This window comes from Plecotus auritus (assembly GCF_963455305.1).
Source record: "Plecotus auritus genome assembly, chromosome: 9".
Lineage (NCBI taxonomy): Eukaryota > Metazoa > Chordata > Mammalia > Chiroptera > Vespertilionidae > Plecotus > Plecotus auritus.
This window is the reverse complement of record NC_137783.1, coordinates 76,384,550-76,456,638: the sequence shown is the minus strand read 5'-3', so window position 1 is coordinate 76,456,638 and position 72,089 is coordinate 76,384,550. Positions and strand designations below refer to the sequence as shown.

Genomic DNA, 72,089 nt, shown 5'->3' with positions numbered 1-72,089 from the left:
CCTTTATTGTGTTGAGATATGCTCCCTCTATTCCCACTTTGCTGAGAGTTTTTATCAAAAATGGGTGTTGGATTTTGTCAAATGCTTTTTCTGCATCTATTGATATGATCATGTGATTTTTGTCTTTCAATTTGTTTATGTGATGTATCACATTTATTTATTTGCAAATATTATACCAGCCTTAGATCCCTGGAATAAATCCCACTTGATCATGGTGTATGATCTTTTTAATATATTGCTGGATGTGATTTGCTAATATTTTGTTGAGGATTTTAGCATCTATGTTCATCAGGGATATTGGCTGGTAATTCTCTTTCTTTATAGTGTCTTTATCTGGTTTTAAAATTAGGATAAATATTCCTTCGTCTTGGATTTTCTGAAATAGTTTGAGGAGTATAGGTGTTAGTTCTTCTTTGTATGTTTGGTAAAAATCCCCTGTGAAGCTGTATGGATCTGGGCTTTTGTTTGCTGGGAGTTTTTCTATTACTGCTTCTATTTCATCAGTTGTTATTGGCCTATTCAGGTTTTTTTATTCTTTCTGATTCAGTTTTAGGGAGATTGTATTTTTCTAAGAATTTGTCTATTTCACCCACATTCTCCAGCTTGTTGGATATAGTTGTTCATAGTACTTTCTTACAATCCTTTGTATTTCTGTGGTGTCAGTGGTTACTCCTTCACTTTGTTTCTGACTTTATTTATTTGAGTCCTCTTTGTTTCTTGATGAATCTAGCTAATGGTTTATCAATTTTGTTTATCCTTTCAAAGAACCAGCTCTTGGTTTCATTGATTTTTTTGGTATTTTTTTAATTCTCTATGTTATTTATTTATGCGCTAACCTTTATTTACTTCTACTTACTCTGGGCTTTTCTTGTTGTTCTCTTTCTAGTTCTTTAAGTTGAGGGTTAAATAGTTTATTGCTGATTTTTCTTGTTTTTGAGGTATGCCTGTAGTGCTATGAACTTCCCTCTCAGGACTGCTTTTGCTGTATCTCATGGATTTGGGGTTATTGTGTGTTCATTTTCACTTGATCTCATTGGTAAGCCATTCATTGTTTAATATTATGCTATTTAGCCTCCATGTGTTTGAATGTTTTTTTTTTTACTATAGTTGATTTCTAATTGCATTCCACTGTGATCTGAGAACATGCTTGATATGACTTCAATCTTCTTGAACTTGTAGAGACTTGTTTTGTGTCCTAACATGTGGTCTACCTTTGTGAGTGATCCATGTGCACTTGAGAAGAATGTATATTCTTTTGCGTTGGGGTGAAATGTTTTATAAATGTCAATTAAATCCATCTGATCCAGTGTGTCCTTTAGAGTCTCTGTTTTCTTATTAAGTTTTTGTCTGGAAGATCTATCCATTGAAGTCATAAGGGTGTTAAATTCCCCTACTATGACTTTATTGTTGTCGATCTCTCCGTTAAAGTCCTCGAGAAGTTTTTTTTATATATTTAGGTGCTCCTATATTAGGTGCATATATGTTTACCAGAGTTATATCCTCTTGTTGGATTGAACCCTTGAGTATTATGTAGTGACCTTTGTTGTCTCTTGTGATGGCCTTCATTTTAAAGTATATTTTATCAGATATAAATATTGCTACTTCAGCTTTTTTTTCTTTTTCACTTGCATGGAAAAATTTTTTCCATCCCTTCACTCTCATCCTATGTGTGTGTCTTTTGTTTTGAGGTGGGTCTCTTGTAGACAGCATATAGATGGGTCATGTTTTTGTATCCATTCATCTATCCTACGTCTTTTGATTGGAGCACTTAATCCATTTACATTTAGGGTTATTATTGATGGGTACTTATTTATTGCCATTTTAATTCTGTTTGGTTAGGTTCCTCTCTTTGTTTCTTCTTCTCATTACAGCAGTCCCTTTAGCATTTCTTGTAATGCTGGCTTTGTGGTGATGTACTCCTTTGGCCTTTTTTATTTTATTTTATTTTATTTTATTTTATTTTTTGTCTGGGAAGCTCTTTATTTGTCCACCAATTTTGAATGATAGCTTTGCTGGATATAGTAATCTTGGTCTCAGATCCTTGCTTTCCATTATCTTGAGTACTTCACGCCATTCCCTTCTGGCCTGTAGAGTTTCTGATGAGAAATCAGGTGTCAGCCTTATGGCAACTCCTTTGTGGGTAACAGCTTTCTTTTCTCTTGCTGTCTTTAATATTCTCTCTTTGTCTTTAATTTTTGGCATTTTAATTATGATGTGTCTGGGCGTGGGCCTGTTTGGGTTCTTCTTTTTTTGGGTTCTCTCTGCCTCCTGAACTTGTGTGACATTTTCCTTTACCAGGTTAGGTAAGTTTTCTACCATTATTTCTTCAAACACCTTCTCTCCCTTTCTGCCTCTTCTGGCACACATGCTATTCTAATATTGTCACGTTTCACATTGTCCCACAACTCTCTTAAGCTGTCCTCCTATTTTTTAATTGTTTTTTCTTTTTGGTTTTCTGATTGAGTGATATTTTCAACTCTGTCTTCTAATTCACTGATTTGATCCTCAGCTTCCCCCTTTCTGCTGTGTATTTCTTCCAATGTGTTCTTTATTTGTGCTATGTCATTCTTTATCTCAGACTGTTCTTTTTTCATTGTCACTGTATCTTTTTTCATGCTGTTGAGCATATTTACCATCTTTACTCTGAACTCTGTTTCAGATAAATTTCTTATCTCTGCTTCATTTATCTCTTCTTCTGGAGAATTCCCTAGTTCTTTCATTTGGGGGTTGTTTCTTTGTCTCCTCATTTTGGCTTTCTCTTTAGGTTTGTGACTATGTATTAGGTAGATCCTCTACACCTCTCAATCTCGGAGCAAGACAGTGTTAAAGGCTCCTTTTTCTTCTTTTAAAACTAGACTTGGAAACTTATTTTGTAAAAATTTCTGGCATGTAGTATTATAGAGAGAAAATGTGCCAACTTTTTCTATTTATTCTTCTGTAATTGGTCTGTTTAGATTTTCTCTTTTGTAGAGTCAGTTTAGAAAATCATATGACTTATGCAATTATTCAGTCTTTTGAAAATTTCAACTGGATTTACATAGAATTGAGGAAAGTAGTGTTTTGATTTCCTTTATACTGTGGTTTCCTCCTCTATGTGCCTTATTTGGTAGAGTTTTGCTTTCTCTCTTATTAATTAGATTATTTATTTACTTATGTATTTTCCTAAAAGTCAGCTCTTGGATTTATTCTAACATTTTCCTTTTTAAATTAATATTTAGTTCTGTTCTTAGCTATTAAAGCCTTCCTTCTGCTTTCCTAAGCATTGTCTCATTATTTTTATAGCTTCTAAAATTGAATGCTTAACTCATTTATTTTATATACCCTTGATTAATATTAGTATTTAATTAAATAAATTTTCCTTTTGATATTACTTTAGCTGTATCCCATTGAATTTATATATATTCTCTTAATTATCATGTTCTAACTATTCTGCTATGTTATGAATATTTTCATTCCTTTTTTGACCTAAGAGTTGTTTTAAAAAGACTTTAAACTTTTTTCCCAGTAGTGAGAATTTTTATTTTTATTTTAGATTTTATTATTCATTTCTGGTTTTAGTGCATATGACCAGAGAATGAATTTTGTACTTTTTTACTTTGAGTACATTTCAAATGAAGATGTTGTCTCTGTTTTAAGAGTACAGAGTTTGAAATATACAAATAAAATGTACTTATTAAGCTATATTATTGTAGTCTTCTGTAGACTTAATTTTTATCCACTTGATCTTTGACCATAGAAAGTTGAATTAAGGCCTATTTCTTCTTTTCTTATATCTTCTTCTATATTTGCTTTGTAAATATTGATGTTATCCATTTATACATAGGTAGTCAGAATGCTTTATTTCATGGTGAATTGTTGCTTTTACCATTAGAAAGTGTCATTCTTTGTCTCATTTTTTTCATCCCAATTCAGCCTACCCAATGTTTAGATACTGAACTGTTTATTTTTGTGTGCATGTACCTGGTACCATTGTCCACCCGTTTCTTGTCAATCTTCTAAATCCCTTTGTTTTAGGTGGATTTTGTATGTAGCAGGATTGGTTTTGCTTTGTGATACAGTCTGAAGTCTTTTTTTTTTAAATAATGTAAATGAGTTTGAGTTATTAACATGGATTTATATGACATATATGTTTGTCCATAGTTCTGTTATTGTTTTTATGATATGCTTCTGGTTTTTTACTTGCAAAACATTGTCTATGTGGACTCCCTCTCCCCTTTCCTTGCCTTTGCCTTGTGTGTGTATTTTAGAAGGTTTGTATTTTTCTGGTACTTATCTTCATAACTGTAACTTTATATAATACACTTAATCCCCCCCTTTTAGGCAGTATCTGTAATTTTCTATATAATACACTCAATCCTCTATTTCTTTAGATAATAGGTACAAATTTCTTTCACATCTTTATTCAGTGTTTTTGCTTCACTAAGATAATTGCCTCATTCTTTTCTTTTAAAATCACGGTGAAATATTTAGTCACAATTTATTCAGCTCTATGGAAACATTTTCCTGTTGATTCTTCTTCACCTCCTATTTGTTTTTCCTGTTTCTTTACTCCTTTCCTCTTGCTTTCTTTCTTTCTTTTTTTTTTTTTTTACAGGTTAAGTATTATAGTCTTTATTTCCTGCACTAAACATTAAGATATATTTAGTAGAGAGCAGGGAATTTAAAATCTATTCTTAAAAACCTATCATTTTGATAGTAATTATATTTCTTTTTTTAATTGCTTGAAGTATTACAAATAGTAGTACATATGTCTTCTTTTTTTTTTCCCCATTGACCTCCCCCCGGCCTCCCCTACCCCCCAGTACATGCCTTTACCTGCCCCCCCCCTCCAGTGTCTTGTATCCATTGGTTATGCTTATATGCATGCGTACAAGTCCTTTGGTTGATCTCTTACAGCGCCCCCCCACCAACCTCCCCTGCCTTCCTGCTGTAGTTTGACAGTCTGTTCAATGCTTCTTTGCCTCTGTATCTATTTTTCCCCCATTTTCTTTCCTTTAAAAAATCTTGCCTCTGCAGACTAGAAATAAACATATAATAACAAAAAATATTTGAGTCCCAATTTCAATGTCCAACAGTTCTGAGTCCCCGTTTCAATGTCAAACAGTTCCTTATGTGTACATGTCAGCAATGATATCTGGATGGTGGGCACATGGTGGCAATGCAGGTCTGAGCCTCTCTGGTTTGGTCCTAGGCAACCTGCTGCATCGCACAGCTGCTGACTGCTAGCGTGGCAAGGCGTCTTCAGCATCTTCCATCTCTGGACTGTTTCTCCTCTTGTCTTCGTGGTCGGAGCAGACCTGTCAATTCCTCTCTGTTGCAGGAATCCACATGGTCTTGGAGTTGTTTTCTGAAAATATACAAACATATTCTCGACCGAAAGTTAATAAAGGAATCTTTTCTATATAATTGATTTGGGATCCTTTTTATTTTTGCCCAAACGATTTCCTTTGTCTTATTTAGACACCATGTGTGTTTTTCATGGGTGTCTTGCTGTTAGCATTACAAATGAAAATTAATTTTTTAAAGTAAAAATTTTCTAGATGTAATTTACTTATAGGATATTTTTCCTTACATGATATTACCCTACTATCCCTCCTTTTTTTGATTAATGGAGGCTTTTGTAAATTTTATAATGCAGTCTTGATAACTTTAAATTTTAATTTTTTGCACAAAAAATATGCCTGCTTTAATTTCATTGCATGTTCAGGAATTTTGCCATGAGATGAACTACCAATAGAAATTTTAGTTACCACTTTAGGAACAGCTTTTTGTCCAGTACAATTAAATTTTCTTGAATATTCACTTATTTCAATTAGCCTATTTAAATTAATCTGAAAACTTGATTATTATTTTACTGTCAAATTTAATACTCTACCAACAATCTTAGTTTACCCTGTAAATATTAGTGGAAAGAATTATTTGCATTCTTGAGTAGGCCCTGAGCATTCCTGGTGCTAGGCTGGATTTAGATATAGGGCAGCTGCTGTCGGCCAAGTCTCTGTCTGTTACCTGGGTCCCAATCTGAGCTGGGCCAAGTCACTGTCTGTCACCTGTGTCCCCATCTAAGCTGGGAGTGGGAAGTAAAGCAGCCATGGGGGCAGGAGACCTCCCTCAGATGGGGTGAGGGCTCAGGCCCTTGCAAGGTTGGGGGCGGTGAGGGTCTGTGCCCTACCTCTGTTGACCCCCAAGTTCTCTCCTGATGGCCCCTCTGTGACTGTGCCTGTCTTAGGTTGTTCCTTCCCTGAGGAATCTTACCCATCTTTGGCTAACCAGTCATCCTCTGGGGCCAAGCAGGGTGATGTGAGGTTCAGTTCTGTCTCCTTGGTAGCCTATGCCCCTGTGGCCTCCACATCTAGCACCTGCCTTGGGATCCCCTGGCCTGCTGGCGGGGCCCCAGCACTGATCAGATATCTCGGGGAACTCAGGTTTCTTCTACAGGGAGGGCCCAGCTCACACGATTGGGCGAGAGACAGATCCATGGTACCAGCAACCACGAGGCTTCAAGCTCAGCATGGACAGAAAGCTCAGGCAACAGCTGAGGGCAATTGGATTGTGAGAAGAGGGTCCCTCATGGCACAAAAGGCAAGAGGGGCCAATATAGAATGCTCAAGTGCCTTCCTAGCGCCTTAATTCCTTCTGAAAGGGATTAAATCCTTTCATGTCCTTTTTTTTAAAATTGCTGCCAAACATTCAAAGAATTAGTTTGTAAGTTTGTTTGGGATAATTGTACAATATGCTGTTGTAAAATATCTAAAATTATAATGACATTGTAGAATAGTATCATGTAAGGATATTCTTTGCTCTAGGCCATGGCAATTCAATTTCAAACTGGCTGTCAATTTCTTTTTGTAACTTTATATAAACTTTGTCAGGGAGGCAAAAACACCAATTACTTACTTTAGTTCAAGAGGCCAAATATATTGACTTTCAATTACAATCCTTATGATTTTTGAAGGAAACTTCTCTTTGTTTCCTTCCAAAATAATTTTCGGGCTACAGAGAGTTTCATTTAAAAATCTTTGTCACATGAAACAATTTCTCTTAAGGTTATGGTGATCACTAGTATAGATTAGATTTAATATTTTATTTTAATTTAATTTAATTTTTTTATAATTTAAAAAAAATTTTTAAATTGTTATTTTTTACATATGTGTCCTTATTCCCCATAACCCCCCACCCCCCACTTATGCCCCACCCCCTTGTTGTCTGTGTCCATCCTCTTGCTTTCTTTGTATAGACCAACCTGTGATGCTTCCTTTCCAAATGCTTACTTTTGAGGGAGGGGAGGAGTGTTTCCTTGCAGTTAGCGTGTGTGGGCTGGGCTGCATTCATGTTACCAGAACTTCTCACCGGGACTCAGCGTTCTGCATACAGTAGTTTAGGCTTTACTTCTCTCTAGCCAAAGAAGATAGGCCGCTGTGGGCTAACCCACAGGCACAGCCCTTTCGTCCGGCCCACTGTCACGAGGATGAACTGTCTCTGGGTGGCACCTGGTCTGTCTCCACCCTCTCAGCTTCATGGAATTGGGTCCAGAGACTCTCCTGGCACCACTCCATTTTCTTTGTCCTGCTTTTGAAATCATGGGGTTTGAGTTTTACATCTCAAGGAGGGCTTTTCACCTTTCAGAAATGTGTTTTGCAAGTTCTCTCCGAGCTCTGCTGCTGGGACTTTCTCCACTCCTTCCAACTGGATCTTCATTATTGGGATGGCATATCCATCTGCCTTGTGGCTTCAAGTTTCAGGTCTCTCCTACTTTGCAAAGATGGAGTTTGTGTAACTGCCTCTCATTTGCCTTGTGGCATGGAGGTGATTTCTGAGAGGAGAAGGAAGAAATGCCAGCTCTACGTTGTTCCAGTCCAAGCTGATATTATTATACAACTCTGTTGCTGGGCAGTGAGCACAGTGCGGGTAGCCATGCCTGGAGAAAGGGGATGGCTTCTAGGGAGCCCTGCAGGTGTAGGAGGGCTGGATCTTCAGGCTTATAGAGACAGGCACCAGATGAGGAGGAGAGCGGCCTCCCTCACAAGTGGGTTCTCAGCTCCTGACAGCCACCCATAGGGCAGGAGCTAAGGGTGCAGAAGCAGCTCTGCCTCCTGGGGACCCAGAATCTGTTCTGTGCATGGAGGGGCTCCATGACCTTGAACATGTTCAGTGCACACAGGAACAAGAGTGGCCATCTTACATTTACAGATGGGGCCATCAAGGTTAGAAGGGAAAAGGGTGTCCCAGCTGGTGAGCCTCTTGACTTACAGCCATGAACTCTCTCACTTGAAAGTTCTGCCTCACAAACCATCATAGGAGCCTGTGGTCTCAAGCTCAGGCTCCTTGGAAGAGACCACCTGCAGCACCCTGAAGGCTGTCTGCATGCACAGACCTGGGCCACGCCCTGCAGTTCCTGTGTGCGGACCTCTCTTCCCACTGCTGCATTTCCAACCCTCGCCTGGCACAGTGCCCTTATACACTCCTGGGGGCAGCCCTCCTTACCCTTCCCTGTTCTCTCCTGTGCTGGTCTAATGAGGTCCCTGGCCTTGAGCTTCCTTTGTATCTCTTACTTACTCACTATTTTGAAAGACTCTGCTTGTTTTTTGCCGTTATTCTTCCCTATGCGGGAATTTTCTTTCCCTTCATTTTTTATCGTTCATTCCCTCCTCTTACTTAGGTTGATGTAGTGTAACCCCCATCTTACAAAGGACGCCTCAAAAAGTCGAATTATGGAGTCATTTATTAAAAGCCGGCGGCATACGAGGAAGCAAAAGTGCTCCAGACCTCGCAGCCCCGAACAGTTTGCCACATCTGGCTTATATTGACAGAATATCACAAAGGTATTGATTACATCATTGGGTCTGGAATGAGGAACCTGTTTTGCGAAAAAGCATTTTTACAGTAGCAGAATTTGAGCAACTTAGTTATCTAAAGTATCTACGAATCACTGAATCAACAGAAACGCATTATCTGGGACCACCTGGACAATTTAGAATAATTGTGCTGTCCAGATTCCGGGACCACTGAGTCAACCGAAATTGAGTTATTTGTAGCTACTGAGACAATTTAGGATCACTATCTGTCCTGGGTCCCAGAGGAATGTGCTTGGATGACCAGTGAGATCACAATCAATGGGATATTCAAACCGCCATCAAGGGAATATTCAATCATACATAAGTTCAGAAAATCAAAATAACTTTTAAATGAGTACAGAACCCAAACAGCAAGGTTAAAAATATTAAACAGCAATTTTTACCCAAGTGTGGTTGCTACCATACTTCAAGGTTTCTTCTCAAAAGTCATCTGCTGGAGGCTGCCCCTGACCACCCCTAATAAAATAGCACCCCCAAGTACCCTGTAGTCAAATTACTTTCATTCATAGCAAGTTATTTTATAGATGTTTTTGTTTGTTAATTGCCTACCTTCAACCACTAAGTTTCATGAGAGCAAGGATTTTTTTGTTATATATGGCACCACATACTCTGCAACTAGGAAAGTGATGCTACCTAATAGGTGCTACATATACACTGAGTGGCCAGATTATTATGACCACCCCATCGTACTTCGTTGGGCCACCTTTTGCCTTCAATACTGCAGCGATTCTTCTTGGCATTGACTCCACGAGATGTTGAAAAGTGATGCGAGGAATCTGACACCATGCCTGATGAATAGCACTGTCCAGTTCTGTGAGATTTGATGGTTGTGGAACCAGCTGCCTGATGGCTCTTTTAACTTTGTCCCACAAATGCTCAATTGGATTGAGATCAGTGATTGTGGGGGCCACCTAAGCAAGGTAAAGTCTCCCTCATGTTCTTGAAACCACCCCTGCACAATATGAGCACCGTGGCATGGCACATTGTCTTGTTGGAAGAAGCCATCTCCAACTTGGGATATGCCATCAACATGATAGTATGAACTTGATCAGCAACGATACTTAGGTATGTTGTGCTAGTCAGATGTTGTTCCACACAAATTAAAGGGCCAAAATCATGCCAGGAAAACATGCCCCAAACCATAACACTGCGCCCACCAGCTTGAAGGGTTGTACTCATGCATGTGGGGTGCATGCTTTCATGCTGTTTCTGTGAAATTCTCACTCTGCCATCTGTATGATGCAACTGGAAACGTGATTCATCGGACCACATGACTTTTTTCCAATGCTCGACTGTCCAATCCTTGTGTTCCTGTGCGAATTGGAGACGTTTTATCTTGGTAACTGCAGACAGCAAAGGTGTTCGAACAGGCCTTCAGCTTCCATACCCCATATGATGCGGTGTACGGCTAATTTACCTACAAATGTCAGGTGGTCATAATAATCGGCCACTCAGTGTATATTATAGGAAGGAAGGAAGAAGGGAAGAAGGAAGGAGGAGAGGGAAGAAGCAAGGGAGGGAGGAAGGAGGGAAGATCACTGCATTCACACACTGCACTGAGCTAGCATTTGTGTTGAATTGCCTAGCTCTCCCTTTAAACTGTCATGTCTTTTTTTTTTTAATTTAATGAATCTTTATTGTTCAGATTATTACAATTGTTCCTCTTTTTTTCCCCCATAGCTCCCCTCCACCCGGTTCCCACCCCACCCTCTGCCCTTACCCCCACCCCGCCACTGTCCTCATCCATAGGTGTATGATTTTTGTCCAGTCTCTTCCTGCACCCCCACACCCCTTTCCCCCCAAGAATTGTCAGTCTATGCTCCTGATTCTATTATATTCACCAGTTTATTCTGTTCATCAGATTTTTTTATTCACTTGATTTTTAGATTCACTTGTTGATAGATATGTATTTGTTGTTCATAATTTTTATCTTTACCTTTTTCTTCTTCTTCCTCTTCTTAAAGAATACCTTTCAGCATTTCATATAATACTGGTTTGGTGGTGATGAACTCCTTTAGCTTTTTCTTATCTGTGAAGCTCTTTATCTGACCTTCAATTCTGAATGATAGCTTTTCTGGGTAGAGTAATCTTGGTTGTAGGTTCTTGCTATTCATCACTTTGAATATTTCTTGCTATTCCCGTCTGGCCTGCATAGTTTCTGTTGAGAAATCAGCTGACAGTCGTATGGGTGCTCCCTTGTAGGTAACTAACTATTTTTCTCTTGCTGCTTTTAATATTCTCTCTTTGTCTTTTGCTCTTGGCATTTTAATTATGATGTGTCTTGGTGTGGTCCTCTTTGGATTCCTTTTGTTTGGGGTTCTGTGCACTTCCTGGACTTGTAAGTCTATTTCTTTCACCAGGTGGGGAAGTTTTCTGTCATTATTTCTTCAAATAGGTTTTCAGTATCTTGTTCTCTCTCTTCTTCTGGCACCCCCATAATTCTGATGTTGGTATGCTTGAAGTTGTCCCAGAGGCTCCTTACATTACCTTCATATTTTTGCATTCTTTTTTCTTTTCTGTTTGAGTGTTTTTTACTTATTTGTATTTCAAATCTTTGACTTGATTCTTGTGATCCTCTGGTCTGCTGTTAGATCTCTGTATAATATTTTTTATTTCACTCAGTATATGCTTAATTTCTAGTTGGTCCTTTTTCGTATCCTTGAGGGTCTTGCTAAATTTATTGGCCTTTTCTAGAAAATACTTGAAAAACCTATAACTGTGATTTTGAACTCTATATCCAGTCGTTTGCTTTTCTCCATTTCTTTCATTTGTGATCTGTTTCTTTGTCTCTGCATTTTGGTTGTTTCCCTTAGTTGATAGAGTGGCTTTGTGTGCTAGGTGTCCTGTAGGGCCCAGTGGCTCAGCCTCCCCAGTTACCTGAGGTGGACACTCTTGGTGCACCCCTTTGTGGGCTGTGTGCACAGTCTTATTGTAGTTAAGCCTTGATTGTTGTTGGTATCACTGGGAGGAATTGACCTCCAGGCCAATTGGCTGTGAGGATCAGCTGTGTCTACACTGGGAGAACTTCTGTGCTGGAGACACCCTTATGAGACAAGATTTGCAAAAGCCTCTGTGCTCAGCTTGGATGGGGCGGAGTCTCAGGGTGGAGCAGACAGCATTGGTTTCCAGTGAGCCCTGTCCTAATAGGCCCTGTGTCTCAGTGTCCTGTGGTAATCGCTGTAAGCACTTCTGAGAGAAAGCTGCCCTCGAGTTCCCCCTGCTGCCAGACAGTCCAGTTCTCCCTGAATGAGTCTGGATCCCCAGAGTTTTGTCCAGAACTGGAGTTCAGCACAGTCGAGAGCTTTTGTCTCCCTCCCGCTTGAGAAAGCCAGCTGCGCACTCAGTTGCCAGTCGTCTCCGCACGTGCCTCAGTACCTCTGCCTTCTGCAGCTCCTCTGAGTCTTAGTGTGCTTTTCTCTTTCCTTCTAGTTGTAGAATTTCCACTCAGCCAGCCTTCCTGTGGTTCTGGATGATGTCCGTTTTGTCTTTTAGTTGTAGTTTTGAAATTGTTGTGTGAGGCAGCAGTTTAGGTGTTTACCTATGCCGCCATCTTGGGTTCTCCAAACTGTCATGTCTTTCTGTCTGGGGCAGAGGCTGCCTCTGCGTAGTGGAGGCTCAATATATGTTTATTCAGTTGAATTAAAACACAGCATCTCTGCCCCAAAATGAATCCCAGAGTGAAGAAGTTCATGTTCAGGAACCTTGGGGAACAGTCTATTAATAGCCCACCTTCCCCTAGGAATTCTTTATTTGCAAAGGCATCCCTTGTGATGTGGAGAATGTTTTATAAGCAACAGATTTCTTTCTGTAGGGACCAGTAGTGTTTCTAGGAGGGCTAGCTAGGCCTGCCCTACCCCTCTGCAGGAAGTGGGTGGAGGTGGGTGGGGTTGGCTCCACCCATCAGTGTGTCCTCTGACTGATTACTGCTCGCCCCCCCATCCGCACAGGCATTTACTAGAGGAGCCACGAAAGGGAAATGCCCAGGAATCGTGAGAGCTCCGGGAGTTCACTGACGGATGGAGTGGATTCGCTGGGGTCAGGAGAGCCTTGCTTTCTCCCACGCCTCATGGGAAACCGTTCCTCTCCTGGCCCCTTCGCTCAGTCCCAGCTTCCCAAAGAGCACTCACCACTTTGAAGCCATGTTCTGAGCTTGTTTATGCATAGAGAACCCATCTGTACCATCCAGCCGCGATCCCTCTAGGAGTCCGCTGTGCTCAGAACCCCGACTGTTCAGGCTCAAATAATTCATTGTAATGCTTACTTCATATGGAAGAATATGAAATTGCTCAATGTGCCAAGCAATTTACTAAAAAAGTGAGCAGAGTCCTCAGGGCTGGAGAGCCAGCTCCCATTCACAGCACCCTGGCCTGTCCACCTGCTGGGGCTGGTGACATGGGTCAGGCCCTCAGAGGTTTTCTGGCCCCACAGGCCCAAGCAGCTGTGCTAGTGTCAGTATCTCATTTTAATAGCATCGTCACAGGGATCTCTGCAGAAAACCGCTGCTCTAGTCCAGATTCCTGGCGGCAGGATTCCTTCTACACATCCTTGACATGTCCATCAGCTTCTGCTTGAAAACTGCGGTGTGGTGGCACCACCATCTCAGACGACAGCTGGATTCGGCAGAAAGTTCTTACCAATACTGAACTGTCGTGGCCTCCAGCCGCGGCCCCAGTTTCCCTCCTAAGAAGGAGGACTGTCCTACAGGTTGCCCAGAGCCCAGGCAGTGCTCACACCTCCGCGGTTGCTACCAGCATTTCTTTGTAGCACCAGCTCTTGCGCCCTTGTGGCTGCCCTGTGGGAAACCACGCTGCACAGCCTGGACAGAAGCTCCTGGGGTTAATCCTTCCCAGAGGCAGCCCGGAAGCAATGAGTGTGCATGCAGGGGCCCCATGTTCCTTAGCTGGGATAATTTGGAGGCACGAACATTGTGCCATTCTCCAGTGTCCCTGCAGGATTCGGCTTCCGTCACCATTGAGAAGCTGGTTTAAATAAATGCCCCTTCATTGGCTGCCTTTCTCCCCTGGATCACTCTTCCCTGAATTCCTTGTACCTTCCAATAAACTTTACACTTGAACCCTTGGCTCAGAGGTTGCTTCTGGGGGATTCCAAACCAAAATCCCTAACCACAAACATACAGGAAAATTGGAGACAATCGTATAAAGACAAATGGAGAGATGTAACACTCGATGGTGTGAAGACTCCGCTATATAAGAATACCCTTTCCCCAATGAATCGTTGTGTTTAATGTCACTGTAATCAGGATCTCTGTAGGACATTCCAGAAATTTGACAAAATGATGGCAAAGGTCATGGTGGAATCAAGGGCACAGATATCTAAAAACAAATCTGAGAGAGAAGAACAAAAAAGGGAACTTTATTTGGCCATACGTCAACACAAAGGTGTAGAGATAAAACCAGCATGCATTACACGGGAATGGGAGCAGGCCTGGGAAAGGCAGCTGGAGCCAGGACCCGGGTGCAGGAGAGGCGGGTGTCAGGAGGACGGGCCATGCGTGGGATGGAGGCCACGGCCTCTTCTCCATTTCTACAGAGACCCAGCAGAGGACATGGGTTTGGCCTCCATCAGAAGGGTGCAGTTTAGGTAAAAGTGAGAGAAAGAGGGTCTGGTCCAAGGCGTGTCCAGCTCTGTTCCACATGACGCTTCTTGGTTTGATAAGCATGTACCACCCGGGGAAGGTGGGACAGACAGCGAGCCCAGGCCCTGATCAGGATGTCATTTTGACGTGGCACTTCGCCTTAGTGCTTCCATTATCACGCAAAGAGGATGATGGCCACATTTCTGGACAGCGATGTGCTGTGAGTTCTGGAAAAGTGGCTGGTGGTGTGGACTCTAGTTAATACTGAGAGAGCCACATGCTCCTATCACCAGCATCTTGCCACATCTACTCCCTGACATCAGACCCAGAATCAGAGAGACACACGACTCATGACAGGGAACCCCACATGGAGACACACAGATGTGTTGAGAGGACATGGCGAGATTTGGTTTTCATGCTAAGTTCTATGGCAGACGACTTTCCTAGTGCTGGGAGCTGGTTTGGATGTGGGAGACATGATGCTTCGAGCTCTCTGCAAGCACTCATGCACATGCATGTTCTGTGATATTATATATCAACTTGGCTGTTCCACAGGGTGCCCAAGATATTTAGTCACACTGAAGCATAGTAATGATCCTTCCTTTGGGAAAACTGCTGTTTGAAACTGCTGTTTTGAAGTTCTCTGCTATTTCTTGCTAGTCCCTTGTTCCATAAGTCAACTTTGTTATTTTTTAGACAGTCTCTTATTCTGTAAAAATAACTTTGCTTTTTAGCTTAAATAATAGTAAAGATAAACTTAACTGACCTTGCAAGCTAACCATCTAACATAAGGGGCTGATACACTGACTGATAATATTCCCATGCCAGGTGTCTGTATAGATATGTACTCAAGGTTACAAGTTGTCTGTATAGATATAACAGGTGTTTGTTAGGTATGATATATACTCAAGGTTAGAAGCTGTCTGCAAAAATAACTTACACAAAGACCTAGAAAGGATATAAAAAGGGAATAATCCTTCTTGTGTTTGTTCAGAATTTGACATAGATATTCTGCTCTGAACCTGAGCTTAATAAAAATGACTCCTAATTAATTGGCTCATTAAGGCGTCTCATATCTAACTCGCTGATTTATGATACAATAACACATTATTCTGGGTATCTCCACGATGGTGTTTTTCAGATGAGATTATCATTTAAATTGGTGGTCTTTGAGAAAAGGAAATAATGTGGGTGGGCTGCAGTCAGTCAGCTGAAGGCCCGGATAGAAGAAAAAGTCCAGTAGAGAATTCCCCAGCTAGCTGCCCTTGGACTTCATCGGCAACATCGTCTCTTCTCTATTCCACCGCAGACAGCTTTGGGATTTGAACTGCACATGGCTCTCCAGGGTCTCTAGACTGCTGGCCCACCCTGCAGAGTTTGGACTTGCCAGCCTCCATATTCATGTGAGCCAATTCCTTACAATAAGTCTTTTTACATCCTATTAGTTCTTTTTCTCTGGACAACACTGACTTAAATGCGCATGCACACACTCACACACATGCACACACATATACACACACTCATACACACACTCATGCACACACACATACATGTGCACACATGCACATATATAGAATTTTCCCTTAAGGCTGTAGTGCATAATGGGGTTTGACAGCATACCTCTCTCCCTCCCCTTATCACCTGCATTCATTCCTCTGCCTCACACCTACCCACAAGTCCCAAGGATGGATAGAAGTAAGAATTTAGAGCCAACATCCAAAGAGCATCTAGGGGCTGACTCTGGGAGACCCACCTGCAGGAGCTTGGCCCCCACTCCACACCTGGAGTTTCTTCAGCCTTACCCAGACCTCAGGGAGTGTTCCCAGAGGACAGCACAGGAGAACCTCTCCTGCCTGGGGACCATAGGGTCTTAACAAGCTCTAGTTTTTCTAGTAGATTCTCTTCTCCACTCTGCCTCTATCCTCCCTCCCTTGCTCCCTTCTCATTTCCACTCCCCATACACATGGGCCATATAGTCACTGCTGTTCTCATATTCTTGGGAAATAGACCCCTGGTCTCAATGAAAGGAGGGAGATGTAGAAGGGAGGAGCCTGGAGCAGAAGTAAAAAAACAGATCCCTGAGGCTCACTTCACCACTGCCCAGTCCACTGACCTAGTGCCTATTGCCAACTAGTGCCCTTTTTCTAGCCTGTGAGAGGAAGAGGGTGGATAAGATGGTCTCCAAGGGTGTTTGGCAAGCCTACACCATGCTCCAGCTGGATGTAGTGGAGAGAATGCTGGGTGTGTCCAGCACCTGATGGGGGCCCAGTGAATACTTGCTGATGCAACTGAATGATGGAATGACAAATGACCTACATTTGTGATGCAGTGGTATGACTTTTGCCAAATCACTGGTGTTGCTTAGATCTCAATTTCAGTAGAAACGAGTGTCTTGACGTGACCATCATGGGAGACTGCAGCTATGAAAAAGATCATTTCCCCTTTAGGTGGTCTAATTTCCTACTTTAGATACAACCCTCTATAAGAGCGTACACATTCAGGGTCACCACATTTGATCATCTCAGCAGTTTTCTGCATAACCCTTTGTTATCAGTGTTTCACAGACGTCAAAAAAGAGACTCAGATGGGGAAGTGATCCTTCCAAGTCACAGAGCTAGATAATGACTGAATTTGTGCATTCATTCAGTTATTCATTCATTCACAATACCTCCAGGCCCTGCACTTGACACTGGGCACCCATTGATGAATCAGGATGACAGGGCTCTTGTGCCCAAGGAGCTTAGATCTTTCAGAGTCCTGCTCAGAGCTCTTCCACTCTCCCTGGTCACATGGTCTCTAGAGCTCTGGTCCCAACACTCTGAGTTTAGATCCTGGGATGGCTCTTGATCTGGCACAACTGCCCTCTACCTTGGGCCAGTGGCTCTCTTTGCTGAAAGTTAAAGAACCAGCCCCCGAGGTGGCTTACAAGGAGCTCCAAATAACCCCATGCCCATCTGAGTCACCCCAAACTAGGTTTGGAGCCTATGCTTTGGGTGAGTCTATCCCAGCAAAGTTTATTCTAAATATCAGGGTGTGCTTCTGCCTCCAACAGTCACCAGGTTCTGGGGGCTTCCAGGACATGGACCTCCAGACTTTGGTACAGGTGCCTTGCACAAATCGGTATTTAAGAAATATTTGCTGAGTGAATGAATGAATACAGAGCTGAGCAAACATTCCTCAGGGGGCTGAGCATGAGCCCTAGAGGCTGGACCAGAGTGATACGCACCTGACTCTGGCTACCTTTCCCAGAAGTTCCCCAGCTTGAGCACACAGCTCCTCTCCCCCTTCAGAGTCCATAATTAATGTGGCATCCTCAGTAATAAACATGCACCCTGTAGGCTCCAATCTTTCTCATTAGAGGCCCAGGCAGATTGCTTCTCTTCATTTTCCTGGCACTAGTGAATGAATCATGCTGCCCAGCAGATGACCCTGTGTTGTACTCGGGTGAAAGTGCTCCGGTCCTTTCCAGAACTGGCACTAGTGGCCAACACAGAGCCCCACATCGGAGAGACATAGGCCCAGGTTTGGTGTTTTGGGGTGTAAGATGGTCCAGGTGTGCCCCAGCCTGATGGCCTTCAGGATAAAGCCTCAACTTTCAGCGTGACATTCAAGACCCTCTCAGGCTTGGTCTCAACCTGCTTTGTTGGATCTTTTGTTCCCCACACCACTCCCTGCAGCATGTTCCTTCCTTCCCCAGTAGGTTATTCATGCATTTCCCTTTTATCGATTCCTCATCCTATGGGTCTCTGAAGTTCAGTCATTGTGAAAAGCCCATAAAATGGCACCTCCTTCAGGAAGCCTTCCTGGATCAACCCCAGTGCAGAGCCCCATGTCCTCCTTTCATCCTCAACATAGAATGTCCTCTAGCCTTAGCTCTGTCCCTGTGTGTCACTTTCCTTACCTGTGTCTCATATTCCTTGTTTTTAAATGAAAGGAAATCCCTTCATAGACTTTTATGAAATTTAAATGAACTTATTTCATTGAACAGTTACAAATATTTATTCTGTATTTAGTTCAAAACACACAGGACTAGGTGCAGAGGACAAGAAGATGAATAAAAATACAGCTTTATTCTCAAGTAGCTTGTAGTTCAGTGGGAAATTATCTAAATAATAGTAATAATAGCTTCACATTTATGCTTTCCAAGGCACATTGGGCTGAATGCTCTATATACAGACAAATGTACAGGAGATTCTAATACCAAGAAATAAAGTGCTTTGAAATTAGATAGAGTCCCAAATAAATTGAGATGATCTCGCTATCATTGCCCGGGCCCCATCAAGTGACACCATAGAGTACAGAGTGTGTGTGGTCAGTCTGTCTCCCTTCTCCATCTCTCAGGGAAGGCTCTGCAGGTGGGTGGAGAAGGCAGGGCAAAGTCCTGTGGTGCTGGGCAGGGAGAGGACAGGTGGGGAGGTCACTACAGCGTCTGGCAGGGCAGGATGCTCCTTGGGGCCCAGCCAGACTCTAGGTCACTTCACAAAAGGTCATAGCATCTGCATGGAGAATTTTCCAGCTCTTAATGAAGCCACCGAGGCAGTGCGTTGGCAAAGTTCAGCCTCTAATCCCCAATTAAGGTGCCGGGCCTTAACTGCATCCGGCACCTGGTTGCCAATGGCTACAGTAATTGTGTTTCTCACGCGCTCTCTCTCTCTCTCTCTCCCTCTCTCTCTTTCCAGTACAATTTCCAGTGGGAGTGGGTCCTTTCCCTCAGGTTTCTGACAGCCAGGTGATGTCCGAGAGGGTGAGCAGGGAAACCTCTTCGGTCAGCTTAGCTTCCAGCTCTCCCCACATCCCTGTTCAGTCCTGAGCCCCTCTCCTGCTCCCTTCAGAGTCCTCACCCATGTCTCTTGTGGCCTCAGGCCATTTATGAAGAACCTACTCTATGTCAGGTACTTTGCATACATAATCATTTAATTCTCAAAACAAGCTGTGGAGGAAGAGTGAGCCCCCCTCACCAGATGGCAAAGTGAGGGTCTTAGAAGGCATGACCTGCCCCCAGGTGAGACAGGCAGAGCCCAGGCTTACTCTGGGCCTGTGTGACCCTGAGTCCTTCACCACACCCATTCTCACTCCACTGCTGGTGTGACAGGGGCTCTGCAGGGAAGACAGTAGCTGAGTGTCCTCTGTAGCTGAGGACAAGGAAGATGACCAGATTGCTATAATATTACGGCTTGTGACAATAATGACGATGCCTGCCATTTTGAGCCCGTGCCTGGCATTTAGTAGATGCTGAGTGTTCAGTTTTCACATGAAAGGAATCTGTTCAGATGCCGTCTGGGCATATTGCTATACATCTCACTTAGCTTCACAACAATACTGCCAGATAAGTAACTTTACCCCCATTTTACAGATGAACAAATTGAGGCATAAAGAGATTTAATTTATCTACAGGTTGAAATATATAAAATTTCTGCATATGTAGGTAGAAATGGAAATATATCATCAACTTCATATGACTCAGCTTAATTATAAGTGAAATAACCAGTATCTGAACCTAGTTATTTGTTAATTCCAAAATGCCTTCCTTCCCTCTATAGCATAGCCCTCCTTTGCAGTTTTTGGAAACTGTCTGATAAAATAGAAGGGAATTGGTGCCGAGCAGAAGAGAATGAAGCTCTGCTCACCGTCTCCTTCAACTTTGGAAGACTCTTCTTGCTCCAGGAAGCGTTGGCCTGGTGACACTTTCCTGAACCGGGGCCATCTCTAAGGCTTGTGGTCAGAACTTTGGGCTTGTAACAACCATAACAACATAGACAAACTCTCTAAGTAGGAATGAGCTCAGAGGAAGGGGTGGGGGGAGATGGGAAGAAGTTAACCAAAGAACTTATATGCATAGATGCACAGTCCATGGACACAGACAATAGTGTGGTAAAGGCCTAGGGGGGGACAGGGGGTGGGTGGAAGGGGGCGCAGGGCAGGAAAATGGGGGACATCAGTAATACTATCAACAATAAAAAACATTAAATTTATAAAAAAGAAAAGAATGCATAGGCTATGTCCATGTAGAGATTCTCACATAGCCTTGTTCCTGAGACAAGGCAGAGCAGAGACAGAGCCCCCTTAAGAGTGAAAGAAAGTGGGCTGGGGTCTTGCCACATGCCTACCCCAGGCTCAGCAGAATGCTGGTTGTAGAGCTGAATTCCTGGCTGTAGACATGCAACTGGTTTTACTTTGAATAATAAAGGGTAATTGGTCCAGCCTTGGAGCACCAGAAAGCATATGCATTATTTACCAGCCACTAGGAAATCAGCTTAGATTAGGAGCATCTTTCCATTTCAACCCCTGTCAGAGTGTCACAGAGACATGAAAGATATCCGTCTCTTTCGGAGCCTCAGCTATTTCCCTCTTTATGCCCTTGATTTATGGATTAAGCACCCGAGGCCCCGTGTGTACCCTGCCCAAGACTATGAGCTCCCTGGGGGTTGGGACCAGGTTGCTTTCATCTCTAAGCTCCCAGTGTCTATGCCTGAGTCATGCTAGGTGCTCAAAAGCTGTTTAAAAAACATGAACAAAAGTATTGACAAAAGAGTACAGATAATAGAATGAGATGAGAGATGTCTGCCTCTGGCCTTGTCCCATAGCCACTCCCCCTAGAAATGGTGGTGTTCCCTGAGCATACGAGCACCTGGCTTCAAGGCAGAGATAATGTGGTTCCTGGGGCCAGGCCATTTCAAGTTCCAGTTTGTGGTCCCACCAACTTGAGGGGCTGAGGTGCGGCTGTTTCTTCCTTCTTTGGGACAGTATTGAGTCCTATGACCTTTGAACCATCCGTGGGTGAGTCCTCCCCATCCTCTCTGCACTAACCCCTGCCTGATGAAGGATGCTGAAGATACTTAGCAGGCTACCGTGTTTCCCCGAAAATAAGACAGTGTCTTATATTAATTTTTGCCCACAAAGACACGCTAGGTCTTATTTTCAGGGGATGTCTTATTTTTCCATGAAGAAGAATACGGTACACATTTATTGTTAAATGAAAATAAAGGAAATTTATTACCTGTATACGGTACGGTAGTACGGTAGTTGTCAACACAAACCAGACAAACTGTGAATCCTACAGTATCAAGAATTTGCTCATTTATTCAATGACAATCATGTCATCATCTTCTGGAACATCATCATAACAATCCAATTCCTAAATTTCCTGGTGGGTTTCTTGTGACTCCATTTCTTTCAGAATCAGTGGACCAAATCTCTCATGTTTAGCAATAGCACTGTCTTTAAATGAGTACTTCTTGTCAAGGTAGCCTGCTCGCAGTGCATTTGCAATGCAACTGTCAGTGATTTTCTCCCATGAATTCTTCACCCAAGTCACAACTTCTTGCAGTTTAGGTTTCACAAAGTTTCCACGCTGATTTCTCTCCATTCTATTTTCAAGGTAGTCATTAATTTCCATGCGCAAATTGTCTTTGAATGGCTTGTTTATTGCAATATCAAGAGTCTGGAGATAGGCCGTCATTCCTGCGGGAATCATTATCTGATCTATTTTTCTTTCGTGAAGAAATGTCTTCATGTCTTTAGCGCGGTGAGTGCTGGCTGCATCCCAGACTAGCAGACCTCTGTGACTCCCTCGCATAACAAGCTGCAGCATTAAATCGACCCACTTCCTTATAACTGCTTGTGTGGCCCAGGCTTTTTCAGTTTCAAGAATAAAAACGCCCAAAACACGTTCAATCTTTTCCTTCTTGCCCTTAGAAATAATCAAAGGTGGGATTTTAGTGCCATCCAGACGAATTGCCAAAATACAGGAAACACGTGCACTTTCGTAAGCAGTGGAGGGAATGTACGCTAAGGAGGCACCTCGCTGTTCAATTGTTGTTTGAGATGATTGGCCCATAAACACTGCAGTTTCATCCATAGCAATCATGTTGGAAAGATTGTATTTAGAGAAGTCAGCATCATCAATAAAGGACTTGAATGCAAGTGCTCGCTTAATAACTTGAGTATCTTCCAACCTAAACAATGTTGTAGATCTTCTTAAAGACAGTTCGCTTCGCTGAAGGAAATTATCCAGCCAGTGTTGTAATGCTTTGAAGTCTTCGGGGGCTATGTCAAACTGTGGTGCCATTGCAAGGGCAAATTCTTGAATCTGAGCCCTATTCACAACCAAAGCCTTTGCTCTCCTGTCAACAACCCATTCACAGATCAGGTCTTCCAGCTCGGAAAATAATGGTTGCCGACCTGATCCACACTTGCGCTTTTTAGCATTTCCCTTGTCCACTTGTTCAATGAGGTTACCATACTCTGCTCACCATTTTCGGACCAATTGGATACTCAACATCTTCTCTTTGCAGAAAGCAGTAAGATTTTGGCCCCAAGAGTCTTCCACGATTCCTTTCTTGTACTCCACGGAGTAGCTTTTTCTTTTTGCGCTCATTTCTAGGGGTAAAAAAAAAGGAATTGGGGTATCAAGGTGGGGGGAGGGGGATCACTCAAAATGACACAGGGGGGGTCAGAGAGGGGAATCAAAATGGCACAGGAGAATCAGAGGGGGGATTACCATTTTAGTAACCCCTTTTGATCCTCCTGTGTCATTTTGATTGCCCCCTCTGATCCTCCTGTGTCATTTTAAGTGATCCCCCTCCCCCCAACCCTGTGCCACTGAACACCTTCACCAGACATCCCCCCTACCCCTTTATCAGACATTTACCCCCTGGGGCCTGCCTAGGGACTGTCACTGGGCTTGCTGGGGCCTGGATCTGGGCTGGAGCAGGGTCTGCCACTGACTGAGAACCTTCAGTCATCATGAAGGTGGCCGCGAGCATCAGGTAGTGTCACCAGAGACAGACCAGCACTCACCACCTTCACCGCGTCCCGTCCGCTCTAATCCTCCTGTTCTTCTACACGCATCTGCGAAAGTCTCCTCCTCTCTCCTGACCCGCGCTCACCACTCACTCCGACCTCTGCTCCGCCTCCACACAGCAGTGACATCAGGACTCCGCGGAACGTCACTGGTTGCTAGATGCCAGTAGGGGCGGCCCTAGCGACCAGTTTACGGTAAATTAATTTTCATTCTGAGACAGAGCCTGGGGCCTTATTTTCGGGGGATGCCTTATATTTCACTCGGAAGGAAACCTGTAAGTAGGTCTTATTTTCGGAGGATGTATTATTTTCGGGGAAACACGGTATCATGAGTGCTGCATCCTCTATGGGGAAGATTGCTGATCTCCCCAACAAGGATAAGTGAGAACCCCCATCCTCCCCAGCCCTTGCTTTCACAGAATTCTTTCACCCTCAAGCCAAAATATTGAAATCATGTGCAGCACTTTAAAAATGCTGATACCTCGGTCCCACTCCCAAGAGATTCTTATTTTGTTGCTCTGGAGCATGGCCAGGGCATCAGGATTTTCAAAAGTGCGCCAGGTGTGTTTTTTAAAAAAGAATTCTTATAGTTTTAATATGTTTTTATTGATTTCAGAGAGAGGAATGGAGAGAGAGATTTAAAACACCAATGATGAGACAGAATTATTGATGGGCTGCCTCCTGTACATCCCCCAAGTGGGACAGAGCCCGAAACCCGGGCATGTGCCCTGACCAAGAATTGAACCGTGACCTCCTGGTTCATAGGTCAATGCCCAACCACTGAGCCACACCGGCTGGGCTTTCCAGTTGTTTTTAATGTGCAGCCAAGCCCAAGGACCTCTGCATATGGTCTATTGTCTCCCCATCACCTAACACAGTCCTTGCTTTCAAGGAATGTGTTTTTTTTTTTTTTTTTTGGTTTGTTTTTAATCTTTGTTGTTGAAAGGATTACATAGGTCCTCCTTTTTCTCCCATTAACCTCTTCCAGCCCGCTCCAGTCTCTCCCTCCCAGGCCCTTACCACTCCATTGTCTGTGCAAGGAATGTTTGTTGAGCAGATAAATGAATGGTGAAGGAATGAATGAACACAGGGCTTCCTACCCAGGTGCCAACAACAGCATAAGCCGGCAATGTTTTGGAGACATATGAGCCCAGGCCCAATGCCCCTCCATGCCCCTCAACACCCTCCCCATTCTCCACATTCTCAGGTTCAGTTTGCCTGCCTATAGTTTGGGCTTGCATGCTTTGAAAAAGCTCTCCAGGTGATTCAGATATGCAGCTTTGGTTAAGAAAAATGAGTGAGTGAGCGAATGAATCCATGAGACATTTGACCTAATTAGAGGTGTGTAGAAGCAAAAATAGATGAGCATTCTATAATGTTTAGGAAACAGGTGGGTTTGCTCTCCCACTGGTCTTGTTTCTTTTTGCTTGATTGGCAAAATAAACAGCACTTGGTGGGGAAGCAAGAAGTGGTCCTTTCCTCTTTCCTTCTAGAAGTCAGTTATTGCCCGGAAACGTGAGCCTGGCCTTTTCTTTTTGGATTCCAGTGTGCAGGTTGCTGTGGTTGCTGCCTGGTTTTTAGTCCCTATATTGGATTGGAAATTGAGGTCATGGTATGGAGGAATAAACCATGAAGGGGGAAGAGGGATGAGTCAATTTGGAAGTGGGTGATAAATCCAGTGCTCAGCTCAATTCAGCAGGACCTGGGAGCCTGAGTTGCTGTTCAAGCCACTTAGCTTTTAGTCACCAGGGACACTGGGGAGGAACAGAGAAAGTCAGAGATGATGGTGAGGAAAGAGACCAGCAAGTCAGCCCCTGCAGGCAGTGCAGAGTCTCCTCTTCCTACTCGTCTGCTCCTCCAACAGGAGGCATAGCGGCAGTTCTACGGGGACACACACCTTTCTGGGCTTGCAGGGCACTCCACAGCCAGATAGGGACCTGCAACTGCCCCCAGCTGGGCTTACAGCAGTTTTCAGTAGAAACAGCAAGACAAACATACAAAGAACAGCAAAACTACAGAAGTGGGCCTTTTACTGCCAATGTCCAATGGCATTTTCTGCAGGGATGGGAATGTTCTGGATTCTGCTGTCCATTAGGGCAGCCACTGGCTTACAGGCCACACTTGGAGTGTGAGTAGGAGAGGGAACTGACTTTTAAATTTTATTTCATGTCATGAATTTCAATGTAAATAGCCATGTTAGTGGCTACCATATGAGATAGTGCAGGTCTATATGGCCGGGCTGATGGAGGAGGAAGAAGCCTGGGCCTGGGTGAGTAGGAAAAACAACAACAACACTGGCCTGGCACCACATGGAGGGCAAACATCTCAAGTCTTTGTGGTGGGGCTGGAATACTTTATGGAACGTTTCCCCTTGAGCCAGGCGCTCTGAGCTGTGGCTTCTTGGGATCGTTAGTTGCTGTAGAGTTTTGTTCTTATGGTACTGCTCGCAGCAGGAAGGGAGGCTCCCAGTGAACCGTGCTACACTCAAGGGACAAGGGACTTTGTTCTTCCATTGTAACAGTTCTCAATGGAGGAGACCCTCAAAGAGCACGCCTCTCCTGTTGGGCGGAGAGGGGAGCTGGGGTAAGAGCTCGGGCTCTCAGCAGCATGCAGCTGCCTCTCAAATTGGAAGGTAATATTTCCCGGCTCAGATTCTGCTATTAACTTGCAGGGTTGTGTTAAGAAAATCACGTAATCTCTCTGAGCCTTCTCTGTAAAATGAGTGGCTGACAGCCTCTGAGAGGCTCAAGGTTCCTTCTAGCGTGAAAATTCAGTTTCTAAGGGTTTAACATTTCCTTACTAGACACAAATTAAAATCAAATGGGCTTTGGAATGGCTTCCCTCTCACTGCAGTGAGCTTTTCTTTCAACCCAATTACCGTCAACATTAGCTCTTTTATTTATTAATATTATCAGTACTATTGGAACAGCTTCTATTTTCTACTGCTCAGCCTGGATCACCCCCAGGAAAATCATTGTCAGCTTCAGCCAGGCCTGAGCGAGTAGCAGCCCAGAAACACACAGTGTGGCCCGCAACCAATGGATGGGGTTCACATAGCAAGCACTTGCTATCATCTACGCCTTCTTCCCCCTCTATTCCTTCCTAGCTTCTATCATCCTCCCCCCTCTTCTATCTTTCCACTTCCTCTATTTCCTCCCCCACTCTTTCCTCTAGCTTCCTCTTTCTCCTGCCTTTCTCTCTCCCATCCCTCACCCTCAGGTCTCCACCTCCCCTTGTACTCCTGCCTTCTCTTATGTCCTGGGAGCCCACCTGGTTTTATGCTCTTCCCAAGCTACAGACTAAGGCACCCTTTGGTGGGTGGGAGGGGCACAGGGTAGCTGCAAAGCCTGGGGACACAACCTCCAATGTTTTTCAGATGAGCTTACCTCTCCAAACACAATGAGAGAGCCTGGCTATGGGAATAGCTCTTGTGGCAAGCAGAAAATACAAAAGGAAAGTAAAAAACCTTCCAGCTGTTGTAGAACGAATATTTGTGAATTTCCCAAATTCAGTGTTGAACCCCTACCACCCAATGTGATGATATTAGAAGGTGGGGGTTTGGGGAGGTAGTTAGGATTAAATGAACTCATGAGGGTGGAGTCCTCCTGAATGGGATTAGTGTCAAGAGTCAGTAGAGAACTTGCTTCCTCTCTCTCTTTCTGCCACACGAGGATAGAAGAAGTTGGCTATGTGAAATCTGGGAGTAAGCTCTCACCAGAACCCAACAAAAAGGCACTATAGTCTTAAACTTTTAGTCTCTGGAACTGTAAGAAATAAATTTCTGTTGTTGATAAGCCACCCAGTCTGTGGTATTCTGTTATAGCAGCCTGAACAGACTAAGACACAGCCAAGCCCACCCCCAAATCCAAATGTGCCATAAGGCATTAGCAGGGATGTTTGGGAGTTGGGAATCAAAATGGGGGAGGTCACCCCCTGTCCTCCAGCTTAGGAAGAGGGCCCTGCTCCCTAAACTCAGAGAGCCTTGTCTCACAGAAAGAGGCAGGCAAAGGATGGGCACAGTCCTGGGGGCATCCAGCGACTTCTCAAGGAAGTCCTGCAGTCCTCCACGTGTAACCCAAGCTCCGCAGCCTGGCTGCCACTCTGTCAGGAGACCTCGATAGGATACTGCAGCTCGGGCTGGGGACCAATGAGTCTGCACATCACAGTGCCTCTCTTTTCCTTCACCATGGAGGGTAGTAAAGAAAAGCCCTGGCTTCAGGGGCTGTGCTCTCAACACAGTCTTGAGGATTTGCTGCTAGCTCAAATCAGTCGTGCTTACTACCCCCCCTCCCCCTGCTCCGCTCCCTTTTTGCTCCACAGAGGTAAGACTTGAGATTCTGGTTGCTTCTGTGACCAAAGCTCCCTGTTCAAGCCCTACTCCTCTTTGTCAGGGGTAGCTGAAAAGCAGAGGAAGAGAAGATGACCTTGAACTGTTTTCTCTAAATCTTCAGGGCTAGTCCGGGGGAATAAAATTAGTCCTAAATCTGGATTCCTAGCCAGTGCACCATTTACTAGCCTTGTGTTCCTTTCAAACATTCTTTTTTAAATCTGTGAAATGGGAATGGAACACCTCATTCATTGGGGATCTTATGAGGACTGAAGGGATAATAGATAACACCTTCTCTTGGACAGTGGATAGATAGGTGGTTCAGTTAGCCAAGAAGTTGGAGGAGGGTAGACCCAATGACCTCTTCAGGTTACTCCTTGCTTGGCAATCTATAGCTCCAGGGAAACTTAAGTGAGTCCAGAAATGACCATGCAATTGGCAGAAGTAGTAATGCTTAACAGCTCATTACTTGTATGGCTGACAAAGCAACAGGGCCTTCAGCAATATTGAAACAGTCAAGAGAAGGTGCCAATAATGGGCATTTCTTTAGCATCCAGAGCAAGTTTCTCCAGCATCATGAATCAATTTCCAGCAGGCTCCTGCTGATTTGGTTTTCATGGTGGGGTGGTATGGAAAGGCTGACGCTGATGTGTCCGGAGGAGGAGAACAGAGGGAGCATTGTCACATTTGAGTAATATTAACACTTAGCCAGGAACAAAGGAGCTTGTTATGCAATAGACATAATGGGAAGGGCCAACCCAGGGCAGCAGCCTTGAATGGTAAAGCTGTGGAGTGAGAATTCCTCCAATGGACATAAAACCAACCTAACTTCAACTTCAGCATTGGGTAATGGGAAGGAAGTAGCTCAGCCTAAAGAGCTGGCCAGCTTTCAAGGAGAGGGATGCTTTCAATAACCACCCTCCAAGGCCACTGTGGCTAGTAACACAGACTTAAAGGCAATAGGCAATGACAGTAGCAGGAGGCACATCCCCAAACTTGAGTCCTGCAGTAGATGCTGTCTGTTCTCCCTCCTCTGTCATTTCTGTGGAGGTAGTGGATGGAAGGGTAGGGTAAGGCTGGGGCAGGACAGGCCACTTGCTCGTGATTAGGGCAGAGCTGTTAGGCCCCCTCTGAGGTTGGGACTTTTACATGGAAGGCTGAAGAGGTGTCCTACAGTCCTGTTAGGAGTGCTTTATTCAGAGAAGGGTGCCTTCCTGTTTCCTGCTCCTATCAAGGAAAGGGAGTTTAATAGAACAGTACAATGTCCAGTGAACTTCAGAGAAGACTTCTCTTTTTTTTAAAATTAATTAATTAATTTGAGAGAGAGAGGAAGGAAGAGAGACAGAAGAAGGGGAGAGAGAGAGAGAGAGAGAGAGAGAGAGAGAGAGAGAGAGAGAGAGAGAGAGAGAGAGATCAGTTTGTTGCTGCACCTATTTGTGCATTCATTGGTTGCTTTCTGTATGTGCCCTGACCAGGGATGGAACCTGAAAGCTTGGCTTATTGAGACCACATTCCAACCAACTGAGCTACCCAGCCAAGGCCTAAATACTTTCTGTTCCCCTGGCCTTTGTTAGAAGTGAAAGTACCTGTTTCCATGAGAAAAGTGCTATGGACACGAACATCATAAAACCAAGCGCCTCAATAATTTTTCAGTTTAAACTCAGGAGAATCAACTCAAGAGCTTCAAAAGCCAAGGATAGACTGGTCCCAGAGCACTTCCTCCTCTGCCCTTTCGTTGCCTTGTTCCTTTCTCTCTCTTCTACGCATATGATCCTCTTTCTTAGAGGCTACAGCTAATCTTTTTCTCTTCCTTCGATGCTTAAGCTTTTTTGTACTAATCTTGTTTCTACCTCTGTTTTGCTGTTTTGGGTGCTCTTGTGTTTGTCTAAATCTATTTCGTCACAACCTGTTTTCCTCTTATGCTTGGGCTGCTTTTCCTCTGATTTCTCTCTGCCTTCTTCTGGGTGCCGTTTTCTCTTCTGCTATGTCCATTTGTGACTGGCTTTATGGGCACTGGTACTGTTTTCTGAGAGGTACTTGCAAACTCTAGATTCTATACTGTATGAGCTGTAATTATACTCTTGCTGACTACAGTTTAGGGATGCTGGTTTTTCTGAGAAACAGTGCCTGGTGAATTGACAGTAGCTCAGGGAGTCTAGTCTCAGCCTGCTGTCATGAGCTGGTAGGCACTGAGGTAACTGTATTTCCACTCTTTGTGAAATATTACACGGTCTTGGGTGGGTCTGGATGGTTTCAGTTGGGAGTCTTTGATCAAACATTCTGTACCTGGGTCTGAAATCAACCTCTTCTTTGTACCTACAGGTTTCCAAATAGTCCTCTCTCATCTGTCTGAAACAAGTCTTTGGTTCTAAGCCTCTGGCTCTCTGCACTTTGATATAATCTTCAAGTTCATCTTAAAAAGAGTCAGATGTCTTCTTTGAATGCTCCGTTAGGATGACAACAAGCGATTTTCCTTATCAGGCTGAGAACTTGGTGGAGAAATCTGATCATATGCACACATTAATTGCCTTCAGTTTTCTAGCATAAACTTTCCCCAAACAGTGAGACTGTGCAACAACTGGGGAGCCTTTGAGGGGCAGGGGCCTGAATCTACAACTACTGTCGATCTCCCTGCCAAACCTCTGGCGGGGTGATAGGCCCAGGTGGAGGTGACAGAGAGGCAGGGATGACAGGCAGGGTGGGAGGAGGAGGCAGAGACCAGGATTCCTGAGGGGAAGTTGCTGCTACCAGCAGCAGCTGACTGGCTGGCGCTGACACCATGACCCAGCGAAGACTTCTCTGACCATAAAGACTGTGAGCATGTGAGCCATAAAGTTGTCCTTTTGAAAGAGACAGGGTGGCAAGCAGTAGGGAAGGGGTTTCAAGGGTCTTTAAAATACAGGAGGCTTTCTTCTTTCTGGGGTGGTTGGGGTAGCTCATCCTGTAGGTGAGGGGATCCACGAACAACCGATCTGATTCCCAGGCTTTACCCTCCCCTGCTGCTTCACCCATCCAACCAGATCAGCCTGTGGGATACAGGTGGATGACAGCAGCCATACAGCCTCTCAGAGCTGGTGTCCTATGTAAATGCCTCTAGGAATGAACTACATGAACCCGAAGGTCATCACTTTGATTTTCATGAATAACATTTTGAATATCATGATATTGCCTCCTTCTTAACTCTACCTGTGTGTGAAACAAACCAGCCTTCTCTCCCACTTTCTGTCCCTTTTATTTGAATATTTTATTATATGCAAATTTTACATTAAAAAGCTATAAACAGATATAGAGCTCTACTTAATGACATGATCACTGAAGTATCCAGGGGGATGTGAACTAAGGTCTGAAATTTACTTTGAAATGCATCAAAACATAAGTAGATGCTATGGGTTGGGTTACATCCCACCAAAATCCACATGTTACAAGTCCCTTCGAAGTGACCCTATCTGAAGACAGGGTCATTACAGAGGTCATACAGTTAAAATCAGGTCATTGGTGGTGAGGGGGGGGGGGGGGGGGCCAAATCCAATATGATTGGTGTCTTTATAAAAGAAGAAAATTTGGCCCAGCCAGCATGGCTCAGTGGTTGAGTGTCGACTTATGAACTAGGAGGTCAAGGTTTAATTCCTGGTCGGGGCATATGCCCGGGTTGTGGGCTCTATCTCCAGTGTGGGGTGTGAAAGAGATCTGTTATCATTTATGTTTCTAGCTCTCTCTCCCTCTCCCTTCCTCTCTGAAATCAGTAAAAATACATTTTTTTAAAAATGAGGGAAATTTGGACACAGGCATACATGCAAGATGACAATGTGAAGAGGCACAGGGAGAAGACAGCTATCTACAAGCCACGGAGAAAGGCCTGGAACAGGTCCTTCCCTCACAGCCCTCACAGGAACCAACCCTGCTGACTCTTTGATCTCAGACTTCCAGCCTCCAGAGCTGTGAGACAGTGCATGTCTGTGGTTTAAGCCACCTGGTCTCTGGTACTTTGCTGCAGCAGTCCTGGGAAACTAATGCAGTTGGATTGATGGGTGATTAGAGGTTTAGATAGACAGATGATACATAATAAAAATAAAAGTATAGTAAAATGTTGATGATAGGTAGATTTGAGGTGCTGAACTTATGGGTGTTCACAATTCTTTCAACTTTGCTATATATTTGAAATTTTGAAAAAATGTTAGGAGGGAAAGAGAGCATTACAAAACGTTCACTTAGAACAAAGAAAAGTCAACTTTGTTACAAATAGCAGCTCAATTCCTAGAAATTCAATGACTAGATAATTCCACAGAAAATATCAAATGAGCAATATCGACAGTAACCATGGCATTTCTCTCTCTCTCTCTCTCTTTCACACACACACACACACACACACACACACACACATACACACACACACACCACAATCTAGCTCTGGACCAGAGGCTGAAACTTGGTTCCCAGATCCTGATGTCTCTATTGGCACAGTGCCCACATGAGTCATATGCATATGTGAATCAAGATTAGTTATTATCAGGACACTGTTGTGATGGGTTCTTTCCCTGGCTTCCTGCCATTTGAGCTGTCTAAGGGATGCATTCCTGAGCTGCATGCAGAAACAATAAAAGATGAAGCACAAGGGTTTGTGGGACAGAAAGCAAAGAGGGCAGAAGCAAGCTTCTCTCTCCCTTTTCATCTCCAGGGAAGACTAGGAAAACACTGCACTAATGATGATGGTCATCGTTGCTGAGCACCTGCTGTGAATGGATATATGTACACAGAGATGCTAATAATAACACTTGTCACTGTTGAGCATCTACAGTATATATTTTACATACATCATTCCTTTGCTCCTTTCATCAAACCTAGAAGGTGAAGATCATTATTTCCATTTTACAAGACAAGATAGAATGAGGCATCTGCCCACCCTCACAGGTAGTAAAACAGCCAGAATTTTCAAACCCAGGCTATTCTGACTCTGGAATCTTCATATTCCCACACCCACCTGCTGTTTCTTGTTCTCCCGGCCCGCTAAGATCAGGATTTTTAATGAACTAATCCCAGTTTCTTCACCAGACTGAACCCCAGTTCTGTTCTCATTCCCACTGTTGGTCAGCTGTCAGGAGGAACTAGTGAGCACATTTCATTCCTTCAGCTTGCCTTCCTGGCCTGACTCTAGGTTCCTTCCTTGTTTCTTTGTTTTTTTTTTTTTCCTTTAAATTATTTTTTATTTTTCAATTACAGTTGACATACAATATTATATGAACTTCAGGTGTACAATCCAGTGGTTAGACCAGCCGTGGGCAAACTATGGCCCGCGGGCCGGATCTGGCCCGTTAGGCTGTTCTATCCGGCCTGCGGAGCCGAAAGAGCAGAGGGTTCTCTTGCTCTCCCCTCCGCTCCTTCACCAGCAGCAGTGTTAACATGGCAACGTCGGGAAACACAGCCGCAGCTCCTTCTTCTGAGTGGGCGGATTTATATCTACCCATTCAGTAGAAGGAACAACCTCTCAATCTTCCAGAGGCTTCTTGTAATGCCCACGGACGCGTCTCCCGACATCACCCTGGGAATGCGTAGACATGTTATTGTGGTGATGTAGGGAGACACGCCCCTGGAGAGCACAGTATCAGAGCCTTTCTGAGGTAAGATTAAGAGCTCTACTCAAACACAATTTTTTCCTGTTCCCACATTCTGTACATCACAATGACTTGTTAATAAAACAACAAAGACTTTCAGCTTTTAGGGCTTGTATCCACTGCAGTTTTTTTCCCACTGCGGACGCACGCAGCAGGGAAAAAGACACGCAGAGGACATGTCACACTAGCCATGCTGTGGCTGCATTTTTTTGCTGATACGGATGCGGTCTCAGTAACGCTACCGTGGCCACTAACCGCATGTGTTAGCGGCAAAACAAATGCATTTTGCGCTGCATTTGCTTCTCCCCCTTGCGCCTGTAAAAATGCGTGCTACAGGGCATTTGTGTTAACATGCACCACTGCACATTAGCATCAACGCAAACATGATGGAAACCTGTGTACCCTGCATTAACCCTAGCTGCGCTGCATTGCAGTACTGCACCACACTGCAACGGCAGCACGTCTAGTGTGAACGAACCCTAATTCAGTGGGTTGAACAAAAAGATTGTATAGAAATGTGATGAACTAAAGATTTTATTACAAAATCGCTTAATTTCAGGGTTTCAGAAGTAATTGGACAAATGAAAAACTGAAAATCAAATGTTCATATCTAATACTTGGATGAAACCCTTTCCTGGTAATGACAGCCTGGAGTCTTGTACTTATGGACATCACCAGATGCTGGGTTTTCTCCTTTGTAATGCTCTGCCAGGCTGTCACAGTAGGGGTATATATATAAATATCCTGCCATTTCCAGCTTTTAATAAGAAAAACTGTTGCAATGGGCATTTAAAAGTGGCACTTGGTTGTTTTTATAGAGTCCAGTGGATGCAATCTGACATTGATAATGGGCTCTTTCACACTATATGCACTGCGGCTGTTTTTTGCCAGTAATGGAAGTGCTAGTGGTAACTACTGGTTACCCATGTTTTGCACTGCCCTAGCACCTCCCATACAAGTGTGTCTGGAAGACACAGCAATGTGCAGCTATGTGTGTTACCATAAACAAAGGGCCTGTGTGAAAGATACACAGGTTTCCTATGGAGGAAAGGGGTTGTTCTCTATGGTCAGGGTGTGCCTCTGTCCCATGTCTGAACTTTTTCAGATGATTTTGTTATATATATATTTTTTAGAAGACCAAAAATGTTATAGTAGAGCAAATTTAATCATTTGTTTTTATACTTTACAGTCTTATTTTAGTAAAGAATTTAATAAGAGAACGGTACTGTTGGTTTTAGCCCAATATTAAACATGAGTGGGCCAAAGAAAAGGAAAGTGGACAGTGAATGCCGAGTGTTTAAGAGGGAGTGGACAACAAAATATTTTTTCACCGAAGTCCGATCAATGCCGGTATGTCTGATATGCCAGGAAACACTTGCAGTCTTCCAAGAGTACAATCTCAGCCGTCACTTTGCCACAAAGCATGGCAACTATGCTAGCAAGCAGTCACCTCAAGAACGGGAGGCTACTGCACAGAGGTTGATGGCTAAATTACAGGCTTAGCAAAATGTCTTTCACAGACAAACTGCAATTCAAGAGACAACTACCAAAGCAAGTTTTATGCTATCATTCAAATTAGCAAAAGCTAGCAAACCTCTCTCTGAAGGTGAGTTTTTGAAAGAATGTATGATAGAGACAGCAGGTCTCTTGTGTCCAGAGAGCAAAGGCAAGTTTGAAAAACTCAGCTTATTGCACAGGACAGTGACTTGTCGAGTAAAACTGATTGATGAAGACTTGGCCAGCAAGTTAAATAGTAAGGCAGAGTTCTTTAAGTTTTATTCACTAGCATTGGATGAAAGTAATGACGTAAACCAAGATGTTATTTTTCTTCACTGTATTATTCACCAGGAATCATTGTGCAAGTCTATATTAACAACTTAATTATGTTGTTAATCCAGTCATAAAGCTTGTTAATTTCATTCAAGCAAAGGGACTTCAGCACCGTCAGTTTATTAAGTTTCTGGAAGAAACTGATGCGGATCACCACGACTTACTTTACCACTCTCATGGCCGCTGGTTGAGTTTGGGCAAAGTTTTCCAACGAGTGTGGGAGCTCAAAGAAGAGATTGGTGCATTTTTGAAATTAAAGGGGAAGTCTGACGAATTTACTGAGCTGAGTGACAAGAATTGGCTGTGTGACTTTGCATTTGCTATAGATATATTTTCACATTTGAATGAGCTAAATGTGAAGCTACAGGGAAAAGATCAGTATGTACATGACATGTACACTAATGTGAAAGCCTTTAAATCGAAGCTGATTTTCTTTTCCAGACAAATTTCAGACAAAGTCTTCACTCATTTTGCCACACTAGCCACACAGAAGGAGACCATCCAAAACGTGAAGAAATACAGCAAATCACTGGATCACCTGCATGCAGAATTCTGTCGTCGGTTTTCTGATGTTGAAAAAATTGACCAGTCACTTCAACTGGTGGCCTGTCCTTTGTCACAAAACCCTGAAACAGCACCAGAAGAGGTGCAACTGGAACTCATCGATCTTCAGTCTGACTTTGTCTTAAAGGAGAAATTCAGCTCTCTTGAACTAAGAGATTTTTGTGCTTCATTTAATGAAGCCACTTTCCAAACATCCGGAGGATGGCACAGAAGATACTGGTGCTGTTTGGGTCAACCTATGTTTGTGAGCAGACATTTAGCGTCATGAACATCAACAAAGCCCCTCACAGATCCAGCTTAACTGACGAACACCTCAGATCTATCCTGAGAATAGCCACAACAAAACTAACTCCAGACTTTGATGCATTAGCTAAAAAAAGAGACCAACAACACTGTTCCCACTGAAGTTGATGTTTTAAAGACCAAAAACCTTTCAACCCAGTCTACATTGCCATCTACATCTACATCCCGGGCATAATTTGGAAGTTGCACTACAGAAAATATTTAATTTACTGTTTACACATTTTGTTCTTTTCTATTTGTTTTAGTTTTAAATTATTTTATTATATTTAAGTTTAATTTGAAAGGCTTTTGTACCTTTCCTTTGTTAGGCAATTTTATTTTGCCTTTGCCATCTTCAATATAAGGTATGTTATTGTGCTATGATTCGTCCATTTTTTGAAGTTTCAAATTATAATAATTAGTGTTTACATTCTTCTTGTTAAAATGTTTGAAATGAATAAAACTATTGAAATAAAAAGAAAAAAAGACTGTACCCTTTTATGTAATGATGTTTACTTTGAATTTATATTAGTTCACACAAACACTCCATCCATGCTTCTGTTCTGGCCCTCCGGTCCAGTTTAAGAACCCATTGTGGCCCTCGAGTCAAAAAGTTTGCCCACCCCTGGGTTAGACATTATATAACTTGCTAAGTGATCATGCTGATAAATCTTATACCTATCTGACACCATACATAGTTATTACAATATTATTGACTATATTCCCTATGCTGTACTTTATATCCCCATCATTATTCTATAACTACCAATTTGTACTTTGTAATCCCTTTACCTTTTTTACCATCCCCACAATTCCCTGCCCATCTGGCTACTATCAAAATATTTTCTATATCTGTGAGTCTGTTTCTGTTCTGATTATTTGTTTTTTAGATTCAGTTGCTGATAGATATGTATTTATTGCCGTTTCATTGTTCATATTTTTAATCTTTTCTCTTCTCCTTCTTCTTCTTAAAGAAGACCCTTTAACATTTCATATGATACTGGTTTGGTGGTGATGAACTTCTTTAGGTTTTTCTTGTCTGGGAAGTTCCTTATCTGACCTTCAATTTTAAATGACAGCTTTGCTGGGTAGAGTAATCTTGGTTGTAGGTCCTTGCTTTTCATCACTTTGTATATTTCTTGCTAGTTCATTCTGGCCTGCCAAGTTGAAAAATCAGCTGACAGTCTTATGGAAACTTCCTTGTAGCTAACTAACTGCTTTTCTCTTGCTTCTTTTAAACTTCTCTTTTTGTCTCTGACCTTTGGCATTTTAAGTATGATGTGTCTTGAGGTGGACAGTCAGGTGTGTTCTAATTTTATGTCATTACAACCAAAAGTGAAGTAAGCACATATATATTTATACATTGCTATTATTATTTTTAATAAATTATTCCAAAGTGGAATTTCCAAGTCAACATGTAGAGGTGTGCTGTGTGTTAAGTGCTATTGTTACTGTGGAGATTGCCCATTTGATATTTTCTGTGGAATTATCTAGTCATTGGATTTCTAGGAATTGAACAGCTATTTGTAACAAAGTTGACTTTTCTTTGTTCTAAGTGAACATTTTGTGATGCTTAAACTACAGACATGTATTGTCTCACAGCTCTGGAGGCTGGAAGTCTGAGATCAAGGTGTCAACACAGTTGGTTCCTGTGAGGGCTGCGAGGAAAGGACCTGTTCCAAGCCTCTCTCCATGGCTTGTAGATGGCTGTCTTCTCCTTGTGCCTCTCCACATTGTCATCCTTCATGTGTGTCTGTGTCCAAATTTCTCTCTTCATAAGGACACCTGTCATATTGGATTTCACCTACCCTGATAACCTGATTTTAACTGTATGAGCTCTACAATGACCCTGTCTTCAGGTAAGGTCACTTCAGAGGGGCTTTACTTATTTTTTTATGTATTTCAAAGTAAATTTCAGACCTTAGTTCATAAGTTCATATCCCCCTGGATACTTCAGTGATCATATCATTAAGTAGAGCCCCAGATAGGGCAGGCTGCTTGAGTTGCCATGCGTGGTGTCACATTGATACGTGGTGGAACACACCATAATTTCAGCTTTTTTTGAAACAGCTGTGATTGAACTGGCAAGTACTACTCCTCTGTTCAGGTGTGAGGAGGATATTTCTTTGTTTCTTAGTCAATCCATAGATGGTGCTTGGTGAAATTCCACCAGTGCTGATCCCAGAACCTCTGGACCACTAGTTCAAGGATCAGGCAGATCCCTTTTTAGACCTACACAAAACAGGCAGTTAGAACCTCTTCCCAGCAGGTTCATGACCTTCTGCTGGCTAAGCTCCCTCCACCTCTCTGAAAACGAGAAAATTTCCAATTTCTCCCCAGGCCCAAGGAAATGGAAATCCAAATATCTGTTGCTGGAACCTTGGCTCTTGCCAGGTTCTAAAGTGATTAAAACCCATTCTCTTCCTCAATCCCCGAGCTCTCACATGCATCCTCCACCTGCTACCAGTGTGGGTGGCTTGGGTGTGGCAAACCGTTCCATGTAGCTGTAAGTATTTCATTTTCAATGCTATAGTATTCCACTAATGAGTATAGTTTATTATTCATTTTACAGTTGAAGGACTTTGGGGTTATGTCTAATTTGGGACTACTATAAGTAATGCTCTGAAAATATTTCTATAGACGTTACTGGTACCCGGGGGCATGCATCTTCTATAGCAGTGTAGTGTGCTGCTCCAAGGAATCTCTAAGACCTTTTTAGGAATTCATGAGGTCACAACTGTCTAAATGAGAATCCTGGCATTAGCAACAGATGGTACTAGAAGTCATTGTTGTATTCACCACAATGTACCACAGTTTAAAAAATGCCAGTTTCGTTTAAGAATGTCCTTCATTAAGTAGGAAAAATTATGCATTGTATTAAATCACGACCCTTGAGTACATGTCTTTTTAATATTCTGTATAACACCAAAAATGTCAAGTACCTAGGAAATATCTAAGAAGAGCAAGATTTCTACAAGAAAAACTCTACTTTTATTAAAGGACATTGAATAAGACTTAAACAGATGGAGAGGTATGTTGAATTTGTAGATTAGAAGACTCAATATTATAAAGATGTTAATTATCTCAAATTTTATTTGAAGATCTGATGCATAGAGATTGCTACACATGTACATTTTTGCAAAAGTCTTTATTAGCAACTTAATGCAAGAAAGTTGAATTCCTAGGTACTTGATATTTTTTATGCTATTATAAAATGTTTTTAATAATTTTTTTTCTGTTAGTGCCTGATGAACAAAAACATCATTTAAGAAATATTAGCTTTGCATTCAGCAAACCTGCTAAACTTTAGCTAAAGACTAGACTGCATAAGTAACCCCAGGAAGTACCTGCACTGTGTAGGAAGCAGAGAGACTGTGGGAAGCAGAGAGACTGTGGAGTTTGATGTTGTTAAAGGAGAAAAGGGTGCAGAGGCAGCAAATGTTGTGCTTCATGGTGGATTTCCAGTGTGAGGCAGTCAGTAAGCAGCAGAAGGTAACTATTATAGATGCCATGCATGTGGTATGGGTCCTCTGTGCAATTATCAGAAGAATGACCAGAGCAGTGAGAATAGGGGCAAGAATGAGGGATAGCAGAGTACTCCTAAAGGCAGACCAACAATTCTGGCCTCACTGCAGGCCACAGCATCAACCTAACTACATGTGGAGACCCTATGGGCATCACTACAATATTTCAACCCTCTTGTGCAAGAAAGGGTGGAAGGTACTGACAACCAGGTGCAGGGAGCGAGGTAGACCATTAAGATAGTATATGTATCATGATATAGACTACCATTCTGCAGGCGCCCACCTTGCTGAAGACAGCCTAGAGAGGACAGCAGTGCGGACGATAAGGAAAGTCAAGGGGAGTAGACCCAAGTTCAGCAGCCACTTCAACATTAATACTTTTGCAGATGCCTGAAAACCTTACACCACGAGATGGCAAAGACAAAAGCAGCCCATCCACCAGCTGAGGATTTGTCTTTTCCCAAGGCTGAGCAGGGTGGGGCTGAGTAAATGCCAGTTTACCATCTCTACTGCTGACGATGCTGAGCCACTGGGGCTGGCGCCACCAGGGGGTGCAAAAAGCGGCAGTGGTATGAGCACCGGGCGGGACCGTGGCACGCAGGAGCAAAGAATTTTCAGTAACTGATTAAGTCACCCAACAAGAATAAATGGACCTAAAATTCCAGCGATAAGAAATGAACAAAATATTGGAGCTGAGACCTTAAGTCGTTGCTTTTGCCTGTTAACCAGATAACTAAAATTATCTGTAATATCTATGCAGCTTGGGCTTTTTATTATTTTGATCTAAATACATCTTTTTGGTAATGACAAATGGACAAACATTTTTGGGTTTTTTTTTTAGCCAGGTTTTTCTCTATATATCCTTAATGGTTTTTAAATGGTTTTATATCTAGCCAAGTTGAGATTTTTAAGAACTACATTTCTAATCCTATATAAGAAAAGCCTAATATGCAAACTGTTTGACCACTCGTTATGATGTGCAGTGACCATCAGGGAGCGGCACAGAACATGGTGGGCATTGGCAACATGGCGCTGGCAGCGGGTGGCAGTGGAGGTGCTGCTAGCCCCAATGGGCCCTGACAAGAGCTGGACTGTGGCAGGATGGTGGAGCAGGTGAGCGGGTGGCTCCAGGCCAAGGCAGGTGCTCGTGGGGGCCCGATCACCCTGCTGATCACCCCACAGATGGCAACAAGTGGCAGTGGCAGGGGGTGGGACTATTGCCCGGCTTGCAGGTGCTGAGGGAGCTGGGCAGGGGGCCCTGCCCTGATTGATTGCCCATGGCGGGATGGTGGAGCAGGTGAGGGGGTGGTTCCAGGCCATGGCAGGGTGCCAGGTGGGGCTGCGGGGCTACAAGGCTGGGGGCGCGAGCTGGGGCTGCGAGCCTGGGGGTGGGAGCTGGGGCCCAATGCCCGCAGGCCACCCCGAGGGATCCCGCCTGTGCATGAATTTGTGCATTGGGCCTCTAGTTTGTAATAAAAGTTTACAACATGATTTTTTTTAAAAAATATATTTTATTGATTTTTTACAGAGAGGAAGGGAGAGGGATAGAGAGTTAGAAACATCGATGAGAGAGAAACATCGATCAGCTGCCTCCTGCACACTCCCCACTGGGGACGTGCCTGCAACCAAGGTACATGCCCTTGACCAGAATCGAACCTGGGACCCTTCAGTCCACAGGCTGACGCTCTATCCACTGAGCCAAACCGGTTTCGGCTACAACATGATTTTTTTAAAAAGCTAATAAATTGCAATCATCCTATATAATAAAAGGCTAATATGCAAATAGACCAAACGGTGGAACAATCAAACAACCAGTCACTATGACATGCGCTGACCACGAAGGGGTGCGCGTGGAACATGGTGGGTGTTGGCCACGGTGGGATGGTGGAGCAGGTGAGCAGGGGCACCAGAACAAGGCAAGGTGCTGGTTGCTGTCAACGGGGTAAGCCTCTGATGGTTACTGAAAATTCTTTGCTCCTGTGTGCCACGGTCCCACCCAGTGCTCGTACCACTGCTGCTTTTTGCACCTGCTGCTGGCCTAGCCCCAGTGGCTCAGCACCGTCAGCAGGTGCCAGTAGTGGTGGGAGCAGGGCTGGATAGCAGAGGGCCACGATGGGAGGGGCCATGGTGGGGTGCGGAGGATAGGCTGAGACCCGCCCCTGTGCCCATTGCAGCCTTGTTGCCCACAGTTCCTTTCAAGGTGCATGAATTAGTGCACTGGATCCCTAGTCTATTAATAAAGGTCTTATATAATAATAAAAGAAAGCACTTTGTCTATTCACTTAAATGATTCTACCACATCTATTGTGATTACCATGATTTTCCCCCTTATCCTGTTAATAAAGTAAATTACCTTGCATTTTTGCATTAAACACAACTTTTCATGTTATATACCTTTCTATAAATTTAGGTTTGGTTTCTAACATTTTTGAAAATGTGAGATTTGCTTATACTTTTCCTTTCTTCTAACATTTCTGTCAGATTTTGATATCAAATTATATACTTAAAGGTCCTGGCTGTGTGGCTTAGTTTGTTGAGCATGATCCCATGCACCAAAAGGGTTGTTGGTTCAATTCCTGGACAGGGCACATGCCCAGGTTGTGAGCTCAATCCCCCGATTGATGTTTCTCTCTCATATCAATGTTTCTCTCCCTGTCTCCCTTCCTCTCTCTAAAATCAATAAAAAACATTTTTTTTAAAAAAGGTAATATTTAAGTTGGGAATTGTTGTCTTACTTCTTTATTCCTCATCATTATTTGTATATTCAAGTATTTCTTCCATAAATCACTGGTAAACTCTGGTGAAACCATCTGGATTTGGAGTTTTACATGCAGAAGTATGTGGAGTTTTTTGTTACTACTAGTTCAATTTCTTTAATGTTTACATGGAATTATTCAGATTTTCTCCATAATTTATTTAATTGGAGTCTGTTGATGAAAATGTTAAATGTCTTTCAGTTTCACTATTACTAAGGGTGCTGCAACGAACACATTTATACAAGTATTTGGCAAATTTGTGACTCTACATTTAAAATATATTTTATAAGATAAATTCTTACAAGAGAAATTGCTGGGTCACAAAATATAAACATGTTTAGCTGTTTGGGTCTTAATGTCAGACCATTTCTTACCTGAAGAAGCAGCACTGAGGAGAGAAGTGCTCTCTGTACGAGTTGTTTATTGGGGTGACAAGTTACCCAGAACTCCATGGCTTAAACCATAATAAACATCGTGATCCTCACAGTTTCTGTAAGTCAGGAACTTGGGAGGGGCTTAGTCTTGAAATGGTCATCAAGACATCAGCCAGAGCTGCATCATCAGATGCTTGTCTGAGGGTGGAGGATCCACTTCCAAGGTGGCTCACTCATGTGAGCCAGTCCCTGACAAAAGGCCTTAGTTTCTCCCCCAGTGTGGACTCTCCACAGGCTGTTTGAGTAGCATCACCACATGGTGGTTGGGTTCCCTAGAGCAGGGGAGCAGAAAGGGGGAGAAGAAGTGGGGAGAGAGACAGGGGAGAGAGAAGGAGGGAGAGAGAAGCACAAGCATTATAAACTAGCTCTGGAAGTCACACACCATCACTTCCACCACATTCTATTCCTTAAAAGCAAGAGATTGTGAGCACGTTTTAAGAGCATTACAGCCTCTCTATGAGGCTAGTTTAAGTGGATTGATCTCCTTGTCACGAATCTTCAAAAATATGTTTCTAAGGAGACGCTGCCAGCCCATTGAAGTCACTGAGGTAAATGAGATCAGCTGGTGGGAGTGTGGAACTGTGGCTACGAGCTTTTAAGCATCTGCTGCCCTTGGTGTCCAGTGTCCTTAGTGTTCTGGCTACTACCCAGGCTCAAGATTTATGTCTTAATTATGTAAATGGAGCGATTATGCCATCAGGGGCTCTGGTAAGCTAATCACTAAACAAGAAATCAATGCCACTGAAGTCGAGACTAATGAATTTCAAGGCTCCCAACATTCTGACTGCAATTGCAATATTGAGGATCTTATTTCCACAGACCATGCGAGAGAGCTTGGAGGGAGAGGGCCCTTCTCACCATGATTGCTTCAGTGAGACCCTGTCCAAACTTCCTTTTCTCATGGATGCTGGGGGCTGACAACAATCCCTGGCCAGCCTCTCCCACTGCATGGCCACTGCTGCACTTACCACTCAGCCTGTAAAAGTGCAGGCTCTGGGAAGTAACCATATGGATTATTATGGCCAGTGCCAGTGGGAGGGAGGGGCTCCAGCCAGAGCATCAGCTCAATTGTATGTGACATTTGCATTTGAAGGATCAAGGGAAGTTGAGAAGGTTTCACTAAGGTCCCTTTCTCCCCAACTCTCTGCTTCTCATGACCTGATTGTCCCTGGCAACGGGCAAGACTGGACAGGGAGGTCTCCTGACTCTAAAGTCCCTGGAGGCACAAGAACGTCTACTCTCCTTCCAGTGCACCCTTTGCTCTCCTCCACTCCCACATCGTAGGGCTCTAGGCTCTGTTTTTCTTGCTCTGTGGGGCTATTTTCTCTTTAATTCCAAATGGCCTGGTCTTGCCCTCCGCATTTATCCAGTGCTGATATAAGAAACAGACATGTGCAATCTGGTTCTGCACTTATTACAAAAATGCTCTTGAGGGCTATGTCTGGGTACATCTACAACAATGTTATGATGGGGATCTGTCTGGTGTCCCAGAACTGTGACCAAGGTCCAAACCAAAGCAGTGGACAAGAGGTACGGAGGAGCTCTGCATTCTACAGAGAACTGCCCAGGGGCAGAGTCAACGCATCCTGGCAATATGACAATGTGGTTAAAAAGCACAGGTTGCAGAACCAGCTGCACCTTCAACCCACAGTCCCCCCCATCTTGCTTCTATAAAGGAAGATGGGGGGATGTGAAGAGAGAGCATCAGAGCTACCAAGCCCACAGTGTTCGGTGTGAGGGGCAATTCCTCTGAAAAGACATATGTGATCACAGAGACCATGGCCACTCTGATCTGGATAGATCTATAAAAGGCCTACGGAGGTGGCCCATGCCAGTGGAGGGAGAAGGGACAGTAGAGGGCCTGGAAGGAAGGGCTGGAGGTACCTCCATCCCAGTTCCCATCAGCGCTTAGAGAACAAAGAAGTCGCCAGCCTTTCCTGTGGTTCCACCTAAAGGATATGGGCTGAGAAGGGTCGGGAGCTGTGGGCTACCCAGAGTGTTGCCACAACAAGTAGGGGTGCCTCCACCCAAGGAAGGTTAGGGATCATGGCCCAGATTGAAGGAGGACTTTGCCACCTCCTCTCTGAATGGGTCCTTGAGTGAGAGGCAATCAGGCTGAGTTGGGCATTGCTCAAAAACATGACCTCACCTTCCACATGGCGACTGCCACTTCAGCAGGGTCACTAGCCTCAAGTGGAGTAGAATGAACCAGGCCAAGATCGGGGATGCCTCCTCACCACCACTGCCCCTCTGCCATGCTGAGATGCCTCCCGCTGCCCGAAGTCTAGAGAGCTAGACCCAGAGAGGAAGGAGGAGGAGCAGAAGTGAAAAAAGAGAGCACACTGCCCCTTCCACCTCTGGTCCCTGGAGCCATAATCCTCCTGAGGCTTCAGGGAAGGAAGAACTTTGAATCAGAGACAAATCTGGAGTTTTGACTGGACTGGGATTTTAATAACTGAAAGTGACAGGAACATTACTTTCTACCCAAAATGTCATGAAATGACGGGGGAAAGGGATTCTACAGAACACAGAAGAAAGCAGAGACTGGAAAAAATTAACTTTCTTGTTTATACCCCACTGAGTTGAGACTCTTCAATAATCCACTGCACATCATTCCAATCAATGCTCCCTAAGTAAAGCCCCATGGACAGAAACCTCAAATTTTTTTGCAAGGCCATCCAGGACATGAGGAAATGAGCATGTTCACACACTATGGGAGCAGAGGGAAACTGGGAAGGCATTTTGAGGGAGCAATTTGGCAATAATGTATCATAAGGCTTAAAAGCTCCATGCCATTGACATAGCAGTTTTATTCTTAGGAATATATTTATTCCGTATTCAACAGATTTTTTAAAAGTTTTAAAATATGTTTTTATTGATTTTATAGAGAGAGGAAGGGAGAGAGAGAAACATCGATGGGTTGCCTCCCATACCCACCCTGACCAGGGACTGAACCCACAATCTGGGCACATGGCCTGACCTGGAATCAAACTGGCAACATTTGGTGCACAGGACGATGCCCAACCAACTTAGCCACGCTGGCCAGGGCATTGTTCTACAGAGTTTTATGGAGCACCAATGTGTGCTGGGCACTGTTGCAGGTATGCTGACCAAGACAGACATGACCTTATCCTGTGGACATTACAACTTGGTGAAGGGGAGAGACAGGAAAACAGGACATTACATGGTAGCCTGACTCCTGCTCTAGTAGAATGAAGGGCAGGTGATGGTGGCCACCATGAAAGGGACAGCTGAGCCTGTCTGTGGTGATAATGGTGATGGTGGGGTGTCAGGAAGGCTCGTCTGAGACAGTGATGTTTGAAAGGTGAATAGGGATTAGCTAGGCATGAGATTGCAGGTTGAGGGAGCGTGTGTATAAGAGCGCAGAGGCAGAGATAGCACGGAGAGAGCCTGGTGTGCTTAAGGAGCCCGAAGAAGTTCAGTTTGGCCAGAAAGAGAAGCAAGAGTGGGAAGATGATAAGGGGGGAGTCTTTTAAGGGGAGGCAAGGGACCCTAAGGAAATAATTCAAGACACACACAAAGACTCACCAAATCCTCATGTATAATTGTGATACCTGAAGTCTGGAGACAACTTCGATGTCAAACAGTAGGTTCCCAGTGACACCAATACAATAGAACACTGCTCTGCTCTGAATTTATTGACACAAAGAGATGTTCAATGTTATATTGTCAAATAAAGATCAGGATATAAAATAGTATGTAGAATATGGTCTTATTTTTATTTAAAAAATTTTTTACAAAGCCCTAGCCGGTGTGGCTAAATGGATAGAGCACCAGCCCGAAGACTGACTCTGGTCAAGGGCAAGTACCTTGGTTGCAGGCTTGATCCCTGACTCTGGTCCAGGCGAGTGGAGGAGGCAATCAATTGATGTATCCCTCACAGGTGGATGTTTCTCGCCCTCTCTCTCCCTCTATCCCTACCTTCCACTCTCTCTAAAAATCAGTGGGGGAAAAATATCCTCAGGTAAGGATTAACAAAAATAAATAAAATACAGATTATACAAAGATTCTGGAAAAATATTAACAATACTTACCTCTGAGTGCTAAGGTTGCAGGTGAATTTTATTATTTTCTGTTTGCTCAGCTGTAGTTTCTACTGTTGTTTATCTGTGTGCAAGTACTGCTGGGTAATAAAGAAGAAGTGAAAATTATAAGACATAAAATCTCTGAAATGTAAGCTTAAAAAACCTAGTGACAGGAAAATCTTGGTTAAACAAAGAAATTATTCAAAATTGAGAAGGGGAAGTCTGTGTAAATGCAACTGACATGGAATATCGATTTTAACATTTATGAGCTTCAACCTTAGTGCTCATCAGACTGTGTACCACATGCAGATGCCACTCCCACCATGGCAGAGTGCGGGCCCAGGCAGCACCCATGTCTCAGAGATGTCTCCAATTCTCCCTCTACCTCAGTTTTGGTCTTTGTCTAATAAAGCTACATTCTCTAGTTTCTTTTTATTTTTTGAGGTAAAATTCACATACAAAACACTGCATATATTTAATGCACATAATTTGATGAGTTTGGACATAAGCCTATACCCATGAAACTGTCAAGGTAATAAATATATCCATCACCTCTAAAAGGTTCCTTGTGCCTTTTTGTGGTGTGTGTGTGTGTGTGTGTGTGTGTGTGTGTGTGTGAGAGAGAGAGAGAGAGAGAGAGAGAGAGAGAGAGAGAGAGAGAACATGAAATCTGTTCCCTTAACAAAATTTTAAGTGCACAGTACAGTGTTAACCACAGGCATGATATTGCACAGTGGATTCTAGAATTTAATCATCTTGCAGAAGAGACTTTATGCCCATTGAAGAATTTGCAAGCAGATTAGCTTATAACTACACTTAAGTTCACTCAAGGCCTTACCATTTCCAGTTGTTCACACAGCTTTGTCTAGGAAATAGGCAGATTTTGCTGGTCCTGAAGGGTGGCCCACTTTGGAACCTGCACACACACATCTAGCATCATGAGTATATACCAATGTCTTATGGAGGCTTGCACAGCTGTGACATATTGTCTCCTCTTTGATGACATTCCTCATGTTAGTGATCATGTTTCCTTTTTTCCCAGGATGTGTGTAATCAGAAACCATGCGATGCTCAAATATTAGGGTTAGAGTGGAGCTCTTCAGAGTCAGCTGTGAACTCAAGCTGCCCCTCAGATGTGAGTCCACCAGCCCTGTGTCTGAAGCATGCCAATCTCCCTTCTGTCGTCTTTTCCACTCCTGTGTTCATGCTGGTCCTCTGAACCACTTTTGGTCTTCTGGCCCGTCACAGCCCAGCTTACATCTCACCTGTGAAAAGGCCTCTCCAATGCTACAATTTACATAAAACTGGCCTGTACATGTTTCCTGGGAAGAGCATAGACTTTGTCACTGGAAGCCCTGACATCCAACTGTCACTCATGACTTGCTAGTTGGGTGATCTTGGGAAATTTGCTTGACCTTTAAGAATTTTTTTTTCTCTCTTAGATGTTGTGAGGGTTACAACATATTATAATTTAGGTCCCTTAAATTACCACACATATGTGTATTCAACAAGCATTTATTAAGCACCAACCATGCAGTCAACAGTAAACTAGACATCACATGAATGCTAGTCTTGTTACAGCATTCAGTAATCAACAATAGCCTTCTAGAGAATTTAGCAAACTGTGCCTCTTATGTTTCACCTATGAATGTCTCGTTAATTCTTTTGTATTACCAAAATATTTATCAAATTCTTACTGTGAGCCTGTGGGGACAAAATTATGAACAAGAATCTGCCCTTCTAGAGATCAACCAAAGGACTTATATGCATGCATATAAGCCTAATCAATGGACACAGACCACAGGGGGGTGGGGGCATAAATGGGAGGTGGGGGGTAATGGTGGAATAAGGACACATATGTAATACCTTAATCAATAAAGAAAAAAAATTAAAAAAATAAATAAATAATAAAATAGTAAAAAAAAAAAAAAGAATCTGCCCTTCTTTGATTGCATGGATACAAAGGGGACTTTTGAAGACTTTAAGCAAGTCAGTGATTTGATGGGATTTGTACTTTTAAAAATACCACGTTTTCCCCAATTAGTTGGAACTTCCTCCCCTTCCTTGCCTGGCTAAGTCATCCCATTTGTTATTTTTTCCAATTTGATGTCACCTCCTGAAGAGCTACTTCCCTGACCTCCAGGTCTGGTTTTGCACCCTCCCATGTGCTTTCTTCATAACCCCTGCACAGCTGTAATTACACTGGGTGGTAATCACCTTGAAACTTGTCTATGTGCCCCCAGCCCATGAGCTCCATGCCCATCTTTTCATATTTGTATCCCAATGTCCAATCAGAGCATAGAGCCAGTGCTCAGTAAGGATTTGCTGAAAAATGGTGACTCTGGTAAGAGCAGTTTCAGGGAGCAGCGGGGACTACAGGAAAATGAAGCAAGAATGGGAGGTGAGTCCTGGAGACAGTGAGAAGAGTTACTTCTTCAAGAATCTTACTTAAGAAGGGAATGGTAGAGAAGGGCAATAGCTAGAAGAGGACACCGGTGGGATTGGGGGTTTATTTTGTAAGATGGGAGAGACTTAAATATATTTAAATATTGATGGGAAATATCTGGAAGGAAGGATATTAAGATAAAGGAGACTGCATTAGTCAAACATGGCTGTTGCATAAGAAACAACCTCCAGTTTCAGTGGCTTCCAGTGAGAACAAACAGTTATTTGATTCGCTCATGTGTCTGCAGGTTGGCTCGGCAACATGTTGCACGTCTGCATATCTGGGTCTGCTCCATGTGCCTTTCATCCTCCTTGGGCCAGTGGGCTAGCCAGTGCATGTTCCTCTCATGGTGTTGGCCCAGGCTGAAGAGGGAGGATCAGAAACATGCAAGGTCTCTTAAGGCCTTGGCTCAGAACAGGCACGTTGTCACTTTTGTCGACATTCCATTATCCAAAACAAGTCACATGGTAATCTCAATTTCAACATCGATATGTCAGGGAAAAGCACTCTGCCCACATGCCAGAAGCCAGTTCCAGCATGTCATAATTGCAAGAGTTTCATCGAAAGGTTGATGGAACTTGGGGACTCAACAAGGGCTGAGTCACATATGTTATCGCCTGTTGGGAATGGCTAAAAGCATTTTCCCAAACCTGAAAAGGATGCATAAAATAATTGCTTGCTGCCAGACAGCTCAGGGCATCTTAATCTACATGTTATTGCCTCCTACTGGCCAAACACCTGAATAGCCGAAGGCAATTCCCCAATCTGACAATGGATTCTATACCTAACCCTACCCTTTGATGTGTATATCTCCACCTTGCCTTAGGACAAATTGTGTTAATAAAAAGCAAGGGGTCCTGAGACAAGGAGAACTTAGTTCCTTTAGCTATGTCTTATCTGACTCCCTATAATGCCTTTCAAAATTATGTTTTATCTCTGGACTCCTATTTAATCTATGCATGGCCCCCTCTCCAGATTCCAGAACCCTTCTAGATGCCGGACCAAGATCAAGACCACCAGCATTATATGTCGCCCCAATGTCTGGCACATACAGATGATAAAATCACCCAGTGTGGAGCAGCAGGGTGAGGATGGATGTCACAGGGAACCTGGAGAAGGCAGGGTTAAGGAGAGGGTGGGACACAAGCCTCAGGGAGGCAGGGCTTTGCATGGGATTAGAGGCACCATTTCTGAAAGCAGTATCAGGGAGCATGGAGTAAGCCATCTCCAACTTCTTTTTTATTTAAAATATATTTTATTAATTTTTTACAGAGAGGAAGGGAGAGGGATAGAGAGTTAGAAAGATCGATGAGAGAGAAACATCTATCAGCTGCCTCCTTCACACTTCCTATTGGGTATGTGCCTGCAACCAAGGTACATGTCCTTGACTGGAATTGAACCTGGGACCCTTGAGTCCGCAGGCCGACACTCTATCCACTGAGCCAAACCAGTTAGGGCACCATCTCCAACTTCTGACAGACATTTCTGGGTTATGGAAGAAAGAGCAATTCCTAGTAGAGAAGCCTGCAGGGAAAGCAACATTTTTGGGAAAGAGCCAAGTTCCAGTTAGCAAGAGAGAGAAAGCTATGCAGTTGAAGAGTCTGAGGAAACAGGAAGTTTGTTTACTGAAGAGTTCATTCTGCAGAGGGGGAAGCCCACAGTAGTGGAAGAGCAGACACATGCCCAGGGGAAAGACAGCATGGGTATGAGGCACACCTGGGCCTCTTGGGGAAAGAAGGTGCCACGTGTTTCTGGAAAGAGGGAATCCAAAGCCAGGAGACTAGTTGCTAGGACTCCCACCATGTGGGGAAAACAGTAGATATCCTTGGAGGATGAGGCAGTCCTAATTCACTAGAAAAGCACAAGGCCCTAAGAAATGCTCAATAAAAAGAATTATATCAGAAGAAAGTACTGGGCCCATGAGCCACCTTCTCCTCCACTGGAAAGAGCTACAGCTCTTATTTTCTGGTCCTGGTTAGGGAAAAGGTCAGTAGCCTGCTATGCCACAATAATCTGACCCCTATTGCTTCCAACCTTGGGAATTACTTGCCCAGAAATTTCAAAACCTTTGGTTATGAGTTTTGATTTCTCATTAATCTTTATGGAGTTTACCTTGATAATTAAATTACACATATTATTTACCAGGTCATCCTCTCAATTAAGATGACAATTAGCTTCCATGTTCTACCAGGTATTTAAATACTGGCATCTCCATGAAAAAGCTTAATGAAACAATTAGGACATATAATCACACTAACAAGGGGGAGCCCATAGAGAGGATTTGAAATGCCCAACAGTAGACTGGAGAGTAATTGGACTTCATGGTAAACACAGAACCAGTACTGACTGTCACATGTCCGATAGCACTTGAAGAAGAGTGTGAGCCAGCTGGGAAGACTGGGCACTTCTTGCCTTGGCAGGTCATAGAAACAGGAAATTAGTGTGTACAACAGTGTGGGCAATAGGCCTTAATAGAATGATGGCCAACAACAACATTTACTGCTGCTACTATTTGTCAGATGCTTATTGTGTGTAAAGCATTATACCAGAAACTCTACAAACATTATGCTAATTCATATGTACTAAAACCTCATGAAGTTAAGTATTATACTGACAAAGAAATTGAAGCTCAAATAAGTGCAGTAACTGGCCTAAAATCATGTGGCTAGTAAGTAGCAGAGTTGTTACTTGAATCCTGGTTGAGAAGAGGCATGTTCCTCCATATGGTGGGAGACTGATGTAAAGCAGAGAGGTTCTGGCCATAATGGTGCCCGCTGCTAAGACCATGTGGCTGCCACAAGAATGGCTTGGACCAAGGGCAGCAAATATATGGCATATGTATTGCCTGTTACTCCCTGAAGTTGTTCCCATGGCAGACATATCTAATTTATCATGATACTCTCCCCACCGAGCATAGATGCAGCCTCATAATCCTCATCACCACAGCACTGCAGGCCACCCCTAAGTCAGTCTTTGCCATCCTGGTGTAGATGCCGCAAGAACACGTGAATGACAAAGAACTGGGTTTGGAGTTTGAGACACCTAGCCCTGCATCCGGTTTCTCCCTCTCCAAGCAGTTCCTGAGCTCACTTCACCATCTGTGAAATTTGAAGGCTGGTGAAGGATTAAATAAATGTCAGGTGTGAACCACAGTGCCTCCAGCATAGTTAGTCCCAGGGAAGCATTTGTGTCCTTCTTTCACAAATAGTGATCAACACATTTAGTCTTGGGTCAGGAGCAAGGGTAGGTTTCTCAACATCTTAGAAACTGACCTGATAGAAAAAGACAATGACAATGAGCCTGTATAAAGAGGTCCAGGGGCCAGGACTTACAATGATGAGAGTGGCTAATGTGTCAAAAAGTGATCCAGCCAGATTTGAAGGGAGGCCCCATAAAGAGAGGCAAGGTAGCCAATTGTGGCAGCAACCAAGAATCCCTGGATCAGGCTCAACCTGGATACAAATTCAAACCTATATCAGCCAAGGTGACCCGAGGTGAGGCTTTGGTAGCTCTAGGATGAAGAATGTGTGCTAGACAAACAAAATGTGTCTTACTTGACCTTTTCATTATTTTCCATGTAGGTTGGTTGGGTTTTCTTCTAGTTTTCTAAAGTTGAAAAATGCCAACTTATTCTGTTTTAATTTGAGGGGAGGAGGGTACTGTCCATACCAAAAAGGAAGGTGGGGTTCAGAGTAGCCTAGATGCCAAGAGTCCTGAGGGCAATGATCATCTTCAGGGAGAATGGAGAAGAGCCATGGAGCTGGAGAAGCAGAGAAGGGACAGTTCAGGGGTGTGGATGGAAGAAGACCAGGAAGTAGTCAGCAGGAACTGCAAGGTCTTCTCCTGCCTTTGACTTCAGTCTCCTATCAGATTTAAGTAGATCGCTGCATGTCCCTCTAGAGTCCTAGTGTCCTGTTATCTCATTTACCCTTTCCAGGTCTTGACCTTGAGTTGATGGATATGGGAGAGGTCTAGAAAGAGCCGCAAGTTATAGAGGTTATCAAGTCAGGGATCCCAGCTTAGAGCACGAGATCTGGGCAGCAGGATAGGGTCTGGGTCTTGGAAAGAAGGAAGGAAACCATTGTTCAGAACCAAGTCCCAGTTCAGGGTGGATGTATTAGGCTCTACTGATGGAAAGGACTGGAGGCTTTCTTGGGTCACCTCGAGTCAGTATATGCATATGTTTTGGGTGAGGAAAAAAGAATTATAAGAAACAAGGCAGTTAGAAATCTCAACCACATAGTCAGGCCTCATGGGTACCAAGAAAGAAGAACCTTGAAGAACAGGAACTGAAGTTTAACTGGATTTTGCAGAGATCAAAACTGGAAGACTGAGTCAATCCCATGTGGCTCTAGTGATCAGGACAGATTGTCACCCTCAGCAGTTCTCATTGTCACTGAAGTGTTTTCTACTCCACATGTCTGCTTCTTTGTGTTTATCTACTTCTCAGGCAGTAGACCAACCCCTCACTCTACTCATACCTTTTGCTTACTTATAATTTATTTTATGCATAAATTATCACTTACTTATAGTTGCTCATGGTCTCTGTTTGCATCAGTTTCTACTCCTAACACCAATGAAAATATACTCTCTAGAGAATCTCATAATTCAGATTCCTAATAGAGAAAATCTAATTGGTCCAGGTCATCATTATTGTCTCAGTTGAGAAAGAACTTTTGAAGTCAGATGACCTCATAGATTGGTTGCCGTGAGTTACCCAACTATGAGAGGAAGAGTTTTCCATTGAAAGCAGCCCATGACTATGCAACTGTGCACTTGGTCTGTGTCCTCTCTCTGTCCAGATTGGAAGTTCCCAAAGGGCAAGGCCTGGAAACTGAGACTCTGTTGCTCCCTCCTGTGTCAGTCATAGGTGATCCTGAGGTCAAGCATATCACTAACAGGAATCAATCCCAGTTATGTAGCACTTCCCATGGCCAGGCATTCCATAGAGAGAATCACATTTAATCCTCACAACAACTTTTAAAAATAAATTGTTATGTCAATTTTACAAATATGGAAACTAAGAGTTAAGCAACTTGTTCAAGGTCACAAAGTCAGGCAATAACATACAACTTTTGGAGCCCTTCATGAGTTTGGCCTTCCCAGCACAGACCCCTGTAGCGACTATGTGATCAAACTGGGGGAAGGGGAGTCAAATAGGAAAGCCAGTCTCCAGACTCTGTGGGAAGGTCAGGAACATAGAGAAGAAAGTTCCTGCTCCTGGACTTGTGTGCTTTTCTCCTCTACACCAAGCTGGCCAGAAACTCAGTTGGGGCTGGATGACTGGTGGGTGGCTCCTTTCTGTACTATCTTTTTGTGGAAGAGAAGGGACTATGCTCAAAACAAGAGTATGCCAAAGTATAAAGAGGGACCAGCTATGCTTTGGTCTCATCACTACTACTCTCCTTCTTCTTCTCCTTCTTCTTCTCCTTCTTCTTCTTCTTCTTCTTCTTCTTCTTCTTCTTCTTCTTCTTCTTCTTCTCCTTCTTCTTCTCCTTCTTCTTCTCCTTCTTCTTCTCCTTCTTCTTCTCCTTCTTCTCCTTCTTCTTCTCCTTCTTCTTCTCCTTCTTTTCTTCTCCTTCTTTTCTTCTCCTTCTTCTCCTTCTTCTCCTTCTTCTCCTTCTTCTCCTTCTTCTCCTTCTTCTCCTTCTTCTCCTTCTTCTCCTTCTTCTCCTTCTCCTTCTCCTTCTCCTTCTCCTTCTCCTTCTCCTTCTCCTTCTCCTTCTCCTTCTCCTTCTCCTTCTCCTTCTCCTTCTCCTTCTCCTTCTCCTTCTCCTTCTTCTTCTTCTTCTTCTTCTTCTTCTTCTCCTTCTCCTTCTTCTTCTTCTTCCTCTTCTCCTTCTCCTTCTTCTTCTTCTTCTTCTTCTTCTTCTTCTTCTTCTTCTTCTTCTTCTTCTTCTTCCTCCTCCTCCCTCCCTCCTTCCCTCCCTCCCTCCCTCCCTCCCTCCCTCCCTCCCTCCCTCCCTCCCTCTCTCTCTCCCTCCCTCCTGCTTCTGCTTCTTCCTATAGCCTGGTGCCTCAGTGTCAAGATATCTAACAACACCAAACTATTCTCTCAAAAGCCCTGAGACAGTTTGGACCACCCATCCAGACATCCCTTTGTCCAGATTCTGGACATCAGTACCTCTCTCTTCCCCACCTCTAACTTTCCCTGTCTCTCCCTCATCAAAACATCTACACTACCAGAGCCTCTCAGCTAGGAAACTGAAAAGCAATTGAAATAAACCAACTCATTTTAAGTTGGGAGTAAACCAAATGGATTATTAGTTGGGGAGATTTAGAAAACATTTGTTGAAAGTTTGCCTTGTGATAGGTTTTGTGCAGGGGGGCTGGAGAGGGGGACTGTGAGACAGAGGATATCACTTTTTACTCAAAAAGTAAAAGAAGAAAGAATACAAATAATGAAGCCATGAATGCCACAAAGAGGAACATGACTTTATTAAGACTGGGGTACGGTATTCTATCTGGGTTGGGTGTAGGAAATCAAGAAAGGCCTATGAAACACAACTATTTGAGCTGGGCATGGAAAGATCAGTGGGAGTCAGACATATAGAGATGTGTGGGCCATGGTCAGGCATTTCAGACAAAGGGTGCAAATGGGACACAGCCCTGAGTGTGGGCCTGGAACCTGTATCCACAGCACAATGGGCACAATGTGTGAGGAAGATGATTCTCTTTGAAATTAGGGAGGAAAGGGGAATTCTTTAAATCCCAGCCTTCCATTTGTCCCTACAGTGGAAGGACCCAAGTCCTTCTACAATTTTTTTCCCTCCCCCTTCCCATGCTGCCCTACCCAGTCCAATCTCCCCCTCCCTGGAAAATGGGGATGGATGCTGTTTTGTCTTCCTCCAGCCTTATCTAAGGGCTTACCTGCATTGGAGGCAGCTCCCACCTAAGGCTTTGGGCAGACCTACCTGTCATCAGGCCTATTGGAGCTCAGACGACAGACATGGAGGCCCTCTATGGGGCCTCAGGACAGCATCCCAATCTTTTTCAATGTCTCCTTTCCCTCTTCCCAAGTTGACCCAAAATTCTTGGTTTCTATAACTGTAATAATAGTCCTCCCTCTGGATAACTTACCCACTATTGATGCCTAATTACCATGTGGCACAATAATGACATGAACAGCACTAAATATGTCACATTAACTTTGTTCACAGTTTTGCATCATTATACCACCAAACTTGATTTATATACATTGAGTCTTTAACTGTTCTGGGTCTCACCCCACATACATAAAATGAGGGGTATGGATTAGGTTAGGTTTTCCCCACCTGGCTGGGGCTCAGAACCACTGGTCAATCAGCTTTTAGAAAGAGAGAACTCTTAAGCCCTGCCCCCTAAATTCTGACCTAGCAGATCAGGCCTGGGGCTCCCAAATCTGCATCTTTTTCTTAGTTTTTCCAGGTGTTTCTATTGCATCCAATCCAAGGACTGACATTTGGGAAATGCTGGAGTAGATCATCACTGGGACCCTTTCCAAACTCATTTATTCATTTATTGATTCATTCACTGCAAAGGGTACACTAGCAGAGACGGGCTGAGAGAAGAAAGGGACAGATGTGACAGACATTTAATCCATTTTAACAAGATTAGAGTTTATCTCAAAGGCAACGGAAAGGCTTTGGAGGGTTTTAAGCAAGGGTGACACGATCAGATTTTGTATTAGAAACATTCTTGTGTGGAAGGTGGGCTGGAAGTAGAGACAGGGAGGAGCGCCATTATCTGCCTGAGACGATGATGGTGACACCGGGACTGGAGTAGTGGCAGTGAGGGTGGAGAGAGGACAGGTTTGTGATGTTCAGAAAGTGGAATGGAAGGGGTTAAATGATTTTTTTTTCTTTTGGATCTGCATGTAGTGAGTTAGTTTTTGTTTGATTCTGCAGCCTTCATTCCTTCCTAAGCTGGGAACTCCTCACTGTGTGGCTCTTTCTCAGTTAGTTCAGGGAGAAGCAGATACCCTGGGTTTTCACTCAAGTGCTGGTGAGTCAGGAAAGCAGGGACAGCAGAGCAGATATTCCCGGGGCAGCACAAGTAACCCCAACTTTCAATTCCCAGAAGCAGCATAACAGAGCTGCAGGGGGTGCCACCGGCTGATGCCTGCAGTGGTGGCCATGCCACCTGATGCCCTGCCTTTGCCTGCAACAACCAAGTTCTCGCTGGAGTGCTGTGTGGGCTTGACTTGGTGAAGTCCTAACAGCATCAGACTCTTCTGTTCCTGCTTTGCAAGACTGGTTCTCTAATCTCCCCTGTGACTCTGTAAGCTATGAAAACACTTTCAATGAATTCCTTTTTGGCCCAAACTGCCCAGATTGTTTCTTACATCCAGGATCCCTGACTGGTAGTAACTGCGTTGGAGACAGCAAAGGTGTGAGCAGCTAGGACAGTCCTTAGCGATAAGGAAAGATGCAGAGGAGCAGGCTGTGAGGGGAAGAATCCCAGGTGCTGCTGGTTTACAGAACTCTGGTCCCTAACTTGCTCACCCTCAAGAAAGGAAGCTTGGGTTGAGCCTTTTTCACTAGTGAGTGTTCTCTGAACTGCACAACTCCATTCCAACCTGAATGGCCGAATGGTCCTTGCATTTGCAGACCATCAAAAACATCCTGGTTTCATTGTGGTCCCACCTTCTGGGAAGGAGAGCCCTTTAATCGCCTTCCCAGTGCTCTCCCAAATTAATGACATTCTTGACCTCCCAGGCTATTGGAAGTAAATGAGATCACAGATGAGCAAGTGCTTTATTAGCCATAGACAGGGCTGAAAAAATCCTAGGCAGCACATATTGTTCATACTTTACTAAATGCAACTTCAGAAGTTATATATGTTGACTATTTTCTAAATTCAACCACTTTCCACCTACTTACCTAGTAATTTCCAAGATGTTCTCTTTTGTTTTCACATGTATGGCAAATGCATTGGCCACTGAAACCAAGGTTGATACATTTGTGTTGTGGTAAAATACACATGGTATAACTTACTATCTTAACCTTTTTAAATGTACAGATCAGGGGCATTAAGTACCTTCACATTGTTGTGCAACTATCATCACCATCATCTCCAAAACTTTTCCATTTTTTTCCCAAACTGAAACTCTATACCTTCTAAACATTAACTTCCCATTCATCCCTCCTTCTAGCCCTGGGCAACCCCACTCCACTCTCTGGCTCTCCTAGGTACTTCATGTAGGTGGAATCGTACAGTACTTGTCCTTTTGTGACTGGATTATTTAACTGAGCATAATGTCCTCAAGTTCACCCATCTTGCAACATGTGACAGATATCATTCCTTTAAAAAGCTGAATGGGATCCCATTGTATGTATAAACCACACGTTGTTTACCCATTTACCCATTGATGGACACTTGGGTTGCTTCTACCTTTTGGTTATTGTGAACATGGGTGCTATGAACATGGATGTGCAAACAAAGTATATATTTTTATGATCTCTTCTGATCAAGCAATTAAATAAATTTGTAAAACTGCACTTCAATTTTTCTGTTTTGTAACACTGAAGAATTGTATAATAGAATTTTCATAAAGTGGGTCACACCTGTATTCTTTATTGTTCCAAACTAGGAGGATGCAAAGAACACCTACACACGTCCCTTTCACACTGATGAAGTGCAGCGCATTAGGGCCCACCCATGAGGAGTCATTCTTTAAGGGAGATTGCACGGGCAAATGTCACAGCTATCAGGTAACTCTCTCCACTCTTCAATCTTGGTCAGAGAGAGTACCCTGACCCTCAATCTTTTTAAAGGGATCCTCCCTTTCTCCACCCCTCCTTCGGGAGGACTAGCCTAACCTACCTTCAGTCTGTCACTAGATTATTCTGACGCGCTGTGGCTCGCTCAGTAACATCAGTAACCACAAATTCTGCATCTCTCAATAGTTTTCTGCACTTTGGTAGAAATAATAAAGTATAAGAAGTACATGTTCATTTGCCTTTGTCCACACCTCCTCTGGCTCAGGACTGCCACCTTAGCGTCCTCAGAGTCATTTGCAAATGGAATAAGAACAAAATGGCAAAAGACAGATGAGAAGAAAAAAAAAGATTCCCAGAGCTTGAAAGTAGGGGCTCAGTTTTCATCCACAAAGTAGGTTTGGAGTCTGGACTTGGAACACCACAGAGAGGGTGTCTGCGCTTCCCTCAGTGCTCCTCCAGCTGAAGCTTTTTGTAAGAGGGGAAAACGCACAAAATGCCTCAAGCACCCAGAAGTGTTGCTTGTCGTTCATGCTTAAACTTCACGATAACCTAGCTGTATGGGTCTCTATTCCTATTTTACAACTGAGGAAACAGTCTCAGAGACATTTAGAACTTTCCAGGTTGTGGAGTTTGGACTTGAACAGAGTCCTGCCTTGGATGGCGCTGCTTCCCTCATCCTGCTCTGCTTCTGACCCCTCCAACCAGGTCATTTCCCTTCTTTTCTGTGAAGTGACCTTCAGAGGGAGGGCTATGACAGCCTGTGTCTCTCCTTCTGTGGGTGCATCAGATTTTGACAAGCTCCAGCCATACCTTGCTGCCCAGCTTGGAGGCAGTTCTTGGAGCACAAAAGGAAGTTCTAGATATGCCTTATTCTCTGTTGGCTCAGTTCTTTTTTCCTCATTTCCATAGCCCAAGAAAACTCCCGCCTGCCTCGAACCACCTTCTATCCCTAATAGCCATTACTAATCATTTCTTACCAGTTTCAACAATACAGAGGATAGTAATAAAAATTCAGGCACATACTCTGGGACATACAGATAAGAAACTCAAAGAGAAAAGCTATCAGGGAAAATCTCACCCTGCTCCAACCCGGCCTACTTGGACCCAGTGCCATTCTGCCTGGAGGCTGGGGAGGCACCGAATGACCTCTAGAGGGCCGTGCCTGCCCGGGAAGCTGGGAGCCTCCAGTGCAGTTGCCTGCTGTCTGCAGATGCTCCCTGCCACCAGTCAATGAATTCATTTGCTGCCTTGCTTGTTTAAAGAGTGAGGCGTTTGCTAATTTGAAAACTAAAGATCCCTCCATGTCCCTCACAGCCAGCTTGCAATCCACTCAGCCCTGCAAGATCGGGCTAAAAAGACAGCACAGTATTCTTGAGTCAGTAGAGCCCACTGAGGTCACATCTTGCTCTCTCTTCTGAGACTTGAATGAGCAAGCTACCCTCCCCCCACTCGGAGCAGCCAGGCTACAATTTGTCTAACACTTCTTCATCTATTATCTTCAATGAAGCCAGAGAGAAAGGTATTTTCAGACCCAATTAGAAGATGGGGAATCTGAGGCTCAGAGAGATGAAACAATTTAACCAAGGTCACTCAACTGGTAGGTGACAGAAGCAGGACACCAATCCAAGTCCTCTGATTAGTCAGAAGAGGGGTGGCTTATCTGTTGGGTGGCCCTGCCCTGGGCCCATGCGGAGGTGCTGAGCTAGAAGGCACCAAATCCTCCTTAAGTGGATTAAGCCTGGAAAGAATGGACTAAGTAGATGAGGAGGACCACTGGGGTTCCAACTATGTCTGTAATGTTTCATTGCTTTGAAAGCAAATACGTAAAAATGTTAGGATTCCTGATTGTTGTAAAACCTCCCTATGAAGCTTGCAGGGTGGGGGGCGGGCAGGGCGGGGGACAGTCCAGATCCACACGATAGTTCCAAAGGCAAGGGGTAGGGGAAGAGGCACACCATGTCCACTTACTCCTGCCCCAACTTCCTCCAAAAGACGCTGTATTTGAGAGAAGTGCTGGTCTTTACTTGGACAAATGGTCCAGTGCTTATTTCTGTGGGATCTGGAAGGTCACTCCAATTCTCTGGGCCTTGGTTCCCCCTTCTAGAGCAATAAAAGTGGAAATTAGATGAATGCCAAGGCCCTTTCCAACTCAGTTTTCCATAATTGTGTGGGTCAATGGAGGAAATGCAAACTTAATCTTTGTGGCCTGGAGTGGCTTGACTCCAGCCATGATGGACTGACTCCCTGGCATGCAAGGTCAGTCCTTCTCCCACGCTATTCCCTGTGCCTGGAATGCTGTGCTGCCTTCTCCCCTGTGAAGCTAGGCTTCTTCAACGGGCAGCCCCCTGTGAGGTGTCTTTCGTTTGTGCTCCACAGCACCTGTTTAAGCCATAGGTGCTGTGGTGTGTTACACTATTTCCTGGAGGTCTCCACTCTGGATTGGCAGGACATCAGAGCAAGGGCCTGGTTTTATTCCTCGCTGTGATCCCAGAATCTGACATAGAGCCCAGCAAAGGGAGGACAGTCTATACTAATTCCTAAAGAAGAAAGGGAATGAGAGAGAGGGGGTAATAGGAGAGGAAGGAGATTTCTCTTCGGCCCAAGGACCCTGGGCAGAGGACACCACAATCTCCTTTCCTCCCCACCCCCACCTCCATTTGGAGTTAAAGTTGAGCTGGAACCTCAGTGCCCCCTTTTTGAATTTTTATTTCAGGTCAACTCCAAGCAGGCTTTCGCCAGGAAGAATCAAGCAACAAAAGGGGATTGACCACAGGGCTTCCAAGAGCAGAGGTCAGAAAACGGACCTTGGCCTAACCAGCATGGCTCAGTGGTTGAATGATGACCTATGAACCAGGAGGTCACAGTTCGATTCCTGGTCAGGGCATATGCCCAGGTTACAGGCTCGATCCCCTGTTTGGGGGATGCAGGATCAATGATTCGCTCTCATCATTGATGTTTCTCTCTCCTCCCTTCCTCTCTGAAATCAATAAAAATATATTTTAAAAAAAGAAGGGAAAAAAAGTAATTACATTACTAGAAAGAAAAAAAGGACTTTCTATATAAAAAAAGAAAACGGACCTTGGACCTCTCCTCTTCCGTGACTCCCTGGATGGTGGTGCCTCCCAGCCCCACCAGTCCTCGTTCTCTGACTTCTCAAAGGAGGAAACAGATAAGCCGGCGATGAAGCCACTTGTCACAGCAGCCCTGCATATATACAGGGTCTGGGGGGAGCCCACTGTGTAGGCGACCGCTCAGTTCCTCCCTGGCTCCGAAAGACTGCATCCCGGACCCTAAGCCGCTCCCACCAAGCCCTGGCACTGGGAGCCTGGACACCGGCGCACAGTAGGGCAAGGCGGGGCCTGTCCCAGGGGCGGGGCTCAGGGCGCCAGTGGCCCTGGCGGCCCCGCCCCGCCCTCCCGTGTTCCTGGCGCACGGGCGCAGCTGAGCTGTCTAGGATCAGAGCCGGAGCTGGCGGCCCTCGGCGCGCACCGCGCGGCCTCCACGCCTGGTTCTGCGCCGCACGCCCAAACCGGTGCCCCTCCCCGCCGCGGCTGGTCCACTGCTCCCGGAAGCCCGGAGTCCATCCAGCGGCTGCCCGCCGGGGCACTGATCTGCGCGGAGGGGCCGGGAGCCGGGGACCCGCCGAGGAAAGCGGCGGCCCAGACGGCTGCCGGAGGGGCGGCCGAGGGTGGATGCGGCGGGAGACGGAAGCCTCGAGCAGCCTGCGCCCGCTCCGTCTCTGTCCCGGTGCGCCCTATGGCTTGAAGGTAAGCGCCAGCAGGATGGAGTGACCGGCGGCCCCGGGCCGATTCCGGTCGCAGTGGGAAGAGGAGGGAGCTGGGAGGCCGGTGCAGCCCAGCCAGAAGTTTGGCCACTCTGGCGCGGTCTGCCCGGGACTGCTCCGCCTGCCGTAGGGCTCTCCACGGACTTTCCTTCGGGCCGCTTGCGAGGAGCGGGGGGCTGAGGGGGTGGGGCGGGAACTCAGCGGCTGCCGTCCCTTCTCGCATCTTTCGCGCAGCCCAGGCGGGAATCGCCCCAGGCACGAGAGGGCGGGGCTGGGGCAGCTTCCCCGCGGAGCACCGGGAGCGAGCCCGGCCGAGCCGCAGCTTCGGGGGGCAGCCGCCTGTCGGCGATCTCCGGAGGGCACTTTCCGCCCGGCGCCTGAGCCCGGAACCCCATGGCGCCTTGCCAGAGGTTCCGACCGCCACGGAAGGAGATGGGTTATTTTTGCAAGGCTGCATTCGTGCGACCTGAGACTTTTCAGTTTCTAAGGACCGAAGCCAAGGGCTGGGGAGAGGCGGGTTCTGGCTTTACTCTCCTGCTCTCTAATGTTCCGCTGTCCTTGGTGCTGAATCAACGCTCTCCTTAGCCATCTCCCTGTTTGAGATCCAGTTGAGGAGGGAGGCTGGGATTTCAGACCCATCTAGACTTGAGAATGGGTATGATGGTGGGGCAGTAGCGGAGAGTGACTGTCTGACTCTGGAATGGACCAGGAGCCAGGTAGGATGGGGTGCGGAGGAAGGAGGCAGGCAGCTCTAAACGCCAGACAGAGCCTGTCCCTCTCCCTGTCTGAGGCTGGCAGCCCGTGTGTGGTTCCTCTTGAAGAGCAGAGGTAAGAAGCCTTGTGTGCATGTACACAACAGGCTTCACATTGGACACAAGTCACAGCACTGCAGCTCCGTGGGGACAGGTCCTTGTCTCAGCCACAGGGAAGCTGTCTGAGCGAGTCACTGTTGCCCCACCTGGTACCCCAGTACTTTTTGTGCTGGAAGCTCCTGAGGTTGGTGAGGTGCAAGATCCACTTTGTGGATCTTTGCAGTTTCTTCTGCAGATCCAAATACTTATGGATTGTAATCAGGCTACAAACCTTTCAGGCTAATCTTAGATTCTCCCCAGAAACTAGATTTTCAGTGATTCTCTGTCCTTTGGATGCAAATAATCTGCGCATCCCTGATTCATCCTGCGGAATTAGGACCACTTGAAAAAGAAATCATTCTTCTCATCTTTCTCCCCATTCCTGCTGCTCGGTGAAGGTGGGGGGGGGGAAGGAGAGAGAGAGAGAGAGAGAGAGAGAGAGAGAGAGAGAGAGAGAGAGAGACATCAATAAATGTGACCAGTTGCAAGAGAATCAGTGAGTAGTTTGCTGGGTCCCAGTCCCCTGCCTTTGACTTCTCTGCTTAGTGTTCAAAATTCCTGGCATGTGATTGGGGGTAGTGGTGTGATGCTATCTCTGAAATCAAGCATCTGATAAGGAAGAGCGTTAGACTTAGAGTAAAGTAAGGGTGATGGTAGCCCCAGCCTTGTTCTCCTGAAGAGCTTCTGAATTCCTTCTACCTTTCCTGTACAAACTGGGGATGAAAGGTGCCTGGTAATGGGGGGTTCTGATTTACTGTAGAGGTCTAGGGCATTTCTCCAAGGTCATTTTTTTTGCTTGTTTTAATGAACTCCCTACATCTAAATCACCTGGGAACCTGGTTAAGATGCATATTTTTGGTTCTTCCCAGAAGAGCTGCTGAATGAGAATCTCAAGCTGAGACCCAGAAATGTGCTGTATATATTAATTCTATATCTGGGTGATTCATACGTACATTGAGTTAAGAAATCACCTCTCATAAAAGTTCTAACTCCGTTGACTGGAAGGAACATGATTAAGGTCTTTCATTGACCTCCTCCTTGCTTCCTGCAGTTATACATGTTAAATTTCTCAGGTGTGAGACTGTTGTTGATGGAGGGACCACTCCCCTGATTAAATCCCTTTGCTGCAATAAAGGGTGCAGCCCAATCTCCTCTCCCCCAGGATTTTCTTGGACCTTTCTTCTTTCTAAAACAGATTTCTTTTTTTTTACTTCTCTAAGAATCTCCAGCATGGCTTCAGATTGACCTGTCCCCCTCTGTGGCCAACCTGATGTGTTCCACCTATCCCCTCCCCGCCACCCCCTTCTGAGGGAATTGTCTTTCATTATGTATGTGCTGTGATCTGCTAACTCAACTGCTCCTGAAATAACAAGTAGTGATTAGTTCAGTTTAGTAGCACGTTATGTTCCCCAGGGCTGGTAGCCACTAGTGCCCTGTTGGCAGTGACATATTGACTGTATTGATTTGGTCTATAAGCTAGGAAGCTCATAGGGGTGAATAAGTCCAGTAACGTTGCTTGTGGGATAGTCAGTCTTCTACCTTTACATGCAAGGTTAAATTACTTTTGCCTAGAACATGCAATGATGCAGGCAAGTCTGAACTTGATATAAACCCTCCTGTTTCTCTTTCTAAACCAGAGGAAACAAAAGGAGCTCAGGGGTTCATAAAAAATATGACCTCATATATACCAGGGATTGATCTGCTGAATTTAGACAGGCCTGAGATCACCATTCTCTGAGTAAACATGTGTAAGGGGAAAAGCATGTGGGCTCAGCCTGGAAACAGCTGTCTAGATCTCCCCCACAAACGGGAAGTCTCATTTTGGTGTTGAAGAAGCATGACTGTGAAGATGGCATGGGCAGGGGAGGTGGAGAATGAGAATGATGAGACTCCTTGAGCTAACCCCACCTTTTCCAGTGACTCATATTTTCTGGCCTGCCACCCTCCATTTTTTTCTCCCTTAGGGCTTAATACCTATGCATCTCCTGCAGTGAGTGTTTCAGCACCTAGGAGGGGAAGGCAGGATCAAAGTGGAGGTTTTATAACACCAGGACCCCAAGCACCAGATTGTATGTCACAGGTCACAGTAACCTAAGAGTTGAGGTCTTGAAAACAACTTAGAATGGCTGCCTGGTCAGTTATAGTTACTGGGACTTCGTAGTTATCTTAGATTATTTGGGTTCCTCAGAGGTCATCCTGGATGCCCCAGACCCTAAACAAGGAAGCTTTTCCTTTAGTCCAGAAATATGGTGGTCTCTCTCCTATTATTCAAGTTCTCCCAAAAAGCAGTGGCGTACTCTTTCTAGTTCCAGAGCACCAGGATTGGGTTCAGAAATCAAAACTTCTCCATCCTATCAGGAGCTCTGCTTAGGAAGAGAGCATCTTGCATATAGGAAGTGCTTGTAAACCACATACAGAAGGAAGGGCACAGTTTGGTTCAGCTTCCTAGCAGATGCCCTCCCTTGGATGTGGCCTCTCATTTAACTGAACCCCAGCATGACATTTTCCTCACCCACACCCATAGGGCATCTTACGGCCCTGGGAGGACCAAGGATTTGGCCTTAGGGTTACGTATGAGCTCTCCAGCTCTCCAGGATACTAAATGGAGCCACTCAGGGTGTGCAGGTTGCTTATTCACCAGTTCTGGGCAAGAGACTGATAGTTCCAGCCTTTTAAATTACTCTAATAGTGTTGGAATCCAACGTTAATACATCCTGCCTCTTACCTGTAGCCGCCACCAACGTATTTGAAGATTTCTTTTTTATTTTTTTTTAAACAATAGAATCACATTATCTAAATGCACGGGCTTGGAAAATAGCTTGATTATAGTGTCAGTACTGTGGGTGGAGGAATAGAACTATAAGATTAGCCACTTGGTTTGTTCATTTTTGGGTCCAGAGAAAGGAGAGAACTTGTCTTTCTGATCTGCACACATTTCCATTTCTTTCTCCTTTCACATCAATTTGATAAATGGGTTAAATCAACACCCTTGGCAGCTGGGATGTCCCCTGGGAGGGTGCAGCCTCCTCTCTTCCTAGGAGACATGGGAATGTTTCTCTGTGGAGGAGCAGAGGCCCCTGCTGGCTCCAGTGTACAGAGAAGAGCCAGAGGTGACACCCTGGGGACTCCTCACCCTCTGGATGGAAGAAGTTGTGCTGCTGCAGTGTCCCAGAGTCTGAGACCCAGAGGCCACAGGGCATCAGAGAGTGTGAGAGTGTAGGGGGGTGGGAGCTGAGAGGTGGACTCTTGGGGGCCTTGTAAGTGGTTGACATTTAGGTGTGCACGTATAAGGTGTTGGCTTAGTGTAGTTTGGGCAACTTTGTCATCTGATGGCACCTATAGGGATCCTTGCTTTTTCTAGGAGGAGATGGCAAACTCTTTGCTTTCTGCAGTGATGGGGAGGGGATACAGGGAGCACCAGGCTTTCCCTGGAGCCCTCTGAGTCATGCCAGCCTGCTCCCAGACAGGATGGTGAGTGAAGTTAAGCAGTATCAGCTCCTGGGGTCCTGTCTATAGACCCCCGCCAGCCCTGACCTCCAACTCAAGGTGCAGCTCAGTGTGCCAAACAGCAGCTAGCCATGGCCCCAAGGACACCCCCTGCAGATGATGGGGAGCCAGAGTGAGTCCTGAGGCCTGTCCATTGGTCACGGGCTTCTTGTCCCTAATCCCATTTTGCTGTTATTGCTTGGATTCCAAGTGGCCCAGCAGGGAAAGGCGTGAGAAATGAAGTTGTTTTTGTTATGCGCTGTCTAATTGCCTCCTCTTCTTCCTGCTACCCCAGGCAGCAATATCACTAGCAATTCTCCAGGAATGCTTGGTCTGGGAAAGTGGTTTGCTCACAGACTTCCTTAGAAGGGCTGCTTTTGACAAGTGGTCCTGCTCACCAGTCCCTCCATCACTGGTCTCACCATATCAATGTGCACTTGCTATGTGCAGGGCAGTGTGCTGAGCACTTGAAATGTGCTTTTTATTTCAACTCTTGATTCTGCAACAACTCTATGTAGGCACCATTATTATCCCTACTTTACACAGGAAGAAGCAAGGGCATCGAGAGAGAAGTGGCTTGCAGAAGGCCACAGGGCTAAATGCAGGGTGAGAGTCACAGTCAGACTGATGCTAAAGCAATAGCTCTCTGACCTATGTAAGTGGCACCCAGAATAAGAAAGGGAGAAGAATAGGGATAAGAAGGAACTTTCTTTGAAACACTGAAGTGACAGTGAACTTTGCATGTGATACCAGGAAAGGAGGAGGAGACAGCAGAGGGGGAAGTATGGATGAAATATACTTCTTGAGATTCTTAAAGTTGAGGACCATCTAAGAAGTGTGGTTCTGCACCTGGATCTGGGCACCTTTGGAAGAAATGCACTGGGGAGAACCTCAGCAAGCAGTGTGCACAGAGGGGAGGGAGGGAAGCAGGCACAGGAGGAAGGCAGGGTCAACTAAGCTAGCAGACTTCTAACCTCACCATAAGTTTTATAAATGACACCAGCATTTAGTCCCTTATTTAAACTGTTTAAAAAAACACAGAGAGATAGTTAAGCCTGTGGGCTCTGGAGTTAGATAGCCAGAATCTGAATCCAAACTTTAATATTTACCAGTTTGTTACCTTAAGCAAGTTGGTTAATCCCTATCATCTTGGGCTTCTCATCTATAAGTGGGGATGGTAATACTTACCTCATTGTGTTATAGTAGTAAGCCAATAGATACAAGAGATTTGAGAGTCCCTGGCTAAGCACCTCATAAATGTTAATGCTAATGATGGTTATTAAGAAACTCCAGAGGGAACATTTTTAGCTCTTTTCCTTTTGCACTAGTTCAGCACCTGATTTTACATCTCTAAAGATAAGAGCATTTCTAAAACTTTTACAGAATCCAAGCTTACATTTATTACACTCTCCACTTATCTGCACCACAACTCTTTGGTACTCACCTGTAAGAAGCTCTTACTCATCTTGGGCAAGAGGGGTTAAGATTGCTTGTCATCTCTTTGAATTAGGTTCAGCTGAACTCCCATCTTACCACATGCAAGCCAGGAAGAGATATTGGTCTTAATGGTGATGGCTTTGCACAGCCTCATTTTTTCTTCCCAGTTTTCCAGTTTCTCCATCTACTTCCTCAGGGTTGGAGCCTTCTTGATTGGCACTGACACATGCAATGATGCACTCTGCACAGGCCACGTTTTATTAAAATGAGAAAGAAGGAGAACATACCGGTGCACAAGGACTGGGAGACTTCTGTCTTTTCCCCCTGTTGAAAGGGCCAACGAACCTCACACTGAGAAGATTCCCCAAAGCTGGCAGGAAAACACCTTTTGGGGCTATTGATGGCAAGAGTAAATGCACCCATTTTTGGGGGGTGAAGTATGGTTCTGTCTGAGAAAGGGATGTAACACAATTGTTTCTAGGACACTTCTACTCTGAAAGTTATTCCTGACTTTCACCTTTTTCTTTTTCTGTGAATCCTTCCTTGAGGAGGACTCTTCCCTAATTAATACAGCTGCTTCTGACCACTTAATAAGGCTTGCTGTTCAGTGAAGGTGGAAGATTTCTAAGGATATGGCAGGTGTTCTGTTTCCTGGCCATCTTCCTCCGGTCAAGTGGTTATTCCTTCTTGGACTCAGAGCTCCCTCAGTTCTTACATTCATTTATGGCAGAGTCAACAAGAAAAGTGTATTAACAAGCAGAAACTAGCACCCAGGGTCCCAAGAAGAGGATGTCAGGCTGCCCAGAGAAACAAAGATATTTCCATACACATCTTTCTTTGGGTGATATACATTATACACGTAGGTGAAGAGGCCTGGGTCACTCTGGATGACTAATGGCACAAAATCTGCCCTTTCACCAGTCTTCTCTGGTGAGTTGGAGGGAGCTGGTGGGAGGCAAAGACTGCTTTCCAGAGACCCATGCTGCCCTCCCCACATTCTGAATCCTTTCTTAGTAACATTCTGTGGTGGCCAGCCTCCAAGATGGCCCTCGACACTCCGACCTCCTTCTACATTAAATAGGGAAGACCTGGGTACAATAATGCCTACATGACAGATGGTGACTTCTGAAGATAGGTCATAGAGGATATCATGACTTCCACCCTGTTCTTTCTTGGATCACTCATTCTGGGAAAGCCAGCTGCCATGTCATGAAGAAACTCAAGCAGTTCTGTAGAAAGGTCTGCCCTGCAAGTAAATGGGATCTCCTACCAACAGCCACGTGAATGGACCATCTTGAGAGCATATCTTTCCTCCCTGGACAAGCCTTTAAATGATTGTGGCCACTGCTAAGGTCTTAGCTACAACCTTTTGAGAGACCCAGAGCCAGAACCACCCAACTGAGCTGTTGGAATTCCTAACCCAGAGGAACTGCAAGATAATAAATTTTTGTTGTTTTAAGAGACTAGGTTTGGGATCATTTATTTTGCAATAGTATATAACTATGTTTCACACACTATGGTCGTGAACCTCTCGGCCACCATCTTTCCAGACCAGGCTACTGATTTCTGTATTCTTCTTTCCTGTACTCATTCTTCTCTGAATATCTTCTGGCATTCTAACCATTCAATATGCATCTTGTTTTTAATTATTTAATTGAGTAAATATTATTGACCACCTACTATGTACTAGGCATTTTCCTTGGTTGCAAATATGTCAGTAAACAAAACAAAGATCCCTGCTCTCTGGGAACTTACATTCTAGTGGAGAAGAAAAATGGTAAAAATAAATATAAAAGTAAATTACTGAGTATATTACTTGGCAAATAGTACTTGGGAAAGAAAAACATCTATTAGAGTTAGATGATGTGAAGTGCTGAGGGGTGAAAGAGAGGAAGTTTGCATTATTAAACAGGGTGGGTGGGATGGATCTCAATGAGGAAGTGACATTTGAGGAAAGATTTAGAGGATTGTGAGAGTGAGCTGTACAGAGCTATCAGAGGGAAGAGCATGCAGGCAGAGGGCATCATGGGTCTGCATGCATTTGAAAACATTTTAATTCTTATTCCCTATGGAACAATAATAGCACTCTGCATTTGGAACTCTCTTTTAATTTTCAAAACCCATGAGGCAATAGTAATCTCTTCGATTTGTAAATCACTTACACATACACTATCTCCTTTGGTCATTACAACCCCTATTTTAGCCCCTACTTTGCAGATGTGGCCACTGAGGCTCAGAGGGTTTAGGTGAAACTTGCTTAGGCTCACAGAAGTAGGAAGTACTGCAGTTATTGCCTTACGACAACTCTTGTGCTTCTTTCTTATATAACTATCTTTTTTCTTTTTTATCCTCACCCTAGGATATTGGTTTTTTTAAATTGATTTGAGAGAGAGAGAGAAACATCAATATGAGAGAAAAACATTAATTGGTTGCCTCCTGTATGTGCCCCAAACCCGCAACCTAGGTATGTGCCCTGATGGGGAATCAAACCCCTCACCTTTTGGTGTAGGCATGGCTCTCCAACCAAGTGAGCCACCTGGCCAGGGCTCCTATAGGACCATCTTATTGCATAATGATGATCTTTCAATTGTTCATGTCTGTCTTCCTCACTAGATGAGAACTCCTTGATGCAGAGTCTGTTTCATATGTCCCTAGAACCTATTGTAACAAAAAATGATGCTAAGCACTTGGTAGTCACTTAAACTGTTGAGTAAGTGGGTGAGTGAAGAGGTGAGTGATGGCTTACTTCTCCAAGGCTGTGCTTACTTGAAGCCCAGCAAAAGTGTCTGGAAGTGGCTTGGGTGTCCTCTACAGGTTGAGTGGGTCAGCAAGATGCTCAGAACTTCCTTTCATCTTCAGTTAGCACTCTCTGCTTCCCTACATTATAGTTTGGCTGGAAATCCTTCACAGTTTCATAGGGCTTAGATCCTGTTTCAGTCAGACACTCCCATAGAGAAGGTGTTGGGAGAGCTGTGAAGGAAACATATACCGATGTGTTGGTCCAGGTCAGCCTGAGGACCTGAAGACAAACAGAATGGGGCAGTTGTTGAGGGTTGTCTTTTGACCCCTAGGTGGTTAGTTTTGAATCTTGGATTTAAAGTTCGGGGAACTGGGCTGATCCCTAGTTAAGATACAGATAAGCATTACTTACCTAATACTGTTTAAAAGTAATAACAATTTGGACCTATCTTTCTCAAAATCAATTCTAAAAAATTTGACACCCATCCCCTGCCCAGTATAACAAAGTGATTCAGAGGATGAACTTGGAAGCCAGACTAATGTAGGCTCAAGTGTGTGCTCTGCCAGGAACCAGCTCTGTGACCTCAATCAAGTTGCCATAACCCCTTTGAAATTCAGGGTTTTTCCTCCATAAAATAGAGATAACCATGGCACTTACTTCATAGGGTTTTGCATATCAAGTGTTTAGCCTGGTACCTGACACACGGTAAGCTACTGGGAGGCATAGAAATGTCTACAGATCCTTCCCAAATTTTATTTTCTCTCCTCTGGAGGGAAGAAAGGCATTGCAGATGAGGAAATTAGACAAGGTGGGACATGACTCAGAGAGGGTTAGCCTTGGAAGAGCCCACTGTCACATAGCAAGAGGGTGGCGGGCTGCACTAGAGCTGACTTCTGCCCCTGGGCCCTTTCCACCACACCCTGCTGTCACCAGCCTCAGGGCGGAACAGAGAGGATTCAAGGAAGTCACATAAACTAAGTGCTAAGAGAAGAGTTTGAGGTGGGGATAGCATAATGAAG

The 72,089-nt window shown here is 44.4% G+C and overlaps 1 protein-coding gene and 1 pseudogene across 4 annotated transcripts in view; one reads left to right on the top strand and one right to left on the bottom strand.

Annotated features, from left to right (window-relative positions):
* Positions 1 to 29,263: 29,263 nt before the first annotated feature.
* LOC308233564 (lysine-rich coiled-coil protein 1-like) lies at positions 29,264 to 44,737 on the bottom strand (annotated as a pseudogene). Its single transcript has 2 exons — positions 44,729 to 44,737; positions 29,264 to 30,024 (listed from the first exon to the last, which is right to left on the bottom strand). The product of its transcript is annotated as a lysine-rich coiled-coil protein 1-like (transcript).
* A 17,486-nt stretch (positions 44,738 to 62,223) lies between these two features.
* The window catches only part of DRD2 (dopamine receptor D2), a 64,717-nt gene continuing 54,851 nt past the window's right edge, over positions 62,224 to 72,089 (top strand). The window contains exon 1 of one of the 3 annotated variants that reach the window (XM_080688453.1): positions 62,224 to 62,539. Coding sequence is in view for 1 of the 3 variants with exons in the window: in XM_080688455.1 (XP_080544581.1) it covers positions 62,465 to 62,539 (75 nt within the window). In the remaining 2 variants the exon portion in view is untranslated. The remainder of the gene's footprint in view (positions 62,540 to 72,089) is intronic. The other 2 variants (XM_080688454.1, XM_080688455.1) reach the window with 2 other exon arrangements.